The sequence below is a fragment of the Thalia democratica genome, chromosome 5 (genome assembly GCF_965202585.1).
Source record: "Thalia democratica chromosome 5, ktThaDemo2.hap1.1, whole genome shotgun sequence".
In the NCBI taxonomy this organism is placed as follows: domain Eukaryota; kingdom Metazoa; phylum Chordata; class Thaliacea; order Salpida; family Salpidae; genus Thalia; species Thalia democratica.
Genome location: NC_139169.1, coordinates 37829413 through 37901501, shown reverse-complemented (window position 1 = coordinate 37901501; position 72089 = coordinate 37829413). Strand labels below are relative to the sequence as shown.

At 26.6% G+C, this 72089-nt stretch overlaps 2 protein-coding genes and 1 pseudogene across 2 annotated transcripts; 2 read left to right on the top strand and 1 right to left on the bottom strand.

The window, feature by feature from the left end:
• Positions 1-33780: 33780 nt before the first annotated feature.
• Positions 33781-33974, bottom strand: LOC145835942 (ubiquitin-like protein 5 pseudogene; annotated as a pseudogene).
• Positions 33975-46117: 12143 nt separating this feature from the next.
• Positions 46118-47234, top strand: LOC145836032 (ubiquitin-like protein ATG12). Its single transcript, XM_082943821.1, has 2 exons — positions 46118-46194; positions 46623-47234. The coding sequence occupies exon 2, from the start codon at positions 46641-46643 to the stop codon at positions 46929-46931; it is 291 nt and encodes a 96-aa protein (XP_082799947.1). The 5' UTR covers positions 46118-46194; positions 46623-46640; the 3' UTR covers positions 46932-47234.
• Positions 47235-47991: 757 nt separating this feature from the next.
• LOC145835829 (mannose-P-dolichol utilization defect 1 protein homolog) lies at positions 47992-61973 on the top strand. The gene is made up of 7 exons (XM_082943558.1): positions 47992-48102; positions 50119-50184; positions 55805-55937; positions 57334-57394; positions 60679-60822; positions 61099-61281; positions 61519-61973. The coding sequence occupies exons 1-7, from the start codon at positions 48018-48020 to the stop codon at positions 61564-61566; spliced, it is 720 nt and encodes a 239-aa protein (XP_082799684.1). The 5' UTR covers positions 47992-48017; the 3' UTR covers positions 61567-61973.
• The last annotated feature ends 10116 nt before the right edge of the window (positions 61974-72089 follow it).

The following is a 72089-nucleotide window of genomic DNA, read 5'->3' as shown; positions in this document are numbered from 1 at the left end:
CTTTTTATCTGGCAGATCAACCTTTTTTCGATCTCCATCTACCGTTTTCCATTCTTCGAACACGTACATGGCCGTGTTTGACCTGCAATTTAGTAAAAAACTAAATAAAAGAAACATTTTTTTATAAAGTCTTTAAATTAACTATACTTTGTTTTTTAACAGCTGACAAATCAGTTAGGTGTAATTGTTATTTTGCAAACATGCCCATAACTACTCCGTTTACAAAATAAGTAACCTATTAGTCTAGACTTCGAAGCTATACTTGAATATTTGATTGTTAAAAACGGGTGCACGATATTTCAAATTCCGACAATTCAAATTCTAATAAAAAAATTTAAAGGGCCACAACTTTCAAAGTATTATATATTTGAGAAAAATAAAAAATACATATGTTTGTCTTGTTAATATCTACAAGCATTTTTTTTTCTTTTTATAGAATATTAAATATTTTTTGATATGACTAAAATGTTTTTTTAAGTATAGTTATTTTTATTACTTTTTTAATATCTTTAGAAACATTTATTATTTTACAAAAATAAAAAAATAGCTTGTAGATACTAATAAGATCAACATACATATTTTTTATTTTTGTCACTTATATAATACTTTAAAAGTTGTGGCCCTTTAATTTTTTTTTAGAAATTTAATTGTCGGAATTTGAATTGTCATGTAACCGTTAAAAACATACCAGAAAAGTCGAAATACAATCCATTAACAACTTAAAACACTTTAATGACCTTGATGACCTTCTCTGCATTGACTTCGAAACAATTACTTATAACAAACATGTATATTCATGTACGAAGTATCAAGTAATCACCACCAAAAAACGAACAAAACTAACTGGCAGTAGTTAATCACTTCTTTGTCTAAGTCTTTGTCATGCGTCCACGGACACTGGAGTGTCCAGTCTTTCTCGCTTATGGGCCCTTTGACTTCTTTGCTGACCGGGTTGTACTTGATGTAGTCCACTTCCAAATGCGCCTCGTACGTTCTGAGCCACGCTCTGCAGTTCCCGATTGTCCACGCCCATTCGAGGACATCCTTGGCGGCGGAGCTATATTTGTCCCCGCAGTCAAAGCCCTTGCTATGGAAAACCTGGTCTTCTTCGTAGTCTTTTTTCGCCGCCCACTGGTTGTGGCCCACTGCAAATTAAAACGTAGGTTTGAATTGAAACAAACGGCTGCGAATTTTGATCGAAAAAAAAAATTGTTGAGTTTCGAAAGGCATTTAATTTTAGTGGAATAGTAAGGTGGGCAAAAACTTAATGCACATGCTCATGTGATATATTAACAATAAAAAAAGTTATTGAGTGGGCGATATTTCTTTAAAAGTGCATTTTTTAAATAAAATTTGCAGAACATGAGTTATGTTTGTGTTCCTATCGTTGTAGGTTTACATTTTGTTATAGTGTTTAAAACATTATTTTCTACAAATTCTCAATAATTGTTCGTTAGTAGATTAGTATAACTCAACTAGTCCGTAAAAGTCTTATGTTTTATCAAAAAAAAAACTCAATGATAAGACTGCAAGTAGTTTTGAACTTTACGATGTTATTTAGATAGATACTTATTTTTGTACATCGGGCCTAGTAATTTAGAAAGTGTAGTCAATAGCATGCAATTAAACAACTTTAACCTTAAATCAACTTTCAACATTGTGTTTTAAGAAAACAAATCTTAAGTAAACTATGATAATTTTGCACACCACCGTCAAATCTCCAAACTAAATAACTGAACAATTTGACAAAACAACATCTAAAACTTTAAGGTGCTTGAAAAAACTTATTTGAAAAAAAAAATTATTAAAAAATTACTTTCTTTCATTGCTCCGCCCATCTCGGGCGCATGCTTGTGTTCAATCATGTATCTGCACAAATCCTCATAGCTTCTTATACCAATTTCCCCCCACGCTTCGATCTTTTCAAAGAATGGATCATATTCCCATTTTTCCTTGTTCGAATTAGGGTCTTGTTCGTCCTCGTTTTTCAGTTTTTCATTAAGTTCTGTTCTGGCCGTAGGATTGCCCTGGATCTTGAAGTATGTGTCATCGAGCGTTTGAAAATATCTAATCTTGCTAATATCATCAGATTGCAGCGTCCAAAAAAAGTAAGTTTCGAAGTGGGTGTAGATCTTGATCTTGCACGACCAGGTCTTGTAGGTCTGGTGAACGCTCAGCGGCGCGTACAGCTGTTGAAATAGTTTAAAATTTTCGTAACCGACGGACAAAGCAGTTATTTTTGTTCTTAATGCTTAGCTGCTTTTGATATTTAGTAAAGTGTTTTTAAGCCTGGACGGTACAAATGATTTTGAATGCAAAAAAATTAAAGATGTACAAATTGTTCTGCTGTTTCGGCACGTCCTAAATGTCTTTAGCATGCTTTAAGGAATAAATTTATATTTTCCTATCATGTATATAGCTTTATATATAAATTTCACAATTTATCTTAAGTTTTTAAGTAAAGTTGTATTCAGATATTTAGTAAGTAAATTGCAACTAAAAATTAGTTTAGAGTCATAGCCTTTTTTCATTTTAGTTTTTTTACGGAGTTTTAAGCACTTTACCAGTTGCTTTTTTTTCGATTTAAAAGGTTTAAAGTCATTAATTCAAATCATTAAATTTTATTCGTTTGTTCTCTTAACAAATTTTCAGTCGATAGTACTGTTTAGAAATATAATTTCACCTCACAACTAATTTTTAAACTGTGATTCTTGTCTAAATTAAATATAATGCTACCATAAAATTACTGGGTTGGCAACAGAAATAACGTTGATTTTTTTTTTATTCATAATATTTTATGCAAACAAGACGAAGTTTAAATACAGCAGTAAATTTTTAATTTCAAACATCTGTTTCTAACATTTTGTAAAAACATAAACCTGAATTGTTATACTTTTAACCGTCCAAACGTAACAAATAAAACACTAAAATAACATGTAAAATATGTTTAAAATTCCAGATTGTCAAATTCCAGGATTCAAGATTGGCAACCCTCTTAAGTGTAACAACATTAAAAAGATACTGTAAAATAATCTTAAATAAATAAAATATTTTTTCATATAAAAATGTTTCAAAGATATTAAAATTTTTTAACCTATATGGTAGATTTTTCTTATAAAATTAAAATTTTACTACTAAACATGTAAAAATTGTTTGAAATTCTAGGTTTTTCCTAGTTTTTTAGTGATTTTTGTTTAAATTCCACGTTTTTTTTAAAGTTTTTCATTTTTTTCAGCCTTAATTGTAAAATACGGGATTTTTAAAGCTTCCAGAATTTTGGAAATCCTGTACTTGTTACTCTTTCTACATTCAATACTTATTCGTTTTAAAAACAGATTAAGTTTATTTAATTTTCACTTGATAAGTAATTAGGTTATCTTTTTATGTCCTTGGAACTTAAGATTACTTATAATATATTTTCAATGAAAAAAGCTTCATAAAACTTTATCAGATTTTCGAAGACGGTTACATGAAAATTCAATTTCAGACAGTTAAAATTACGAGAATTTGATTTCTTGTAAATTTGTTAAAAGCGCCACAACTCAAAAAGTAATATATGTATATTTTAGAAATAGGTATGTAAAACTCATACCTAATATTAATAAAAATATATATTAGGTATAACTAAAACCTACAAACACTTCTTGGGATTAATAAAAAAACTATTGATTTTTTTTTAGTTTATTAAAATTAATATAATATAAAACTTACCTAGCCATATCTCTTAAAATATATAAAAACCTAATAGAAAAAAAAAGTGTTTGTAGTTATAAATGTAACCTACATACGCATTTTTTACAGGGTAACCGAAATGTTTTTCGGAAAATTTTCTCCAGGTTTTAAAAACTTGTTCGAGGTTTTTAAAATTACACGTTTTAGGGTTTATTTTTAAACTTAAATTAAGTTGAAGGTAAAATCTATGCTTAATAGTATAAGAACATTAAAATATACCTTAATGCTCCTTTAAATGTGTTTTAATTTTAAAATTTGATGATGACAAAAATTTTTATTAATACAATTAATTTTTTAAGCAAATTAAAATTTTACTACTTAACATGTAAACGTTGTTTTAACTTTCAGGCCTTTTAGTGAAACTGTTCAAAGTTACAGTTTTTTTTCTCTTTCTCAAATTTCAGGTTTCTTTTAGCCTAATTAGTAAAATTTCAGGTTTTTCTAGGCTTTTTGGCAACCTTATTTTTATTTATCAAATACATATTACTTTTTGAGTTGTGGTATTTAAAAAAAATATAAAAATATAAATTATCGAAATTTAAATAGTAGTGCACCCGTTGAAAATGAAAGATTTTTAACAGGTATACACACTGCTTAAAACAAATTTTGTCATTTAATAAAGCAAAATTATTTTATTCAATTACAGTTCCACTGTGCATGATCAAAATATAAAAACAAACAAGCTTGCAAAAACACTAATTTTGCCAAATACATTTACTAGCCCACGGTGCAAAACTCACGTCCGCTTTGAAGGTCTTGGGATCGTTGGCGTGCAACAACGCCCGACACGTGTCTTTACTCGGAACGTTGAGGATCAGGTCTTCCTTGATTTGGTTGGTGGGACAATACTGCATGTCTCGCAACTCCATGACATCATTCTGTCCCTTGGGCACGAAAGAGGCGGAAACCGACCCGCCGTAAAGCAGCAACAGCAGTAAAATGGAATATCTGGTGCTCATAGTATGTTTAAAGCTTCTGCTTGATGTTGATAAAAGCAATTACTTTTTGGTTACTTTTTTTTAATTTAAAATTGCATTTAAACTAAACACTTACCGTTTTGGTTATATTTAAATGTAAGCATGGTAGACATGCTTTAAAATCAATTTTCAAAAGTTATAACTAATCAAGTCAATCGATAGTACAATCTTAGCTGTAGTGCTAGGAAAAAGGTTTAATCTCATTTGAGCCACAACCACTTTGGACTATTTTAATGAACATATATTGAGGCAAAATATAATTCTTAGAGGCAAAATTTCAGCTTGAGTTTATGAAAAAATTATAATAACTATTTAATATCACCCATATAGTAAACAAAATAACTGTTTATGGTAATGTAAATAATAAATAAATAGAAAAACCATGTGATAAAAATTGTTTATTAAAACTTTTATACAATTACTAAGTTTCTTTACGAATGGATTTCAAAATTTGATTATGCAATATAAAATTCACACGACAAAACATGCAAAAAATGTACTTAAATTTATAATACTACTGTAACTGTCTGCATTTTCAGTTAATACTTTTAAAATACATTGAGCTTCTACCTCACTTGATTTTTTTTTGTATAACCAGTTTCAACCACTTATTTGAATAAAAGCACCTAAAAATACGTAGATGGTAAACAAAAAAAAAACTGGTAGGACAAAAAAGTGTTAAAGTAAAAATAACTACCCTGAGATTTAGAAAAAAAATGTTAATACTATGAGTTTTCGAAAGCTTTAAACTAATCTGAGATGTTATCCTAAGTAGACTTGTTTGACCAACATTGAATTAGATATTTTTAAGTCTTGTTTTAAAAAAACATCCTTAGTTTTACCTTTTTCTTTACTTAATACTTTATTCTCTTTTGTACTTTAATTATTGTACAACTTAAAAAAAGCAATATTGTATTTAACTTTTTTTGTCTGAGTTTTATTTACTTTATTTTTTTTATTAACTTGTATTTTAATTATTTTTGTTTATATCCCAATTTTTTTATTCGAAAATATCAAACTTCAGGTAAAATGGTTACTACACTATTTAATCCTCTTCTAATAAAAAATGTTGAGTTTATAGTCACTAAATTTTTTTTAAGTATGCTAATAAGTACTTATATATGGTTAGTTGACCAAAATCAAATATTGTTTGTTTAGCTGATCATTTTTAATTAGCTTTACATAATTTGTTCATTTTTTCAACATTTTAATGGATTATAAGTACTTTTAGTAACAGACTATAACTAATTTAACATAAGCCTTTATCAAAATATTTGACTGCTATTAACTTAGTCAAAAATGTTGTATTTAATACTATCTTGAAGTTAATTTAAATGATATATAAATGAAGTAATAAAGCTAATATCACCGCAACACCATTTAAAAATAAAACAGAATGCTTATCTTATTTTTTAAGCAGCTTCCAGTTTATAACAGTACACAATGTATATAAAAGGAAGAAAAAATATATACTTTTTCAGAACTAATAAATTAAATACATAAAGTAATATAATATGAACATATATATAGGATCTGACAAAACTTTTTACCTATATCAAAAAATGTTTTGTTTTAAAAGTGCAATATTGATTCAAAAGATAACATACTTAAAAAATTAAACTAGTCTGAATTAGTCTAACTATTTACAAAAAAATGTTTATCTACATGATAGAATTTTTGTATCAAATTGGATGGATGTATCAAATTGAAATTTTACTACTTAACATGTTAACATTTTTAAAATTTCCAGGCTTTTTTAATGATTTTTATTTAAAATTCCAGTTTTTTCTTTTTTTTTCAAAGTTATTCAAATTCTAGGTTTTTTAGTCTAAATTGTCAAATTTTTAGCAACCCTGAAAAAAAAACAGCTTGATTTTGCAAGTTAATCACGTTAATTCAAACTAGCAAGAGTTAACATTTGGAAACGTTTCGAAACTATATAATTCTCTAAAATAAAATAAAAATAGGTTTTTCAAAATTTTTAAACATCTGACACAATTAGTTAATTAAACTTCTTAATTTTTTTTTCAGATTTTACAAAGATGATCACTTAGTTTATCCAAATAATATACATATATATAAAGATCTTTTATACATTTGATAAATTGAATATAATTGAGTTATTTTTATGTTTTTGTTATTTCTTCCCTACTTAAAAGAACTTTTAATAAAAAAACATACTTAATACAAGTATTTTGTCTTCTGCTACTAATTATTTTAAAACCCTTGCTTGTGTTCATAACTTCCTATAACCTTGTGTCTGCAAAAACCTATTAATAGCTTTCATCTTAGAAAAGAATTTGTTAGTTTTAAAACAGTTTAATTGTTGCAAAATGCAAGGTTAAATTAATAAGCTTTCAACTCAATAAGCTATAAATGCTTAGTAATTAGAGCTTACTACTTGGCTCTGAATGAATATAACTAACTTGCACTATATAATAAGAAGGTTACTTTAAGCTTTTGAATAATTTGGTTTAATTATGTATTATGTTATATTTGTTAAACGGTATGCAATCACAAACAAAAAAAATAGTGCATACAGTTTTCGAAATGTTTATTATTTTGTATCATTATTCAAAATAAAAAGAGTACATAAAAATACTTATACTCTAGTAATATTTAAGCAAACCAATTTAGATTTAATTTTTCTATGCAATATAATTGCTTTAAAAACACTATGTAAACTCAAATGTCAAAATTTTATTGACTAAAACCTTACTATAGTGACGTTTCAGTTATTAAGTGAAACGTAAAGTTAAAACCAAACAAAATGTCTATTATTTTATAAGCTGTTTAAATTTTATTAATAACTTCTTAAAAAACATTTTTATCAAATTAACCTAATTCATTTTAATTTCCACAGGAAATTTTTGAGGACAATACATTTCTCATTTTTAAGCGAAGCTAACCCCAAGGAACATAATTTTACTTAATAAACGAATACGGGATCAATACGGGAAAGTAAAATAACTAAATTAGCTCAGCATGAATTAACTATAAGTATCAGAGTTTTATAAAGTAAATCAACTAAGTTTCAATAAAATAAAGTTGCATAAATTAATACAAACACCCTTTAAACTGTCCTGAGTTTGTCAGAAAATCTTGAAAAATACAAGCAGTTTGATTTGGTGATATATTAAAGTTATTTCAAATTAGCTAGAGTTACTCTATTTAGGCTGAGTGTGTGGAATCATATGATGTTAATGCAAAATGAAAACTGAACATTTTTAAAATTTTGTTTTTAAAGATCTTTTACTTTTAGAATATATACTTCGAAGTAGTTTTACATCTTTTGTAGAGTGATTACTATCTCTAAACACACTATACATATATATGTAAAGATCTTGAAGTATATATTCTCTGATATAAATTGACAATTTTTATTTGTCTAAATGTACTAACTCAAAAAACATTTGTTAAAAAAACATATTTTATACAATAATTTAACGTTTCACTACAAAATATTTTGAAACTTTTGTACATAACTACACATAACCTTGTGTCTGCAAAAACTTATTGAAATGCTTAAACCTTTATAAAGAAATTAATACTGTTAGAATAACTCAAGCTGATGAAACTTTAAGTAAATTGAATACATAAGCTTTTGGCTAATAAGCGCTTAGTTGATAACATTTCTTAATTGGTTTTAAACAAATCTAATTAGCTCAAAAATTTTAACCAAGTTGGTTTTATATAAAATATGTTATATTTCTTATACAATACAATAAGTAATTTAAAATATAAAAAAATTACATACAGTTTGGCTACAACAGTGTTATATCATCTAACAAAATAAATGTTTAAAAAAAAACTAACACACTAATTACACAAAGCAGATTCCCAAAAGTTGTTCATTTAAATATGTCTATTTAGGTTTAGAACTTGTTTTTTACTTCAAGTAAAAACCTAAAAGCAGGTGATGTTAATTTAAATGTCAACACACAAATACAAATTTAAATTTGCAGTTTAAACCAAAGGTAATTTTTTTATTTTTTATAACAGGGTTGTTTTTTCCAAAAATTTTTCCAGGGTTTTCAAAATTCCTTCAGGTTTTTAAAAGTAGACATTTTTGGGTTTATTTTTAGTTTAAAGTTAAGTTGAAGGTAAAAAACTCTGTTAAATAGTATAAAAACATTGAAAAGATACTGTTAAGTAACTTTAAATGTGTTTTTTAATAAAAATATTTTGATATTGACAAAATTATTTTTCTTGTAATTGTTTTTTTCTGACAATCAAAATTTCACTACTTGAGATTATAAATTGTTAAAAATTCCAGGTTTTTTAGTGACTTTTGTTCAAAATTCCAGGTTTTTTTTTAATTTCTCAAGCTCCAGATTTTTAAAGTTTTTTAGGTAAAGTGGCAATCCTGTTATAAGCTGTTTGACTATGACCAAAAAAAGTATTTCAAATTGAAAATATTTTGCAAATAGAAAAATAAAATTATCACTACAGTTTTGTCTTGGTAGCATACAAAATTAGTTGAAACCCTATTTTTATTTCCTATACATAATAACAAACCCACTAAAAAATGAAGCAGAAAAATGTTGTATAAATCTGCTTTAAAATAAGATACTTAAATAAATGCTCGGAAATATAACTTGCAAGGTTGCCAAATATATATATATATAGCAAATTTTCTTTGGGTTTTTAAAATTTCCTCCAGATTTTTGAGATTACACATTTTTGGGTCTATTTTTAGTATTAAGTTAAGTTTAAGGTAAAAACTGTGTTAAATAGTAAAAAAAACTTTGAAAAGATACTGTTAAGCTACTTCTTCATGTGTTTATTAATAAAAAAATTTAAGATGACAAAAAAATATATCTATATTGTAGATTTATTGTGTCAAATCAAACTTTCTACTTAACATGTAAAAATTGTATAAAATTCAAGGTTTTTCCAGTTTTTTAGCCTAAATTCTCAAATTCCATTTTTTTCCAGGTTTGGCAACCCTGTAAATTGTTTTTTTAGATCAGGAGTTTCATTCAAAACTATTATTAAGTAACTTTTATAATGCACACTTGCAAATTAATAAGATGAAGGTTTTCATTAAAAAAGTTGTACAAAACACAAGTTGCATACCAAAATTATAAAATCCTTGCATTAAAAAAAGTTATAAACAGATTAAATTAATTATTAGAAAGAGTTACAACCATTTTAGATCAGTGATTTTCCTCATTTACAAAAGCTGTGCACAGTTAATTACTGGAAAAAAAATTCAGTGCACTCTAAGCTACTAAACTCCTAAATTTCTACAACAAATATTATTTTTTTATGATTAAGATGTCTTAATATACAAACAACTTTTGGAAAACCATTAACTTATGTTATAATGTACTTTTTCTGGTTAATAAAACTAAGTAAAAACAACTAAACTAATATTTTTCACTGTACTAAACTTTTTGTCCACAATGAAACAATTTTAAGAACATTACTGCACTTGCACACGGTAAAAGCCATTTTGTCACACGGACTTATAAATTAAGAATTAACATTGAGATCATTAGTTTTTATAGGTAAAAACAAGGATAAAGTAGTAGAATTAACATGTTGACCGTAGTTTTAGCGTTGATAACAAAATTTCAACTTTAAAAACGAAAATAAACAGGAAATGAGTTTAAGAAATTAAACTTAAGATATAAAAAAATATATTTTAATAAGTAGTGTATATAATTTTGAGAAACAGATTAACAAAAAAAAAAAGTTAAATGAATAGTAATAAAAAATTGTTTAACAACTTTTAGACATAAACCAGTAACATATTTTTAAAACTGAACCGAGTACTTTTACTATTTAATTAATATTGCAAATTTAAAACTTTTTAGTGGCTTGTTTTAATTTTGAAGTCTGCTGAGCTGACCATATTTGCGATTTTAATAAAAAAAAACTCAAGCATATATAATGTTTCAGTATAATACAAACACTCGTTTTATAAGTATTCAGATCTCTGTATTTTTGGCAACTCTACTTAATAAAAACCTTTTTTTAAGTTCATTCTGGTATTTTCTCCTAACTATTTTTCAAAGCAGATTCATTATAAATAAATTTTTGTTGAGTTTAATTGTTTTTTAAATTATATTTTCTGAAGTCAAGACTGGACGCTTGGCATTTTAAGCTAAAAACCTTTATCATTTATAACTTTTCTGTTAAAAGAAACTCCAAATTGAGTAGTAAACTTAAAGTCAGTTTGATTAGCATATTTTTTGAGTCAGCAATAAAAATATTTTATTCATGATTTTTTTTCAATTGTAATTATTAAAAAAAATTTTTTTTGGTTAATGTTGTTTATGTATGGTTAGGGTGGGCTAGGGATAAGGGTATAAATAAAAATAATCAAAATGCTTATAAAAAAATCTTAGTTTGCAGTAATGCAAATCAGACTGATTTTTAAGTATACTTTCCAGACTAAACCGATTTCATTGTAAATAAATCATTAATGTAAGATCCATTCTCCTGGAAGAGCCTTATAAAGAATCTTCTTAAAGTGAATTTCTAAGATTTCATAAAGAAAATGTTAGTATACAACTTTATTTAATTTCATTAAATCTTCTAGTTTAAGCTTTGTGCTACAATACAAATTACTAAGTATTGTTATGATGAAATATATAATGTAGTGATCGGTAATTATTTTTTACATTAACACATAATATTTTTTTTCATAATTAATGTGAATATTATTTTGACATAATAGTAATTGTTTTATTAAAATAAATTCATACAGTTATACTTTTGACAACTTTAAAACTAAGAAGTTAATAATATTACCAGAGTTTTCTAATACATTGAGTCAGGATACTCAGTATATTCTTTAATTTCTTCACACACCTTCAGATAACCAGGGTTGCCAAAAGATCTGAAGTCCTGAAAAAATATGGAATTTGACTATTTAGGCTAAAATACATGAAAAATCCATGAATTTAAGAAATTTTGAGGAAACCTTGAACTTAAAACAATGAACAGTATAAAACCTGGAACATCATAGAAACTAAACAAAACTTTAAAATTTTAGTAATAAAAATTCAATTTGACACAAAAATCTAACATGGAAAAGTTTATTTTAGACATCACAAAAAATTGTTATATAAAAAAAAATTAAGTAGCTTTACAGTATCTTTTTAATGTTTTTATACAATTTAAAACATTTTTTTCTAAACTTACATTTAAATTATAAATAGAGTCAATAACTTGTACTTTTACAAAAGCGAAATTAGTTTAGAAAACCTGAAAATATCCTCAAAAACATTTGGAACCCTAGGTAATTTAATATATTAAGAATAACTCAAATTTTAAGTTTTAAAAGTATCAGTATACCTAGGTCAAAATGATTTAATTAAAACTCAGGGTAAATTTACTTCAACTCATTTAAATCTTAAAGATTTAGCTTTTCAAGTTTCAATACTTAAATACTGTATATCCAAAAAAGTTCTGAAAAATTTTAATTTGTTTGTAAATTTGTTTAGTATTTTCTAAAGTTCTTTTAAATTTCTGATACAGGACTGTTCTTTTAGGATAGTTTTTAAAACCCCAAAAAGTGGCAATCATTTTTTTTTCAAAATCTTAGGTTAACTAAAATTAAGGGTTACCTCTCATTCAGGATACTCCGGGTATTTAGATAATTTGTAAAAAATAAGGATGGATTACTATAACTCTCGAATTTTGATTATGTTTTTTTTATTCAGGATCGTTTTGTTTTTTTTTTAATTTAGGACTGCTTTAAGGTTTTCTAAAGTCTTAGGCTTATTTTTTTAGGTTTTGATAAAGATTTAATTTTAATATTTTCATATTTTATAAAAAAGTTTTTGAATAACTTGATTTTCATTAGTTTTAAAAAGCTTTTAATTTTTTATTCAAATTCGAAAAAAATATCACAATGTCAGGACAGCTTAAGGTCACTCAGAATATTTTCTTTAAAGTTAGGTTTATCAAACACATTTTTTTTAATCTTTGGCTTTTTTTTTTTAAATTTCCATTCTAATTCTGTTTTTATAAAGTCAAACAAACATTTTACAGAGTTCATTGTTTGCACTTGATGACCCACCATGGTCAATACTTTCACTTGTACTCTAAAAACTCTACCAGAGATCAGAACGCCTGGCAACTCAGTAGGATAAGAGGTAAATCTGCTGAGAACTTTCCTTCTGTGATCCATAAAGCAGTATCTGATACAGGTCACTTTTACAAAAATATGGTAAACTTTCTTTTAAAAAATAAAAAAGTTGTCAGTACTTGAAGATAAGATATATATATTTTTTCACAACATTTTTACCACCTCTACCTTCTTATGTTACTATGGAACTTTATATTGAATTTTTCGTGGTTGTTCTTTTAAAAAGACTAGAAAAATGTGAACGTAAACGATCGTAAAAATTAAAATCAAAGGGAGGAGACAGTGTGGTGCCCATGGTAGACTATGGTTTCAATAGTCAATATTAACAGAAATGGGTATAAAAAAGATTGCACATCAATTTTTTCTTTTTAAAAATGATATTGTTTTTAGTTAATTTAAGTAATAAAACTTTAAAAAGAAAAAAAAGAAAACTGTTAATAAATAACAATACTGATTTTTTATTGTTTTAATTGAAACTGCTCAAAAAATGTTATAAAATATTGGTGTGAAGCTTGATGACCAAAAGGTCTTTCTCCACTCCAATCCATTGACCATAAATGTGACCGTTCACATTTTTCTTTCGTTCTGTTATTGTAGAACTTTCAGTTTTGTAATTAAAGTATTGTTTGTTATAAAACGTACTTAAAATTTACATAAATTAAGGTCTTTCAAACTAAAAAAGATTAAAATATATTTTACAAAAGTTCAGATTGACTCAGACTAGTTATTTTTTTGTGAAAATAATTTTTTTAAATCTCTGGCTTTACTTTTTAAATTTTTTTATTTGATATGTTTTTATTTAGCCATTATAATAGTATGATACATTTTAGGTAACATTTTTGCTATTTAGCAAGTATTAACTGTATTTCAGTTTTTTGATAAACTACAAGTTATTTCAAGGCTGCCTTGATTAACTCATTACAGTCTGTAGTCATCCAGGCTATCTTAGTTTTTTTCAATGAGTGGCAACCCCTGTAGTTTTAACTAATTTAAATTACAAATTCTATTAACAATTTCCTGATTCAACAATAAAATAGCCTTTTGTAAGTAAAAGAAATAAACACACTACGCACACTACAATCTAAATAAACATTTATTTTTAACATGAGATTTAAAAAATGTTTTTAGTAACGCACTTTAGTAATAACTATTCTTAAGCATACATATATATTTACAGGTAAAATTAAGTATTTGTTTTTAATTGTAAAATTTATACTAAACCAATTTTTTCAAATCTTTTCTGTAATGTAGTACATTATTTAACAAAAATAAATCTAAATTTTATTTATTCAGTCAATATTTGGCTTATTTTTTTTCTAAAAGGATAACAGTTTTATAAAAAATACTTTTTTTTTGATATTTATTTCGATTTCGGTTTAGAATTTCCTTTACATGAAAAGTTAAGAAAAAATTAAGCTTATATGATTAATACAGTGTTGCCACACTTAAGAAAGATTTAAAATACTCAGATTGATTCAAGCTTGTTTGAGATTATATTGAAAAATATGTCAGGCTAGTTTTTTTGACTTACATTTTTGTTTTAAAAAGATATTTCAAGTCAATGTTTAGTAATTTGGTGTTTATAATAATGTTTTTATTTTTAGGTAACTTGTTTAACCTAAACTTTTCAGCTGTTTAGTTTTCGATCTAAAAATAATAACTTAAGTTTGAGTTAGACCTTTATTGAGTCTCTGAGTGTTTTTTTTTGTTTTACAATGTGTTAAGTCTTAATTTTTTTTAACTTTTATAACTTCTTACAATTACATACATGTGAAAAATTTGTATATTCCATTAGATTTATGTATTAATTAGATACATTTCATTAATTAAAAGATAAAAAAATGTCACTTAAATTAGTTTACTTTTAAAAATGTACTTAAAAGTTGCATACTATACTTGAATTTAGAGACTTTTTGATTGTTACTACTTTGTTTTGAGGCGTAATCTGTTTTTTTATTGAATAGTTTTAAAATAGTTAAAATTTTATAATCTTTCAAATTAGTTGAAGGTCTAAAGCAGGTAGAGACAATCAGTTTATTACCAAACAGACTTGCCACACACTCAATATAACTAAGACGAGTTTAAAAAATTAGTAAATCATAGACTTGTTTAAATTTTTTTTTTTAAACACAGGATAGTTTTGATAGTTATCCTAAATATCCTATAGAGTATTTTATTGACAATTTTTTGACTTTTATGTACTAAGTCATATTATATTGTATCAAAAAGCAATGCACCAGAAAACTAGTATATTAGCTATTCATTGAAGTACCTTAAAAAAGTAAGTAAACTTTTTTAAACTCATTGATTTTAGAATTAACTTTTTCCTTACAAGTACTGAAGTTGTAAAAATAGTTTTGTCTTTAAATTTTAACAGTAATTAGTTTTAAACTGAGTCTAAACATCTAACATTTAAGAAACGGAATGACAAGTATCGTATCAGTGCAGCATAAGATTGACAGACCAGGACAGCGGGTACATAAGTCAAGTGAAAAGATTACCAGAAAATACGGCTTTTAATGGACTCAAGTTTTTTAACTGCGTTTTTTTTTTTTTGCTTATTTGTTTATATAAAATAAAAATCAACAAAAATAAGAAATTTAATTCGCAGTAGTTAGTTAATTCTGTGTACTAAGATGACCAGATATCAGTTGAATTGTTTAAATGTTTTTGCTAAACTAATATTTAAGTTAATGGTGTGCAGCGTTTTTATTCAGCGGACCAGCTGTAAAAAATATTTATTGGCTGTCAAAAACATTTACGTTTTATGTTATACACGAAAATAGTTTAATTATTTTTGCCAAAATTCTAATTCTATATGACTTTATTTATTATGAAGTTTTTTATTTCCCGTAAGTTATACTTATAATTTTTTCGTATACATTTTAATTCCTAGAATATCTAATGTAAGTTTTACCTTTTGCGGGCCGGATTCCACTTAAATTCTGTAAGTATTTTCAGGATGGTAATTTTCTCTGTGATTTCAAAAGTAAGAGTTGAGCGATGCAAATAATAATGTTGTTGTGAAAATAAGATAGTAAAACAACTTTTGTTGAAAACATAAAGAAATGAATAATTTTGTGGGAGTTTTCCATGAAGATATAATCTAGGTTCCAACAAAGCGCAGAAACTGCTGCAGTATCCTTATGATAAAAATTAAAGATATTCACTTGTTCCTACCACTAGCGGCGTAAATTAGGTGTACACAGAAACTATTTTTCGCAGTTTAGTGGGCACAGAATTTTATGAGTTCGACGGCCGCTGGTAAAGGCCATTTTTAAATTTGAGATTTAGTAAGAGTTTTAACCCTAAAAAGTTTATAAATCATAACAAAATAATAGGTTTTTTTTAAAGGAAAACGAAATTTTGAATGGTAAATTAAAACTTTCTCGAAAAAATACAATACAATGCATATCGCGTTTTTTAGAGTAAAAAGAAGTAAAGTTATTTTTGTAACCCTTTTGTTTTCGCTGTATAGAAATTTGAAAACGACTTTTGCTTTAGGTTTAAAAAGAAAACTCTGAAAATTGGTACAACCGCGCTAGTAATGTAGTAGTAGTCAAACTAAATCAATAGTAGCAGCTCTTTTTTATTGCAATAAAGTTATTCTAAATACATTTTTTTTCTATCAGATTACAAGATTATTTTTTTAACAACAAAGTGCTTTAAGAATTAAAATAATCTTGTTTTTTAATTCTTTAACACTTTTACACAGCACCCCACTTAAAATGTTAACAGTTGTAAACATTTATAATTAATTCTAAAGTGAAATACTTGTAAATTTTAAAAGTGTATGGTGGTCAATTTGGAACAGCTTAAATCAGTTACTTACTAATTAAAGGAGCTTAAAATTAATCTGGGATTAGCATAAATCTTTCAGTTGTTTAAATTAGTTAGTTTTTGATACAAATATCATCAAGTAAAAACTTTCTTGCTAGGAGACCTCAGGTACCAACTAAGTTACTAGTTTTGATATTTGTTGATTGGAAAATTTTTCTTTAGTATTTTATTTCATATGTATCATTTTAAACTTTCCTATGCCTTAAAGTTGTGCTTAGAATATTTTTTTTTTACACAATTTAACTATTTTTTGATTTGACATACTCTTTTCACTTTTATTTTTTGAATTTGTTTTCCATTATTACTAACTGGTTCGTATTTTTAATTTAATGGTATGTTGCTCGAGTGGTTCTTTTTATGAGTTTCTTAATCAAAATAAAGCTAGCATCTAAATTTAATTTAAGCAAAACATAAATTGTAAAAGTTTTTAAGTTTTAAAAGTTTATAATTTTTTTAAGTTTTTTTTCCTGTCGATTTTCGTTTAAAGCTTAATGATAAAAGTCAGAAAAAGACATGTTGAAAAAACACCATTGCAAACAAAAGCGTTAAAATTGTACTTTATACAACATGTTTTTTATAACAAAACTATTATTATATAAAGTATAAACTTTTTAGTACAACAAACATTAACCTGCCACACAGTTATTCACACAAAAATTCAACTTTGAACAAACAAACGTTTACTCGGTGTTCAGAATCATTTTAAAGATTTGAATTCTGACAACTATGTTTTATTGGATAGCAATTTTTTTATACAATTTAATTTTTTGAAAATACCTTTATCTAGTTTAAAATGTATCAAATGCCATGAGAATAAGTCGTTTGTGTTCAGTTATTAGAAAGCTGGTGTTATGTCAAAGTTGTACAATCAAAACTCGCCAGTCAGCAAAAATGTCTTATGACACTTAGAATAACACGTCAAACAAAAACCAAAATTGTACCGTGTTCGATATAGGACACCCTTTAAAAAATCGACATAAGCAGAATAAATACAAAAAATTTTACATGTGTATAAATTTCGCTGGAGTAGATTTAGATTTTATACCTAGCTTCAATTATGATACTTTTACAACAGTTAAGTTTATACTTTATTAAATATTTACTTTGAGTGTGAATATTTTTAGGTGATTACATTTAAAACGAACAAAATAAATTTAATTTTCAAAAACTTCCTCTAAAAATCTTTAACAGACTTAAAACTAAAAACCACAAAATAAACTTATTTAACTGTACAATCAGTTTTTGAATAATTCTTTAAAATTTAATAATCAAAAAAAAAATCAAATAATTGCAGTAAGTTATTCTTATCTTCTTTTAGCTGATATTCCTTGTTATCAACAAAATGTTTGTAGTATGACAAAAGTAAAATTATTCTTACAATATGTAGACTTTTTCCGATAAAATTTTTCTTTACGTATAAAAACATAAAAAATTTAAAGCAGGGTTTCCGAAACTTTTTTTCAAAAGGCCCAATTTAAAGAAATTAAAAAGCTACGGCCCCTTTAACAAGAATTCTCAATAAACTACCATTAAAACGGTTGATACTTTTTTTTTGCTCTTCATCAATAACTCCAGAATATACAGTTAAAGTTTAAAATTATGACTTCATGTCCCCACTGTGGCCCTCTACTGCTCATAGCCCCCTTGAATTTCTGTAATGGCTCCAAAGGGGGCCACTTGACCATTTTGGGAAACCCTGACCTAGAGAATTTTTAAAAACTACTGTTTTTAACCACAAAAAATAAAACTTCAAAGAAAAATCTTTCAAATATTGGCTTTTAGTGCAATAAAATTTCTCCACAAATATAGTTAAATATAGTATTTATAATGTAACTATATTGACATCTTTGTGGAAATCTGTATGTTAGAGTTGTTTAAAAAAGCTACCATTTCTAGTAATTAAAAAAACGTGTGTTTTCTTATTATATATTTTCTTTTGCATAAAGTTACATTATTTTCGTCATTTAATTACATTGTTACTTTTCAATATATATGAATATTTTACTAACATTATGAAAATATATACTAACAAAAAAAGCTTTTACATATAAAGTTTTTTTTAAGCTTGCATAAAGTTTTAACTATTTTAGATTTACAAACTTACAACGGCTTTAACAACAAACTAAATGTTTCGTTGTTTTTTCAAGAAGAAAGAAGTGAACGAATGCAGAAGTTGGCGCTGCAAGCCGAATTGCGACGGTTGCAAACTTGAAAAAGTTCCTACAAGCTCCAACTGCAGGTTGGACCTCACTTTAAACCTGTAAACTTACAAGTGAAAAACTAAAATATCCTTATCAAAAAGTACTACTCCGCTATCACGTTACGACCTATAAGTTTTTGGTAACACCTTGAAAAAAAACACAGGTACAAGCTGGAAAGAATGCAGAAGAAGAGCAGGGACTACGAGACGATCGTCCGCGCTTTCCGGTCCACCGGCTACCCCTACAGCAGCAGGTGGGAGCCCGACGTCCTCGGCGTGTACGGGGTAATCCCCAACGACGAGTACCGGTCCCGCTCCGTGCTTCCTGACGAAGTTTACTCGCAGTCCAACGCCAGCGACCACCCGAACCCGGCCCTCCTGTACCACGGCATGCAGCTGCACTCGGTCGAGCGCTTCCTGAGGGAGGGCTTCAGCGAGGGAAGGTCGAAGGTGCGCCGCGGAAAGGTGTACTTGCAGAACACCAGCTTCGGCGCCTGCAACTACCACTGCGCTGAATCGCCTCCGTTCACGTGCAAGTGCGTCACGTGGCGGAATGACGTCATTTACGTCCTCGTGTGCCAGGTTCCCGCCATCGAAGACTGCCTCGCGTACCAGTACGGCAGGAAGCCTCTGTCGATGGGCTTGCACGAGTTCGAAAAGTACATGGGCAAGTTTTCGCTGCACGACAACTGCCACTTCAGAGACAGTCAGGGTCGGGGCCTGAGCAGAGGGGTTTTCCCCCGCAAGCTGAAGGGGCCGATCAAAGCGTTGGACGTCTGGGACAACTTTCTGGTGGACGCGAGGCTCGTGAAGCCGGTGTATTTGGTGGCTGCGAGGTTTCGCTTTGAAAGATGAGGATTTGTTCGTGTTTGGTTTTTCGTCAGATAATTCTATGTACAGTGTGTGACTTGTTGTGGCATAAAACTTAGGTGTGAAAAGTAAAATATTTTGAGTATTTGTGTACTTTAAACGTCAAATTTGACTTCACTTTACAAAAAAATATTTCTTAAACTATTTTATCTAATTTGAGTCGTTGAACATGATTACAGTTGCTTTTAATTAAGTTGTTTATTATAGAAAAATGATTCAAATGTTCAAATGCATTAAGAGTTTCAATTTTTAATTTTTTGGTTCTTTTATGAAACCAAAGTCTTTTGGAAACTTCACAATACCTTTTTTCTCTTCATAGGGTCTCAACATTTCTTCGTTTTTTATGGAACACCTATTAAGCAAATACCAACCTCCATGTCATAGCTCTGAAAGCTTTTACGAAAAAAACCAATGCTAAAGCTTTAATGTATAAAGTTTACAGTTTTTGGAATTTTAATAATTTATAAGTTCCAAACATGTTTTCGTTTAAAGCTATAATAGTAATCTATTTTTGTAATGTTATTCTGACGATTTTACTATTCTCACTAAATATGTACAAAATGGTCAGTTTTTAAATAGAGATAGTTAAAATTTTATTCTGCAGTTTAGTAATAAGATGATAAGAAGCTTATGAAAAAAAAGCTTTATTAAATTATTTTCATGTTTTTTAATAGATCTGTTTCATAGTTAATAAATAAAGCTTTTAAAACTAAATCCAAACTTTATATGTTTGTTTACGATCATATATTACATTTTTGATAACGAATCATATTTTATTTCTTAGCGTCATGATGACAACTGATATAAAAATTTTAATTATAAATTAAGGATCTATAAATATGATTTTGTTCCGAATAAAAAGTTGGAGTAATTGTAAAAAATAGGTTCCTTTAAACGAAGATTGTTGTGTTAGAATCTCTGGCTTAAGCTAGGGTTGTAACCACTTATTTCAAATATAATTAGTCTTAATTAAATTAGTTATTTTTTAAATAAAGTTATAAAACTTATAAAGTTTTAAAGGTAAGTTGTTTTACAACAACTCTGAACTAAATGATTATATCGAAAGTGTATATAATGTAACGTTAGGCATAAAAGTGGTCACAAATAAAGCACCCACGGCTGATATAAATTTATACTTATGAAAACTATGTTTAGGCGAAAGCTTAAATTGTAACAATTAATAGTAGCCTTAAATGCTGTTAGAGTTTTGTTAGTGCGCAATAAAGCTAAACCTGTTAACTTATTTTTAAGTAATTATTAGAAGTTTAAGAAAAAAATTATGCAAAAAAAAAGTTATTGTAAGGTTCTTTTTTTAAACCACCAGTCTGGTAAGACTAAAATTCTGGTTATCCGTGTTTTATTGGTGGATGTAATTGTTAAAATCAATCAACTAGTTACTTCTTTATTTTTAAATATTAAGACAAACTAAATAAAAATTAATTGATCATGTCTTAAAACCTTTGCATTTACATTTTGCTATAGTTATATTTGGTTTTATATCTATTGCGTACTTGTTAATGAAAAACAATTTTGTAACACAACTTTTTTAAGTGAAACAGTAGCAATAGCAATATTAATTTTTTTTTTAATGTTTTTTAAGTTCCATACGTAAATTTCATGTACTTTATGGCAATGCGTAATAGTTAGTTAATAGAAAATGACTAAAACTACACTTTGAAGGTTATTGACAAAATTAAAGCTTTTACCATGACAAATTATTTACATTTATAAAGCTTTCATTTATAATTTTTAATGTTTGGTGTTTTGTTAGTTTTCTTTTTGTTTTTTTTATTTTAAGTAGTATTAAAAAATAGAATATAAACAAAGTACTTGATTAGGTAAAGTCATATTTATAAGTTTTGTAGCATTTTTGATACTTTTTTACAAAAAAAAAAGGGAATACAGAAGAGATATAACTTACTTAAATTGAAAAGCATTGGTTATGAAAATGAAACAAAATAAAAATAAACAGTTTTTGTGAAAAGTAAGAACAAAAGGAAAGTATAACACTTTAATTGTGCTTGAGGCGAGCAACGTGTGTAGCCTTATCTAACCCACAAACAGAAGTCTCTGGCTAGAAATTTTTATCTTCAAAACTAAAAAATAAGTTATCAAGTACAGTAGTGCTTATTAGGAGACTATTTTTTCGATTTTTTTTTTTCTAAAGTTTTTATAAAATATTTTTTTTTTAAATACAGGTTCTGCTATCATTTTTTTAAGCCCGAACAGCGAAAGAGCTTTTCTGGCTAATCCGGTTCGTCGAGTAGAAAAAATATCTTACTTTTATTTCAGCAGTGTTCAAATTTAAGTAAACCACAAGCTATCATATTTTAGTTGCTTCATTTCATAAACATAACATAAAACTTTTACTAAAGTTGAAAAATGTGTTTAAGCCATAAAAGATTCAATTGTGAAACATATGATAGAGCTTATTTGATAAAAATATTTGTTTCATTATTAATTAAAGATAAAACTTATTTTGCCAAGCTGCTAAGTTTTTAAAATAAAAAAGTGTTTGTTGCATTTTAGTCATTGAAATAAGTCTATAAAGCTTGAATAATAGAGCTTTATATTTACCTTAAACTAATGTTTTTCAGTAGTTATTAGTTTTAAATCAATAATATAACTTGTATTTTATTTACAAAATTGCTTCATTTCCAATATGTTTTATGAATTATGTTGTTGAATTATGAATTCTTTTACTCGTAGTGAAAAAAATATTCCTAAAGTATATGTTTAGAAGTTTATATTTTATTTTTAACATTGTTTGATCTAACTTGAACGAGCAAATGTCTATTACAACGCGAAAGCGGAAATGACATTTCAAAAGTTAGTTAACTATAAAATAGTTCAATCAGCTCAAAAATGTTTTAAGTAATTTTAAATTATGTCAATACTATTTTCTAAAAAACATTTAGTACTACTGGACTTGTAATATTTTTTTTAACTTTTATGACTTAGTTTTATATAAGCTACCTTCACAGAGCTATACTTTAAATAAACCGTTGCTTTAAAAATGGGAATGCTTTTTACTGTGGTAGTTTACAGAGTTTTGCAGAGCTTTGCTGCATTCATTCGAAACAGCTTGCGTTTCAGCAACCAATCGAAAAGCATTTCCAATGAGCCGAGCAAAAAAGAAGATTCACAACTAAATAAAGATAAAAATGGCAACTCAACAGGTTTCTTAATTTTATTTCGTTTACTTTATATTTATACTCAGCTGTAAACAGTCACGCACCATAAAAAAATCATTTAAAACCTTTACAAAAACTACAAGCTAAACATTGCTTTAAAACAGCAGCTATTTTATTTAAAAAAATTGCTCGCGGGCTGCAATATTTAGAAAAAAGTTGTTTAGGGCCACAGTTATTTAAAAATAGTTATAGTAACTACTAGAAAAATAATATTTTAAACCAAATTATAACAAAATAAGCAGTAAAATAGCACCTTTAAAGAGTATTTTTTAAACTAAAAGCCTAGTTGTAAGTTTGTGTGGCAAAACCTGTTGTCTTTAAGTTTTTTAAAAAGTATGCTTTTAGCTTAAAAGTACCTCGCAGATCGCAGATTTTGGCTTTGAGGGCTGCATTTGGCCCGCGGGCCGCAATTTGCCGACCACTGCTTTAAAACATCAAATTTAAAAAGTTTTACTAAAATTTGGATTGAATATTATAATATTTAATAAAATAGTTTTCAAATGTTAAATATTTTTTCTTGCTATTAAGTCAAATAATAATTTTGTTGATTGTTTTTTGTAATGGATTAAAACGTGAGCTCTAATGAAACTAAAATAGTTTAATTTTTTATAGTTTTTAATTTTTTTTTTAATTTCAATATACTTAAGGTCGCTTTTTTTATTTACAATCAGAGGATACAAAGCGTACAGTGGCTTTTTTCAAAGCGTGCTTTGATTTGAAAACATATTTTAATGTTTTTCAACAAATATTAATATATACTAATTAACCAAAAGAGTTAAACAATAATAGTCTCATTATTAACTGTAAATATTTTTTTTTTTATAAGTAAAATGTTTTAAGTAATTTACCGTGCTCAGCTTTTGAAAACTGTGAGAACGACAGTTAAAGAGTTTTTTTTTTACATATATCTTTAAAAATTTTCAGATTCATCTGTTGATGCGAACTCAAGCTCTCGAATAAGTCTGCTTCCAAACGTACACAAGGAAAACGTGAACGCTTCATCCGGGCAAGGTACATTTGACGCTACAATTTTCAACAAAAATGCTGACGACGACAGTATTGAGACGTTAGATGACGTCAATTCTATTGAAACGCCTGAAAACGACGTTGTAGCTGATTCTAAAGCATCTGAAATTGTTTTAAAAGGTGATGAACATTCTATAGAAACACCTAAAAACAACATTTTTGATGGTTCTAAAAAATCTGAAGAAGTTTTAAAAGATAACGTCAATTCTGTTGAAACACCAAAAAATGACAATTTTGGTGGTTCTAAAAAATCTAAAGAAGTTTTAAAAGATGATGAACATTCTATAGAAACACCTAAAAACGACATTTTTGATGGTTCTAAAAAATCTGAAGAAGTTTTAAAAGATAACGTCAATTCTGTTGAAACACCAAAAAATGACGATTTTGGTGGTTCTAAAAAATCTAAAGAAGTTTTAAAAGATGATGAAAATTCTATAGAAACACCTAAAAACGACATTTTTGATGGTTCTAAAAAATCTGAAGAAGTTTTAAAAGATAACGTCAATTCTGTTGAAACACCAAAAAATGACGATTTTGGTGGTTCTAAAAAATCTAAAGAAGTTTTAAAAGATGATGAACATTCTATAGAAACACCTAAAAAGGACGTTTTTGGTGATTCTGAAAAATCTGAAGAAATTTTGAAAGTTTATAAAACGTCTGGTGAAAAACATGAAAGTAGTTTACCTGGGACAGTTGATGAAAACTTATCTGAAAACTCCGAGTCAATTTCTGATGGTAATTAAATACAAAGTTTACAAATTTTGTATTGTTTCAAGATAATATTTATTCAAATACAGGTATTTAAATTTAGGAAGAAATAAATTCTATGAAAAGTTTAACTCTATATCTTCTTAAAAGCGTAACTTTGAAATAACTATTTTAGTCAAAGTAGTTTGTCAACAAATCTCTTTATAGTTTTATCTAACAAAAATTATTTAATCATTATATACTTTTAGTAGTTATTAGTCAATTCTTATTTACTGCTCAGATTCTTCTGACAACATTGCAAAACTATTCGGTACAAGCCCTTCAATAACACTAGAAAGCAGTGAAGAAAGTGAAATGAGTACTTCCGAAGAAAACAAAAGCTCAGGTCTATACACGTGAACAAAAAACTTTTTTAAGTTAAACATTTATCTAATTTTATAAACCAAAGGAAGTTTTTTAGCAGTAACTCTTAAACGTGACTTTGTTATTTTGTAGTTTAAGACCAATTAAATAATTTATAAACAATTGAAAAAGCTACTTAATTCTAACTTAACCGTATGAACAAAATCATATATTAATAACGTAGTTTGAAATAAAGCATTTTTTTTACCTTAAGTTCATAAACTAGCGTTAGAACTTTTGAGAAAAAACAACAAATAAAAATATGGTAATGCAGATATTCTTAAGTTTTATACATATTTCGGTTTTTTTATCTTTTTTGTTGATAAATTTTTTTTGGCATTTCATGTTTTTAGATTCTTCATACACACTAACGCCAGAACTGGAATCAGATACTGAACAAGAACTTGAAGATACAAATGAACACTTGTTTATCTATCCAAAATTTTACATTGACGAAATATACAAAAAACGAGACAAAAATGAGTTTGAAGAGCGTTTAAATTGCAAAGATGAACCCAAAAAAGAAGTTTCATTTACAGATATCAGAAAGTATGTTTAATTATAAACCCCAAAAATTTAGGAAATTTTAATTTTTTTAAAAGTAAATAGATTAACTTACTATATAAGAATGAAATAAGTGTGTTTTAGAAACATTGACTTAAATTTACAGCTACGGAGCTATCTTTTATAACAAGTATAAATGTTTAATCAAATTTTAAACTTATATATCTTCGTTTAAAGCAAGATATTAAGTTTTTAAATGTTTCTATTTTCTTTTTAAGATTTGATAAAGTAGTTGAAAAAATACGGTTTCAATGGACTGCTTTTATTTAGATGCTGAACCACAGTATGAATAATAATGTATCTGTTGAGAACGTACATTGCTTTAACTACTACTTGGTAGTAAATTCTGTTTTATAAGTACTTGCTGAAATATAAAAATAAAACTAATTATTCTTGTTGCTATTAACTGCCTCTGAAGCTTAAAATTGTAACGACACATAAAGTATTTTATGATCATTTATAATGAGGAAAATAAAGATTTCCGTTTTTTCTATTTGTCGTTTAAAACAAACTCAACAAGCAGTTGATTTCAGGTTCAAATTACCGGCTAACGATGCCAACTACTGCAAATACGTGGCGTTAACCGGACTGGCGGGTTCGGGTAAAACTAAAACTTGCGAGAGAGTCGTTCTCTCGAACGAAAAAGGCAAAATACGAACTGTGTTCATCCAGCTGGCGTTTTTGGATGAGAAAACGAGCTTAAACGAGTTGTTGACAAGGTTTAAACTGTTTGATGAGCAGACTATGGAAGAAGACACAGACTGGATTGAAATCAAAGGTAATACACAACGATTTTTCTTTGAAAAAATAATAAAAAGCACACCTATTTTAAAATAAAACTTATTTAATTCAGAAAGCTGTGTATAAAAAGTTTAAAGTATAAAATGTAGCAAGCCGACCACTAAACTTTAAAAGATCGGTATTATATCTTACTTATCGTTCGATAAAAAGTATATGTATATTTTAAAAAATTAGAAAGTTTGAAATTTTAAAATTAAAAATTAAAATTAATTACGACTATTAACAGGTAAAAACATGACAATAGTACTGGATGGTCTCGATCAAGCAACGTTTAAGATTTCAGACAAAAGAATGCTGAAAAATTTCGACGCGAACAAAAAGTACGATCCTGCAACTTTGATATCCTTAATTCTAAACAGGAAACTGCTGAGGAAGGCCAACTTGCTTCTGGGCTGCACACCCGCAGCGCTCGCGGAGCTGCCGATGAGTTCCTATCCCGAAGTCGTCGTTTCTGTAAGCGGCTTTAATAAAGTTGATGCTTTAAATATTATAAAAAGCTCTGCTGGTGGGTTGACTGAAAATGAAGAAACGAGAATAGGAAGTTTAATTGACAACGACCGTGTAGCTTCGAAGCTGCTGAGCAACGCGCTCTGTCTGAACATGTTTAACTCAATTTTGAACAAACACAAACTAGACGTCGCCTTGAAGTGCCTCAGCTCAAAAGCCAGCTTGTTTGCGGAATTAGTCAAAGTTTCAATCGGTGTTGACGGTGGTATTTTTGATGACGAGGTAGTTTTTGTCAGGATGTTTAAAGTAATACTTATCTTTAAACTCAATGTATTTCAAATAAAGGTATTAAGTAATGAATATTAAAATTTGAAAGTATGAAAATATGAAAAGTTTTATATTTAAATGTTTTTGTATAGTTTAATGAAACTAAAGTTTATTAGCACATTTGTTGAGATCCTTTTTATATCTGATAGCAACATTCTGAAAACAAATTTTACGAGTTCAATGTGTTTAAAAACAGAATTTTGAAAATCTAGCATCTCTGGCTTTTGATAAAACAATTGATGGGACATTAGTTATTGAAGAAAAAGACATGGACCGTTTTAACATAAGTATACCGGAAGTTGGTAGTTTAATTGTTGAAAATTGTTGCGACAAATTGAAAGAACAAAACCAATACAAATTTGCAAGCAAAAGCCTGCAGGTTAGTAAACTTTATTGTATATTTTTAAAAATGTGTTTTGCATTTTGTAAGGGTCTAAACATTAATTAATTTCAGTTATTAATAGTTTGTACAACTCATTGTCAAAATTTACTTTATAATACAAATCGCTTTTGATGATAGTTTAAACTTAGAAATCTTAATTTAAATGGCTCTTTGCTTTAAAAATTTACACGATCAAAAATTAAAACTAGTTTAAACCCCTTTTGTTTAACTTATATGAAGGTTTAGAGCACTGTAAAACACTACTAAATTGACGACATAATTTTTATGCCGGTTTTATGAAATAAAATCTGTACTATCACTTAAACTTATAAAGTTTAAAGAAACTTACAGCTCTTGTAATTGAAAACAGAGTCAACACAATAAACTTACATTTGCAGTACTTCCTGGCATCCATGAACGCCTGGAGGTCGACCGGCTTCAAGTTCGAAAGTTTTGTGGACCTGCTGCTGCCGAAGATCCGCCTCAAAGTTGACGGGAGCTTTTTCGAAAGTGACCCGGATGAAATGGGCGGGGTGCGAGCGTTCGCCATATCTTGCTTGAACTTGCTAGACACAAGTTGGTGGTTATTTCAAACACATCTAGCATTAAAGTTTGAAATGTCAAAAAACATAAATATTTTATAAAATATATGCGGAATGTAGTTTTTCCCGTATTTGTACATGGATAAGCTTTTTGTGTGAATGCATCTGAGCTCGTATTTATTGAACTAACCAAGGTATAAAATAAAAGTAAAGGCCAGCATTTCGGTTTATAAAACTAAAAGAATTGAAAACCAAGCTCAATATACAAAAAAATATGGTTCCAGATATTTTGTTTAAATTTTGTGAACTTTTTACTTTTACTTTGAATACTTTGTTTTATTTGAGTATGAGAACATGTTTACTTTACTGTAAATTAGTAGTTCAACATCAAGCGTTTAGTAGTTAATACCGGAACAACAAATATTTTTGCAACAGGTGAGGAAAACACAAAGAAAAACACTGACTTCTTTCTTCAAAAACTAACTGAACACGTTATCAATTTTCACAGAGACAACCTTGCACTTGGTTTGTCAGTTAACTACATTATAATTTAAAGTGTAGGATATTTCCAGTATATGCGACTATTTTTGTTAAAATAACAAACTTTTGTTAGCTTATTGAGTGTTTCACATAAAACTAAGCAATTTTCTGTTAGATATGATTGTTATTTTTATTGTTGTTGAAACTGTACCACTAAAATAGTTGAACCATTTTACATAGAAAATAAAATTTAGCTTTGCCACACACTGTACAGCTGAGAAAAGACATGAATGAAATAACAAAAGAAGATGTTATAGAAAAAATAAAACAGATATTTCAAAGTCATCTTTTTACGATGTACATTGATAACAGCAGCACGTTGAATGAAGACAAGATTTTTATTGAAAATTATGTGACTCGAATCAACTGTTTGAAAGTTAGAACAAGCTACTTCAGTGAACAAGACTGGACTGAACTGCTGCACACTATTAGTAGTAATGTGAAAATGGTAGTATTAAATAAAATAAAACGAATTTTTTTTTATCGATTTTATATAAATTTGTCGAAATAAATAAGATAACCATAAAATATTTCATTTATTACAAATTGATTTATGAAACAAATACTTAAAAAAAATTAATGAAAAACTAAGAATTAAGCTTACTAATTTTTAATGTTAAAACTTGTAATACTTTTGTTATGTTTATTATTTCTAACTAATGTGAAAAAATGTGTTTAAAAAGTCTGTCAGTAAGTTTTTAATAAAGATAATTATTTCAACAACAAATTAAGTGTTTATTAGCTTACAAATAGCAAACAAAAGCTTGTTTTGAGTCAAAAAAATACCTTTCCAACTAATAGAAAATAATATAAACTGTTTTCGCGTAACCAATTATGTAGAGTAGATTCTACTAACTAATATAGATACTAGTAAACCTAATATACTTAATGTTTTTAAGAACTTTTCTTCTATTCTTTTTATTTTGCTTATTAAATTAATCCACTTATCTAATACAAGACTTTAGAACCCATTAAAGTTGTATTAAATTCTGCAACAATTTATTAAAATTAAACAACTCAAATACTAGAGATCAACAAAAAAAAAACATATTTCAAACTAACTAAGTCCTTAAAAATAAGTTTTTACATACAAAAGATAATCTAAATAAACTTTTGTTTAAGATTGAAGAAGTTAACATTCACGGAGTGACACTTTTGAACGAGAAATTAATCGAATCTCTTCTAAACTGTTGTGTATTAAAAGTAAAAGTTAGTGTTTACATGTGTTTCAGTAGAGAAGTTAGCGATGTTGATGTCAGAAAGTGGACCCTAAGCGTACAAGAAAAAATAACTCAACTTGACACAACAAACCTAAAAGTGAGATTGCTACTAACTTTTAAACAAATTATGATGTAATAATTTAATAACTTCATTACATGACAAGAATGAATTGAGCTAAAAAAGATTTATAAACTAGTTGAAATGTTTCTATATAATTTTTTTTTTTTTTTTTTGTAAAATGTTTTAGGTAAAGCATTAATTTTTTTATAGAAAATTTATTTAAAACTTTAAAAGAACAATATTAAGACTACTCACTTAATAAAAAAATAATGTTATAGTTAAGCTTGAGTTTAACTATGATTTTCAATTTAAAAATGTTCCTTAAACCGTCTAAAGTTTAAAAACTAAGCGAATACAGTAATACGTGTCTGAAAGTAAGCACATAAAAAATTAAAATGCCACTATGTTTTGCGTGTTAAAAACTGGTAAAAAAATATTCGTTATTAAAGCTTTAACAACGTGGAAATATGTTTCTTAAAATAAGCTACATAACAGTTTTGTATTATTCATAATAATTTGTATTCATAACAACAAACGTTAAGTGTTTTTTTTGTGTATCACTTTAATTCTTTAAGAAAAATTACAAACTAAAAACAAATTTATAGTAATTAAATACAATTTACGTTTTTTGAAATTGATTTTTAAATCAGCACCATAAGTTGTTGTTATGTTTTAAAACTCGACAAAATACCATTAAAATTGCTAATTGTATAATAGTCAATGCAGGAGATAGACTATATATATAAATTTTATTGGTATAAGCTACAGCAAAAAGGCAAGGTAAATAAAGATATTAGTGTAAACCAAGTATGTCTAAGATCTTTAGGAAAGTTATCTAGATATATGATTCTGAAATAAAAGTATTATAACTTTATTTAAAATTATAAGTAAAGTTAAAAATATTTTATTCTGAACTAAACTGTTAAGTAGGCTGTATTCAAAATTCGACGACTTATATGTTTGGTTTTTATATCTGTATAAGGTTTTTGAGAGTCTTAAAACAAAAAAAAATAATGTAAAATAAACTGATTAACATCACATAAACGCAAAACATTGAAGAACGAATACAATACCAAAACTAGTATGTATAGCTTTAACTTTATTAAAACATTTACACTTCAAATAACGAGCAAAAAATACTGTTTTTAAAAAAAAAACACTACTCAAAAATAATGTTTTTATAGAATGATGAAGTCTCAGTTACATTAGAGCAACTAGAGTATAAAGGAAACTACAAAATACTATTTAAGACACAACTAAGAAAAAACAATGTTTCGTTGATTAATTACAGGTTATAACTCTTATTTGTTGTTGTTTCCAACTCTCTAAAGGAAATAAAAAAAATTGTGTAAGTTTAAAATTTTTATGTCTAATTTCATTAACTAGAAAGTTTGTTGCAATCGCTAGATAATAAAAACTTGTCATGTTATAAAAATCTTGTTTATTATTTTTAAATTTTAAGTTAGTTTATAAAGTTTAGTACTACCTTTTTTTATGAAGCCTTTAATCACTAAGTTTTTCAAGTGTAATAAATGTTTCTATGTCTATATCTTTGTTACTTTCCTGGCCAACACATTAAACTGTAATCGTGGTGTATGACTCGATAACTGTAAGGTATTTCATACTCCAGGTTTTTATACCGAAAATCTTTAAGCGCTTTTTTCCGTTTAATAAACAATAATATTATGCTTTCAAACATATTGTTATATTAGAAGTAAATGTTTAGCAATGTGCTACTCTAGTTAGAATTTTAGTTTAAAATCGAATTTATAATAAAATAACTATACAAATTTGTTAATATAAAGTGTAATACCTAAAAGATATTTTTACAGTAACAAAATTCTACTATCACCAAGAAAAAGAGCACACACACAATTAGTTGATTTACCTTTTTGGAATAATTAATAAATGCAGCATTTTTAAAAATTTCAACTTCAACTTTTAAAGTATATTTTCAAACATTTGCTCACACATTTTAGCTCAATTAAACAAAAATTTCTTTTTTTTTTAGATACATTTATTTCTTTGTTTAATTACTAAATAATTAAACTTAGCAGTTAAAATACAAAAATATATTTCACAATTTGGTATCTAACTTGAAATTTAGTTACAACAAGGTAATAAAGCTATTTAAACTTTCAGTTAGAAAAACTAAGACTAAAAGATCTTATCATATTTGTTAATTAATATATGTATTATTGTTATTGAAAAACAAACATTTGTTACATACTAGTGTTACGCTTTGTAAAAAAAGTACTTTAAAAATTAGTATGTAGTTTTAAACAAAGTTACCTAGTATTAACGACCGATAGATCTTTTGTCAACATCGATTATGAAAATTCTAACAATATGTGGATAAATTACGTTTTTATTAAAAAAATTAAAAAAAAAAAAATTTTATCGATTTGTTGCATTTTATAAAACTAATGTTACAAAAAACAAGTACCATATATATTACACAATACATAAATACCTTGTTTAAATTTCTTTAACTTTACATAAAGGTAGGTACGTAGTAAAATACTAATGTATAACTTTTAGTAAGTGTCTATTAGTTGTCGAAGTAGAAATCTCGTAAAGAAGCATCTGAGTCATATTGTAAGATTCAGATAAAAAGACTATTCTTCTTTCACCCTAGCTTTTTGCTTAGTTGAGCAGTTATAATAAATACTAAATTTTAAATGTTGGTATTAAGTTAGTTGAACAGCAGACTAGATGCCTACCTTAATCCAAAAGTTATTGCATCAGCCCTACACAAAAGTATAAAAACAACGCACGGTTTACTTAGTACAATGTAAATATTTTTATAAAATTAATTGGTAAAGTATGGTTGTTGCATTTGTAACAATAAAAGAATTGTTTCCGATTCAGTTAAACTATAGATTTAACAAACATACAAATTTTAAGCTTTTTACAAAATTTTAAAAATAATTGAAAAAATTATTTTATTAAGTTTAGATAATTTGTGTACTGTAATACGTATACTGTAACTATGGAAATTTACTTTATCAAAAAATCTTTCCATAAGATAAAGTGGTCCTTCAAAATTCAGAAACACGAAGATATAAATATTTTTCAAAATTTTTAATTCAAAACGAAATTGTAATTAGTTTGAAAAGAGTTTTTGAAAAAATTAAGATGCAATAAAAAAAAACTAGTGTTCTTGATAATTGTAGTTAGATATTTCAATTGGAATTCTCCAAAAAACTAAATATAAAGTTAAAAACAGTTTTGCATACTTAAACTTTAAAAGTTAATGCTTTTTATCACCTTTAAACCGGTTTTGTATAAGTGGTGATATTTCTTACTGATCGAATTGTTTTTTAAACGTTGTATTAAAACTTGTTAACTTGCTTTTATCGTTTTCAGCACTTAAGTTTCAGCACCCCTTATTTTTTATCAAAGCTTAAACCTGGTAAAAAGTTTTTATGGTCATTTGAATGCTTAACTACAGTAGAAATAAAATGTAGCAGTAGAAATGAAATACTCAATTTAAAAAAATTTTATACAAACTTTTTAACAATGAAAAATAATCTAACAACAATTTTGCTAGTTTGAATATTAAATATTTTAATATTTGTTCCATGTTTTTTATAACTGTTAAAACTAAGAACTTAAGAAAACAAGATCAATTTGAAAATATTTATTTATCGTTCATACTACAACTGTCATACAAAATTCGTTCATTGTTTCTGGTATCACAAAAAAAAAAACTAATAATTAAATTATCAGAGAAAATCCTTAAACCGACCTTATTAGCCAGTTTTAAAACATATACAAAAAGAGAGCAGAAATTTGCACGAAAACTTTCATGGTTCCAACAACAGCTGTCCGAGTCAACTTCTACTGGTAGTACAGTTCGAGGCTAACGCCGTCGCTGACCGAGTAGTCCTTGAACACGGCGTGCCCCTTCTTTAGCACGATCTTGTGCCGGTATGCGCTGCCACCAGCTTCTCTAGGTCGCCCAAGGTGTCACCGGCGTTGCATTTGACTCGGACCTTCTTGCCGAGGCGGACGTTACAAGTTACGTCAATCATGTTTGTTAGCGAGTTGCTGTGGAAGTAAAAGATAATGTTTGTTACATGGGTGCTTATAAAAAGAACTAAATGTTTTTGTAATTTAATGTATAGAACACTAGTTTACAATTTTTTTTAATATTCTACATTACATCGACTAAATCTCATTTACTATCTTAGAAATGACAAAGTTTTTCTTGAATAATTATACTTAAATTAGTCTAAGTTGTACATAAAAGCAATTTGTTATGTAGAGTCGGCCTGATTTCATACAAAGCAGTTTTCAGAAAAAAGCTTAAAAAGAATTAATTCAATCTTGGTTAGGATCAAGTTTGTTGAAATGTAATTAAAATAACTAAATGAGCCTAAATGGATGCTTTACGTATGTGGTACCCCTGTTTTTTGCCGGTTTTGACAATCAATCTGTACTAATGATTATAATTGTATTAAGAATTTAATTAAATAAATTGCTCAAACTAATATATATACACAAAATTTTAAGAATAAGTGGTCAAACTAGGGCAATCTCTAGTTTTTTTAAGTGAGGCGGTTAATATATATTTCATTTGTTTAAAAATTTAAAACAAAATAGTTTTCAATTGCTAATTGTTGAACTTTATAAATAAACTATGAGTTTAATTTTTTTAAACATTATTTTGAAGTAGTATAACAGTGTTTTAGTATAGAAAAAGCTAATGCTAAAATATTTTTTTGCATAAAGCAAAAAATGTTTACAAAGTCAATCTAACTTACAAATAAAAATAGTTAGTCTGAGTTACATTAAACCAGCCATAGTCACTCTAAGTTTATTATAAAGTTGGAAATTGTAATCGCAAAAGCTAAAAATATGTTAAAACATTTAACCTTCAATACTTAATAAAAGTCTAACTCTGTCAATAGGAATTAGTCTCTAAAAAAACTAACATAAGTTTTAAGTAATAAATGTAATTAAACAATTTTAAATCACTGAAACTAGGCTACATTAAAAAATAAATGAAAAAAACAAGAAGAGTTTTGAAAAAGCTGCAAACAACAATGTCAGCATGAATTTTAATTAAAAATTTTACTTAGTACTTAAATTCAGTTTATATGCAACACACAAATTGCAAAAGATCTTTGTTGTTGCGAATTTTTAAAGCTGTTCAAGAGAAGCATTTTCAAACGGTTAAAATAGAAAAATAAGACTACTGTTTTAAATTAGTTTTCTTACTATTATATATAACTCTAACTATTTTATATTGAAAGTGTGAGTGCTGAATTTGAAAATATTTTTGATAGCGCTCGGATATATACAATTGAATATACTAAGTAAAATTGTATCGAAAACTAACATTTTTGGTAGCTAAACGCATTTTTAAGTATTTACAGATTCATAGTTGAATGCTTAAACCATTAGAACAACTTATTTAAAACTTCAATTTTCCTAGAAATATTTTTTTTTTATATAGTTTTACACCATAAGCTAATACTCTTAGCTTTTTTAGTTACAACTGATTAAATACAAATAGTTTTGCGTCAATACTGTTTGTTTTCTAGAATGTTCTTGATTAAAGTTTTTAATTAGTTTAAAATAACGAACACATTTAATAACTTAATAGTATAAAGTACAGAGTTGCCTATACTTGGGGTAAAAAAACCTTGAATAATCAAAAAAAGTCTACAACCTAGTCTGTGTGTAACATAGCATCTTAAAAATAGTTAATGCTATTACAAAATTACATCGTTTTCATTAGTTTACTAACAGATTACTTTAGTATACAGAGTAAATTTCTAAATTAAAACAGATTTATAAATAATTCGCAAATCGGTCCAGGACACAAGTCAATTGTTTTTATTGGTGATTTTTTTCCCCTGCATCAGTAAATACAAAAAATAAATTAACAATGGTTTAAAAATCTACCAGTTTATTGCACGTTTTCTTCAAATTAATTTCGGACAACCGTCCTTCATCAGTGAAAATTTAAAACTAGTAGAACTAAACACATTCATGCAACAAAAAAATATATAAAAGTTAAAATATATATTATGACGTAGTAGTTCAAAACTGTGTATAAAACTAAAATTTTAAAAGCTAGGCGATTTTTACATTGTAATAGTATTTTTGTAAGTAAAAGTAAATCCAAATGAAATGAATATAAAAACAAACACTTTACCAATATAAACTTTAAACTAAATTAAAACTATCTTAGTAAGGAACTGTTTGATGTTAGTTATTGTTAATAAATAGTTACTGCTATCGGCGAAATACAAATAAGAATAAAAACTTTTCCCAAACAATACTTAAAGTAATTATAAAAACTTTTATTAATAACAAGCTGTATCTTACAAACTTTTTATCTTAAAAGAGATAGTTTAATCCCTGAATAAAAATAACTATTTTGAAACGAAACTTAAATCTAAATAAGATAATAATACAAAAATTATATAAAGAATTAAATTAACTTGTTTCAGCAGCAAATTATTTTTTCTAATATATTGTTTTTTAAGGTAAACATTTTATCAAGTAAACAAACGGTTAAAAACTATTGTGAAACAAAAAAATATTCTTTGTGAAACTATCTTATTAAAAACCGATTACTGTAAAATTATTGATTTTATAAGTTTTCTATTATCTATAAAAAGGCAGTATTGTTTTGTTTATGTTTATACTTGCTTGTAATAAATTAACCCATTTACTCTCTAAATAATCTAAGTTCGTATGGTTGCTTGTTGAGTCTGTAAAAGTGATTGAATATGCTTCTTCAAAGGTTTTGTTCGATGTTGGATGCTTGTTGGCGTAGTGAAGTTTGAGTGCAGCTCGATCATTTGTCTCGCTGGTGGTCATGTTCTTCCAGTTATGTCTGTGAGAGCACCATCTTTGGGAAAAAGACGTAATTGTCTGTCCCACATAGTGCTCACCACAGATATTGCACTTTGCCGCATAAATCCCAAAATTTTTGCAATTCAAATTCTTTTTTAATTCAATTGTTTTACCACTTTTTGATTTTATTAAGTTAGTTTTTTTCACCATTCCGCCTACTCCCCCTCGGTTGCACAATAAGCATTTTCCACAAGGGTGAGATCCACCAATTGCTACACTATTTTCATAGGCTTGGATCTTATAGTTTGTTAATAGTGCCGCAATTGTTTGTGGACGTTTATATGCCACTAAAACATTCGGGTTTAGTTCTCTTTCTTTCTCAGTGAGTTTTAATAGTTTTGGAAAGTTTGTCGTCCAAACACTTATATTATCGTTAATTTCTCTTGCCTTCTTCATTGGAGGTCCAAACCGATCTTTCCATTCTACTGTGATATTAATCATATCCTCAACTAAAGCCTTACAGAAGCAAGATTTTAAACATTTATCTTTTAAAGACTTTATTGCTTCTAAGTAATCATTGTCACGTTCGCACAATCTTCTTAGTCTTATTGACTCACCGAATATAATTGATTTGTAAATGGAGCGTGGATGGTGTGATTTTCCATTTACAAATACACGATTTTTTGCTGTTGGTTTTATGTAGTTTTTTACATAAAACCCGCTTATTTCTGTCTTGTCAATGACATGATTAATATCCAAAAACTCAAGTTCGTCACCATCATTTTTTGTAGATATTTGTCTGAAAACTAGCTTAAGATTGTGTTCTTCAAACGCACATTTCAATTGTCTTTTAACATTATCTGTAACATCTAATGTCTCAGACAAAAAGACAATATCATCAATGTAGCGTTTGAAGAGTTTTGTAGTTTTAATTGTAGTTGCAATAGGCATTATAACGTGGTGCAGTGCAATATTTGCAATTGACACTGAGTTGTTGTCACCAGTTATAATTCCTTTGGATTGTTTGTAGAAGGAATTGCCGTTTTTTACTACAATATTTTCAAGACAGAAAATTGTGAGGTCGATCAGGATTTTTCTGATTTCTTTGGTGTAATTTGTGCACTTTTGGAGAGCATTTGAAATACTTGCTTTAATTAGTTCTCGACACAAGTTAGGGTACAAACCTTGCACGTCTGCAGCTACTAAGTAAAGAGTTTTATCTTTATTTTTTTTGTTGCTTAAATTATTTTTCCAGTTAGCTAATTCTTCTAAATATGTTTTACTATCCTTGCAATATTCATTAACATTATATTGACAAAATTTTTTTGAAATCGGTTTAAAAATTAATTCTAAAAAGGTGGTTACTTTTGTAGTGGTTATTTTACCTGCAGACTGTACTAGGCGTACGGGTATGTCAAGAACTCTTGTTTTGCTTATTTTAGAACTTTCAAGTTTATGAGTTTTAAATAATGGGTAGGCGTAGGCTGGGTCATTACATTGAAAATTTTTTGCTAGTGTACCTTTGATTTTAGTGTAGATTCCGTTCTTAAATGTTACTCCGACTGTGTGTTTTAGGATATTTTCATCTATGCAATTGAGTTTGTGTAAATTAATCATAAAATCTTTAACTTTATTACGTATATTTTCAAAATGTTTTTCAATGTTATTTGAGTTTAATGTGTCGATCTTTTCAAACGTTTTAAGTTCGCGATTCATTATAAGTTTGTAATCATCATGGTTTAAAACAATTAACTTTCCGTCTTTGTCTGATTTACAAATCACTATTTCTTTATTTTTAACTTTTGTATTTAAATCATACAAAAAAAGTTATGCAAGATATAAATACCGTAAAAGAATGAAGAAATTAACTTTAGATAAATGCATTTTAGAACAAGCAAACTCAACAGTTGTTAACAAATCGAACATTGTTTTAAACAATGATCATAAAGTTTTACTATCACATGGTTTAAATTTTGTACCTACCCCTAAGTGGAATAACAATCTGAAAGATAATGAATGGTTAAGACTTATGAAACATATTAGAACGGTTGAGTGGCAAAATGTCTTCAACAATAATGATAACGAAACAACCTTAAAACATCAAATTAATTTACCAACTAAATTAAAAATACAAAAGTACAATCGACCTTTGAATGTACAACTTGACGACAAAATTAAAACTTATTGTAATATGGCTAAAAGTAAACTAATAAATTTAGAAGAACAAGTAAACAAACAATATTTCAAACGAAATAATTTGAATCCAAAACTTAGAACTGCTTTATATGATTTAAATACAAAAGTTAAAAATAAAGAAATAGTGATTTGTAAATCAGACAAAGACGGAAAGTTAATTGTTTTAAACCATGATGATTACAAACTTATAATGAATCGCGAACTTAAAACGTTTGAAAAGATCGACACATTAAACTCAAATAACATTGAAAAACATTTTGAAAATATACGTAATAAAGTTAAAGATTTTATGATTAATTTACACAAACTCAATTGCATAGATGAAAATATCCTAAAACACACAGTCGGAGTAACATTTAAGAACGGAATCTACACTAAAATCAAAGGTACACTAGCAAAAAATTTTCAATGTAATGACCCAGCCTACGCCTACCCATTATTTAAAACTCATAAACTTGAAAGTTCTAAAATAAGCAAAACAAGAGTTCTTGACATACCCGTACGCCTAGTACAGTCTGCAGGTAAAATAACCACTACAAAAGTAACCACCTTTTTAGAATTAATTTTTAAACCGATTTCAAAAAAATTTTGTCAATATAATGTTAATGAATATTGCAAGGATAGTAAAACATATTTAGAAGAATTAGCTAACTGGAAAAATAATTTAAGCAACAAAAAAAATAAAGATAAAACTCTTTACTTAGTAGCTGCAGACGTGCAAGGTTTGTACCCTAACTTGTGTCGAGAACTAATTAAAGCAAGTATTTCAAATGCTCTCCAAAAGTGCACAAATTACACCAAAGAAATCAGAAAAATCCTGATCGACCTCACAATTTTCTGTCTTGAAAATATTGTAGTAAAAAACGGCAATTCCTTCTACAAACAATCCAAAGGAATTATAACTGGTGACAACAACTCAGTGTCAATTGCAAATATTGCACTGCACCACGTTATAATGCCTATTGCAACTACAATTAAAACTACAAAACTCTTCAAACGCTACATTGATGATATTGTCTTTTTGTCTGAGACATTAGATGTTACAGATAATGTTAAAAGACAATTGAAATGTGCGTTTGAAGAACACAATCTTAAGCTAGTTTTCAGACAAATATCTACAAAAAATGATGGTGACGAACTTGAGTTTTTGGATATTAATCATGTCATTGACAAGACAGAAATAAGCGGGTTTTATGTAAAAAACTACATAAAACCAACAGCAAAAAATCGTGTATTTGTAAATGGAAAATCACACCATCCACGCTCCATTTACAAATCAATTATATTCGGTGAGTCAATAAGACTAAGAAGATTGTGCGAACGTGACAATGATTACTTAGAAGCAATAAAGTCTTTAAAAGATAAATGTTTAAAATCTTGCTTCTGTAAGGCTTTAGTTGAGGATATGATTAATATCACAGTAGAATGGAAAGATCGGTTTGGACCTCCAATGAAGAAGGCAAGAGAAATTAACGATAATATAAGTGTTTGGACGACAAACTTTCCAAAACTATTAAAACTCACTGAGAAAGAAAGAGAACTAAACCCGAATGTTTTAGTGGCATATAAACGTCCACAAACAATTGCGGCACTATTAACAAACTATAAGATCCAAGCCTATGAAAATAGTGTAGCAATTGGTGGATCTCACCCTTGTGGAAAATGCTTATTGTGCAACCGAGGGGGAGTAGGCGGAATGGTGAAAAAAACTAACTTAATAAAATCAAAAAGTGGTAAAACAATTGAATTAAAAAAGAATTTGAATTGCAAAAATTTTGGGATTTATGCGGCAAAGTGCAATATCTGTGGTGAGCACTATGTGGGACAGACAATTACGTCTTTTTCCCAAAGATGGTGCTCTCACAGACATAACTGGAAGAACATGACCACCAGCGAGACAAATGATCGAGCTGCACTCAAACTTCACTACGCCAACAAGCATCCAACATCGAACAAAACCTTTGAAGAAGCATATTCAATCACTTTTACAGACTCAACAAGCAACCATACGAACTTAGATTATTTAGAGAGTAAATGGGTTAATTTATTACAAGCAAGTATAAACATAAACAAAACAATACTGCCTTTTTATAGATAATAGAAAACTTATAAAATCAATAATTTTACAGTAATCGGTTTTTAATAAGATAGTTTCACAAAGAATATTTTTTTGTTTCACAATAGTTTTTAACCGTTTGTTTACTTGATAAAATGTTTACCTTAAAAAACAATATATTAGAAAAAATAATTTGCTGCTGAAACAAGTTAATTTAATTCTTTATATAATTTTTGTATTATTATCTTATTTAGATTTAAGTTTCGTTTCAAAATAGTTATTTTTATTCAGGGATTAAACTATCTCTTTTAAGATAAAAAGTTTGTAAGATACAGCTTGTTATTAATAAAAGTTTTTATAATTACTTTAAGTATTGTTTGGGAAAAGTTTTTATTCTTATTTGTATTTCGCCGATAGCAGTAACTATTTATTAACAATAACTAACATCAAACAGTTCCTTACTAAGATAGTTTTAATTTAGTTTAAAGTTTATATTGGTAAAGTGTTTGTTTTTATATTCATTTCATTTGGATTTACTTTTACTTACAAAAATACTATTACAATGTAAAAATCGCCTAGCTTTTAAAATTTTAGTTTTATACACAGTTTTGAACTACTACGTCATAATATATATTTTAACTTTTATATATTTTTTTGTTGCATGAATGTGTTTAGTTCTACTAGTTTTAAATTTTCACTGATGAAGGACGGTTGTCCGAAATTAATTTGAAGAAAACGTGCAATAAACTGGTAGATTTTTAAACCATCGTTAATTTATTTTTTGTAAATTAAAACAGGAATAATTAGTCATATACATAATCAGTCATGGTCTATTTATACACCAAGACTTCTTAGTTATTAATATAATTTTTTATGTAATGTAACTATAAAGACAACTAAACTAAAAAACAGCTTTTAATTAACTCTAATAAGTTAACTAAACTAATACTTGTGCTTTTTTAAGTTTTTTTCAAACAACTTAAGAAATAAAAATTTTTTGAAATATGCGGGAAAAATTCAATTTATGTTGAATTTTTTCTAAACCTTGTATTAGTTTAATAAAATTTCCTAAAATTATTGATTTTGCTAGATATATCACCCTTTTTTGTTTGTTTTTACGACTTTTGTCACATACTATAGCTATGGCACATAGCCTATGGGTATGGCTGACTTTTTTACTTTAAAGAATGGACACTTAGATGAAACAAAATAAAAACGATTATGAAACTTTTAAATTTATTAAAAAATTTAAAATGCTTTTAATAAGAAAACTAATTGGGAACTTTAATCATACTTTTTGAAATTAAATTAAATTTTAGCATAAGCCGTTAATAAAAGCTAGTAGGTAAGGTACTACACTTAACTTAAATTTAATGTAGGTTTCAGTAAACTTTAAATTTTCTAGAAAGTGTTTCCCGATTGACAAAAAAAAACTATACCCAATTCATCATCTTTAAATTATATACTTTTAAATAAAAACAAATTATACAGTAATATCCTTTTTTTTACCAACATATGTTTCTGTGTGTTAACGAATCAACACACTTCAACTGGGTTTTTAATGGAAAGAATAACTTATTCTTTTGCTTAAAATCAGTTCTTTTTTAATTTGATGGTACAATAAAGGAAGATTACTATATAATTTGTTTTTATTTATATTCCAGTGAACTTGTTTCACTAGGATTTTTTGTTAGCAAACGATTAATTCTATATTTTGAACAGCTATACTTTTATACACCTTTTAGTTAAATGGCATTGAATTTCGAAGATATGTTTTTGATAAATTAGTTTTCTGAAACTGATTTTATACTTAGTGAAACAGAAAAGAGAAGTGCCTATTTGGCAAGTATTTACATAAAAACTAGATGACCTAAAGTTAGATAACAAATCTAATAACTAGTTTAATTTTGAGGGTTCACTAACTACATAGTTGTATTGCATTATACAATGCATTTTAGAATTATTCTTGTTTTTTTAAAGTAATGAAAAATTTACTATAATTTACTATTATAAGTTATTATATAAGTTAAAAAAAAGTACTTATTTACAAATTTAAAAACTTTGTATTAATTGATCAATAAAAAAAATATGCTAGAGTGAGCATTTAGTTTTTTTCCTCCTGAAAATAAGATTTTATTTTATTTTGATGAAATGTGTTTATAAGAAATAAAACAATCAAGATTCACTAGTTTTCAAAATATTCAGAAAATATTATGTGCTAATACATAAAGATATAAAGATTTAAATTTATGTGGAAACGTCTGAGTAGTTAAAAGTTGATATAACACAATCAGTGTACTAGGCTAAATAGTTTGATATTAAGATTTGTCCTCAGTATAGGCTTGCCTTAAAAACCTGACATCTTTGAAAAACCTGGAACTTGACAGTTTAGACCAAAATAATCTGGATAAGCATGGAATTTCAGAAATTGAGAAAAACCTAAAATTTAAAACAAAAATCATTAAAAAATCATGCTTTTTAAATAACTTTTAAATGTCAAGCAATAAAACTTTAATTATAAATGAAAAATATATCAAAGTATTTATTTTAGTACAATTTAACATAAATCATTAAAACATTACTCAAGTTAGACAAACATTTGAATACAAGTTCTATATTTGACTTGCCCCTCTATTACTCACTTTACTCTTTGAATATCCTTTTAATATTTCGTACATACAGGTTAGAACATCTCCTCTTGGCTTCAGTATAATATCAAGAAAAAATGACAATTAATGACGTGCTTTTTAAATTATCTGTATAAACAAAATAATCGTATAAACACTAATTTGTTGTATTTACCCCCACTTTAACTTATTGCAGGGTTTCCAAATGGTTTTGGCATACTTTCTACAGTTTTTTACAACTTCTTCCAGGTTTTTCTCAATTTACATACTTTAGGGTCTAATTTTGTTTTAAAACAAAGTTTAAGGTAAAAAACTGAAAAACATTTAACAAAATTAAATATTATACTTAATTATTTTAATCTTAAAATTAGTATTTTAACAGCAATGGTAGTATTTGTTTTAATAGATTAACAGTAGACTATGATGTCAATAATTGTCATTTTTTCTCGATATTATACTGACGCCAAGAGGAGATGTTCTAAATTGTATGTACAAAGTATTAAAAGGATATTGAAAGAGTAAAGTGAGTAATGGAGAGGCAAGTCAAATATAGTACTTGTCTGAATGTGTGTCTAACCTGAGTAACGTATCATTAAATGTTCTTTATTATAAAACACTCAAAGCAGCACAAGAAATTTTTCAATCATTTTATACTCTTTCAGACAGTTTTTATCTTTAATTTAGTTATATACTAAAAATGGACAAAAACTTGTAATTCCAAAAACTTGAAAGAAGTTCAGAAAACCTGGAAAATTATTCAAAAAACCCTGCTAGTAGGGTTATAAGTATTTTTGAATAACAATAAGGACGATACCTGTTGTACTTGGGATGCTGTTGTTGTTGGTTCTGTGAAGTACATTATTTGTTGTTGATGGGGTGAACATCTTAAGTTTGTTGATGATGGCCAAAATATATATTAGTTTTATAATTAAACAAAAGTAAATTTTAATTAAAATAGAATGATTGAAATTACACAATTGTAAAATTAAAAAAAAAAAGATCTTGTTCTAAATGGATTCAGATGTCTTGTATACTGAAACATTGTCAGTCTTTAAATTAGAACACTTTAAAAATCCACCCGCGATCAAAATCCACCTGATCAAAATCAACTCAGTCAAACTTGAGAAGCGCTTACCAATCAAGGCTAAGGATTAGGGGTAACAGTGATAGTGAAAAATAAATATAAAATAAATTTAAAAAATGCAAAACATATATAAAATAAACTAATAAAGAAAAAAAGTTGAGTGGATTTTGATTGTATACCCTTTAAATTAGAGTAGAAGTTGAATATAAAAGTTTAGACAGGCTTTTGTTTTGGTTGTAAACATACTTTAGCATTTACAACTCTACCCTTTGGAAAGTTTCCACACACTCAGGATAGTTTAAAAAAATGAAATAACTCAGTATGACTTAGACCCGTCAATTTAAAAAAATACTCATACTTAAAGATTTCTGAAATTCTCAGGCCATTTTTTTTTAAGATTTTGAAGGATAGTTAAATTAATATGTTTTTATTTTGTTAAATAACTTGATATTTAATTTTAAAAAGTTTCTATTGTTTAAAGGAATATAAAAAAATCATAAATTAGGACAGAATAAGGTCACCAAGGACAATTTTTTTAGAATAATGATTGGCAACCCTGCTTTTGCAACAGTAAAGTTTTCTAGGCGAATGCAAGTGTGTTATAACATGTGTAACTTTACCTGCCCTATTAATATTTAACTTTTAATTGGCCAAAATAAAAACAAAAATTGTCTTAAAACCAATAAGAAATACTTTGGTGGCATGTCATTTGGAAAACACTTGCAAGTATGAAATCTCAACAACAAAGACCACAAAGTGTGAGAAAATAATAAAGCTCAAATTTCCAAGCAAGTTTTCACATGCTACAACAATTTGTCACAACAACAATCCTGCCACCTAAGTGAAACAATTAGTTGTTATGCAACAAACCAAGCGAATTAAACTAGTAATTTAATAAATACATTAAACATTAAGACTATGTTAACATAGATTGTTACCGGACTGTTTTATTGTAATAAAACTAATAAAAATTACAATTGTTTAACAAAATTAAAGCTTCTGAATCTTATATAGTTTAAGTATATTTTTAAACAAGTGAAAAAAAAAATTATGCAAAAATATTATAAGTAAAAATAAAACAAAAATTATAAAACATTAAAAAATCACTACACATATCCCTACAAGTTATATTTTTTATCAACAAACAAAAAAAAGCTAAACATATAGTATTAGAAATATTCACAAAACTAGGTTATGTGTACTAAAATAAACAAATAACAACTAAACATATTTGAGCAACATCTGCATGCAACACAGATATATAGTATTCTAAATTAACTCAGTATACTTACTCCAAAATGTAGAAATAATCTTGATGCGCATGATAATTATTTTAACTGTCACTTAAACTATTACTTGTGATGATTCAATTTACCATCTCTCAGTGAATGAATATAAGCTTTTATAATAATCTTAACATATTTTTACTAATGATTTCTTTTTTGAAATGAAGTTATTGAACAACAGAAAACTGAAGAGTAAGTAACCATTATAAAAAATATCTTCTTTATATGTAGATTTAGTTATATCAAATTTTTTTTACACTTATAAATAAATTCTATTTGAATAAGATTTGTTTACAACAACTGAGAATCTCTTATATGCAAGTATAGGAGTGAAACATTGTTTTGTTAGTAATAAACTGTTAAAAAAATATTGGATAAAATCTCCCTAAAGACATTTAAGTTGAGAACTTAAAATTGTTTTATTTAAAACAAGTTACAATATTACACTTATTCTACTATAAAAATAAAATATGATTAATTAATAACTATCTCTTTTAGTTATTTAAGTTGGTTTGCGTATGAAAACATGTTTAGATACTGAGATTACTAAATCAAAAAACTTAATAAAAAAATATTACAATTAAAAAGTATAAAACTAATTATTATCTGTTATTTTTCAGATACACATACAAAATAAAATGACTGAACCTCAAAAAGCCGAGGAGAAAGTGACAATAATGCTGCAGGCCACGGGCAACGCACCAATACTGAAAAAGAAAAAGTGTGCAGTCCAGTCAACAAAAACAGTAGCGTGGGTTATTCAGATGCTGAGGAAGATGATCAAGATGCAGGATGACGAGTCGCTGTTTGTGTACATCAACCAGTCCTTCAGCCCAAATTTAAACAGGCAAATTGGCAACTTGTATGAGAACTTTGAGACAAATGGCAAGCTGATTCTGTATTATGCCAAGACCCCTGCCTGGGGTTGAGAAAAGTTAACACTTTGTGATCTAACTCTTATACTAATAGCTATATTTTTTTATAATACTTATAATTCTTGTTTAATAAACAGTTACAGTTTTTCAACATGTAAAATAAATAGTTTTTATTTTTTAATTAAATAAATATTTTTAAAACTCATACAAATTAGACATTGTTTAAAGCTAAGACTCCTGCATATGAATATATGAAGAAAGTTATACTCAAACTGATTTTTAAGTTGCAGTTTTAATTAGTTTTTAAAAGCAGTTCCTAAATTTTAGAGTTATGTAGTTAATGAAATAAATAACTCTTAGTTCATTTTTTTACGTTGGTACCTTTTTCTATTATAAGCTTTTCATCAACAAATTTGATTAAAAAATTATTAAATAATTTAATGTACATAAGTAAAATTAAGTTGATTTTGTATTATTCAGAGATTAGGATGATTTTTACTTTTGTGAAATTTTTTTTTTCAATTTTACAATGTTATGTTTATACTTAAAGAAGTACTTTGTTATGACTTTTATGATAGTTAAATTATGTTAAAAAACTTATCTTCTTTTCCAAAATATGTTCCATAAGTTTATAAGTTAAGCAACTCTAAATCAAAAACTCATGGCACTGGTTTTATACTTGCAGTATACAGTTTAATTTTTAAATGATAAAACTTGTTAAACTTTTTTTTGTTGTTCTGTTGTTTTTCTTACTTTTTAATTTGTTCATAAAAAATTTAAGTTTGAACTTAATTAATACAGGCAAATTTAATGTTTGTTTATAGTATATTTCCAAAGTTAATTTTTAAAACTTTAAAATATTTAAAGATCAGTTGTTTTTAACCAAGTTTTTATTATGTAACATTTAGTTATCATTTGAAAGTAACTGATATTGATTTTTTTCTTTAACTGTGCAATGTTGTGACAATGTTTTAATTTGTTAGCTTTTTACAATTAATATTTGTGAATATTAATGTATTTATAAAAAAACTGGATTAATTACTATTGTTTAAATTTAAATAGTTTTACAATAGTCTGTTAGTTCATATTTATTTTAAAATTTTATCTTAGTTAGATTTTCATTTAAAACAAACTTTAACAATGGAAATTCTAAGACCGGTAGTTTCTGCTGTTATCACTGAGAAATGTTTTGATAATTATTTGGTGGATTTCAACTTTTTTGATGGTGAGTTTTTCTGTAAATAATAAAAAAAGTTTAAAGTCAGTCATAAAAATTTTTTTTGATATTTATAAAAGTTCATTATTTTTATACCTATTAAACACAGATGTAATGTTGTTGTAGATTTTTTGAGATTGCCAAAAAAGCTGGAATTTAGGCATGTTGAAAAAAAATTGAAAAAAACCTGGAACTTAAGTCAAAAATCACTAAATAACCTGGAAAATTCTTGAATTTTAAACAATTTTTACTCATAAACTAATGATATTTCAATAATATACAAAACATCTATCAAGTATAGATTTTTTTTGTATCATTTAAAATATTATTTATTAAAAAAAATTGAAGTAGCTTTTCAGTGTCTTTTCAATATTGTTATACTATTTAATGAAATAGGTTTAAAAAACCATAGAAAAAAACTGTCTTAGTTCTTTTGAAAAATAAATAACAACAGATTTAGAGATCTTCTTAAACAAAAAATTGAAAATGTTTTATATTAAGGCCATAGGGAGGGGGGGAGGGGTAAACCATGTTTTTTACAAGTTGATCTTATTTTATAGAGTTTTTTCTAAGCTTTATGATGCTTTTTATCGTTTTAAAAAATTCGAATTATTTTTTGAGATATGACTAGTCAAATTCGGGCCGCATAAAAGGTCCCCTATGGGAAGGGAAAACTAAAACAGCGAAAAAAGACTATTTCGTTTAAAATCTATCTCCCCCTATATTTTTCAAGCAATTTTACTTCAAACTTTCACAGTCTTATCTTTATACAATAACAAAAAAACGTTACTTTGGAATAAGAAAAAAATGTAAAAATATTTTTTTTTAATTTTTGTTATAAAATTTTTTCTTATTAAAATTCCAAATTAACGTTTTTTTTCTTTTATTATAAGGAACATTTCCTGAAAATTTGAAGAAGATTGCTTGAAAAATGAAGAAGAAGATAGATTTTTAGTGAATTTTTATTTTTCCAAGAAAATTGACTCCAAAAAATTTGCGGTCCATACGTTTATATTGGAAAATTTTTACAAAAAATCAAATATCTCAAAAGTTAAATGATATTTTTAATTCTATAAAAACAGACTTGTAGTTTGTACTTGAAGCTGTCATATAAGTGCCAAAGTTAACTTTTGTAAAAAAAAATGTTGGACCCCCCTCCTATGGCCTTAAGCTAATAATCTCTAAATCTGTTGTTTTTTGTTTTTCAAAAGTGTTAAGACAGCTTTTTTCTATGGTTTTTAAAAATCAAATTTATTTCATGTAAGTCATATTGTTCAAAGCTGTCCAATTCCTGATATAAAAAAGGCAGACTACCTTTAAACCATCATTCTAAGTAATACTATTTAAGAAAGTTTTTTACCTTCAATTTAATTTTTTACTAAAATGGATAACAAAATTGTACTTTAAAAAACCTGGAAGAAATTCAGAAAACCTAGATATTTTTTAAAAATAATATAAATTGTTACTGTTTCTACAATGATCGATTATTGCTATTTCTACTTAATTTAATATAAAACTTTTCTATTTTATACTATAAAGTTTTTTGGCAACTGCTGGGTTGCAAAAAAAATGGGAATTTGACAATTTAAGCAAAATAACTTGAATTTGAGAAACGTTGGAAAAACCTAAAACTTTGAACGGAAATCACTAAAACACTTAGAATTTTATACAATTATTACATGTAAATTAAAGAAATTTTGATGAGATTCAAAAATTCTATGAAATGATAGATTTTTTTGTAGATTTTAAAGTTTATTTATTAAAAAGTTGCTTTAGTATCTTGAAGTATTTTTTAAATTTTTTATTCTATTTAAGACAGTTTTTACTTTTTATAAATTTAATTTTATACAATCAAAATACCAAAAAAAATTTTTTAACCTAAAAGAAATTCAGAAAACCATGAAAAATTAAAAAAATAATTCTTTGACAACCCTGTTGAAACTTTTTAAATGAAAAAAAAGTAGTACTGTTGATTCTTGCAGTTAGTATATATGTTAAAAACTTTTGACAACATTGTTATTTCAGCTGCATGTTTCAAAACTGTTTTAAGCAAAGGACTCGGGTATGGAATTGTTGCCGGATCTTTAATGGGTTTGTTTTTAACATTATTTTTTAAATATATAAACTGAAAAAATGAAATCAATTATAGTTTTTAATTTTCAAAGGCTTCTTAATTTTCATCATTGAAATTTATTTAGTTTTGTTTGTATATCTACTTTTAACTACTAATTTTTCTATTACTTTAAATTTTCTAATAGTTGTAAAACTTCTAACTAATCAATTATAAATTTATCTTTTGTATTCATTTATTTGTTTACTTATTTGAAATGGTGTGTTTAGAAAACTTTATTTTTTACTTTTTTATGTACAAATTTGTGCAACATTTCCATAATACTTGTATCATAATTTTCTGTCCACATTTTAAACCTTATGGTATTGTATTAATCTGTTACTTGCAAATTGGTACAAACTAGGGGCGTAGCGTGTGGTTGAGATTGGAGCAGTGCCCCAACTAAAAAAATTAATAATAATAAAAATAATATTAAATTTTGAGCAAACATTTGTTTACAAACAGTTTGTGGTAATAATAGGTATTTATACTTACTAAATTTGTTCTAAAAAGTATCAAACTATAGGGTTTTTTAACTACTTGTAAATTTTCCACACCTTTAACAAAAATACCACTCGTCACCTTTGGTACAAACCATATAAATTAAATTAATGTATACTCTTTATTTTAATTAAAAGTATCTCACTGTTTTTCAAAATTTGACTCTTAACTACTTTTATCAATACGTTAGAATATGTACGTAATATATATTACACAAAATATCTATTGTTTAATTTTTATTATAAAGTAACTTTTATTTTACAAAGTATAACATTCTAATATGCTTTAATCACAGTTATTAAAAAATAAGTTTAAATCTTAGATAGTCCATATAAATGTCTGTTCTTAAACTCTCATAGGAAAATTTAGTAAACATTGGTATAGAGTAAAACAAAAACCACCATTTAGAAATTAAATTTTAATAAAAACTATTCAAAAATATAAATTTAAGCGTTTGTTAACAAGAGATGCTAGCAAAACAAGTTCATTGGAATATATAATGTTAACAAATTATACAGTATCCTTTCTTTATTATTATTCTCCCACATGTTTCTGTGTGTTAACAGATCAACACACTTCAACAGAGCTATGAACAGGGTTGCCACTCGGTCAGGAAAAGTCAGGAAATCAGGAAAGTCAGGAAAAATTTTTTAAAATGACAAATGTCAGGAAAAGTCAGGAAAAAACGGGGGGTTTTGAAAAAAAGTCAGGAAAAGTCAGAAAATTTGATAAAATAAAAAAAAAGTCAGATTTTGTCAGTTTAAATTTACAAAACTCTTTGTTTTCCAAAGCCTTCAAATGGTAAAAATTAATTAAAAGTCCTTTTAAGTCTGAAAAAAATTCCAAAATTTTCCTAGAAATTTACAAATATATTTAATTTTATTTCCAATGCCTTCATCTGGTATAAATTAGTAAAATATGCTTTACAAAACTGCAAAAAAATTCTATTAACATTTGAACAAGTACCCTACTTGAACAAGCAGATTTTGTAAGCTTTTTAGTATTAATGATCTGTAGCAAGAACACTTCCATAGTGAAACTGTGATATATACATAAAAGTTTATCTAGCATTATTTTAGAATCAAAGTGTTTTTTGTTTAAGTAAATAATTGAGTTTTTATAACTAAGTTGTTAGTTTAGTATTTTATGTAACAAGTTAATGTGGATACTTTACTTCTTTATAATTTTTCAAAGTTGTTTAAATTTATAGAATAAGTTATAAGAGAGGTATATGCCATGATTAAGTTTATTTGTATTTTTTGTAGAGTAACTTATGTTTTTAAAGTAAATAAGAGTATATTTATTTGTTACAAATTTTATACTAAATGTTAAGAGAAAATATTTTATAAATGAAAGTAAAAGTTGAGTGCCAAAAGAAAAGAAATGAAGCCCACAAGTTGTGGCTTGATTTAGAGAAAAGGTTCTCTTCAACGAGTGCAGGGGCAGCAGATGAGAGCGATTTAAATAAATTGAGGCAAATGATTATAACTGCCAAGAAAATGAAGCGGAATGCAGTTCAGATGAAGGAAACCATATCTTCATTAGATGAAGAGGTTGAAGAGTTAATAAACAAACAGAGAAAATAAATTTTAGTACATACATTTAAAAAAACAGTATTTGATTAAATTCTTTATTATTTTAATGTTTTAACTGTAAAAGTTCGTTATTGTTTTAAGGTTTGAGTTGTGAAAGTTCCTTATTGATTTAAGGTTTTAGTTGTATAAGTTCCTTATATGTCGTTTCGTTTATTTAGATACATTTATGCTAGGAAATTCTAAAAAATTGTCTTCTTTATTGTTTTAAGGTTTCAACTGAAAAAGTTTGTTCTTGTTTTTGTAGAAGTATTTACCTAGTTTTAGTTATGTTTTGTGTTACAGACTTTATCATTTTTGTAATTAGTTTGTGAATAAACTCAACCAAGAAAGATATATCTATTTATGATAAAGTTTTATTCAATATATTTGAATATCTTGGATGAGGACGCAGAGATTGACTTTCAAAAATTCGAACTGTTTGGTATCGAGTATTTGGAAAATAAGTGTAGCAGTATTTCGTCAGTGTTCAATGCTATCAGTAATGCACCTTCTACTTTGTTTAAAGTCGACAATATGATAAAGATGTTTATCAGCAAATGAAGTGAAGTTTCAAGATGATTAGATGAATGACGTGTGGTTTCGTTCTTCAAAACTGAAAAGTTCGAATCGGTGAAGCAATTAAGTTTTTAAATGCTTGTATTCAGCAACTGTGTGAAGAAAAGTAAAGATTAAGTCTCAATTTTTCTTTGTTACAGTTTGTTTGTTTAAGTTGTAGTTTGTTTTAACAAATCATTTATTAGTGAACTAAGTTAATAGTAATTTTTGAAATGTTTTTGTCTTTTTGAGTTTAATTTCGTTGAATTTTAGACCTGAAAAATGCGTTTAAGTTGTAACAAAGTGTTTAAAAAAAAATTTTGTTTTGCTAGGTAAATTTGCCGTTTTATCTCCTTAGTAGATAAAATCTGGGGGGAGATGTAGAAGTGTTTACCTAATTTTAGTTATGTTTTGTGTTACAGACTTTATCATTCTTGTAATTAGTTTGTGAATAAACTCAACCAAGAAAAATATATTTATTTAGTTTTAAGATTTTAGTTGTGAAAGTTCGTTATTAATTCTAGGTTTTGATTGTAAAAGTTCCTTATATGTCGTTTGTTTATCTAGATACATTTATGCTAGGAAATGCTAAAAAATTGTGTCTTTTTTCAGACAAGCTGTGTTTATAAGGTAAGAATACAATTATTTTGCTTATAGAGCTGTTTATTACAAACATCAATCATACATAGATGGTATAAGTGATGTACTGGAAGTTTGATGATACAATTCAGCAAAAAACTGTTGTTTTAAACCTGTATTAAAATTAGATTGAAAGCTTTGTATAGTTTTAAGTGTTAGATTATGTATTTTAGAATAAGTTTAATTTAAGAGTTTGATTTATAAAAGTCAGGAAAATTTTGGTAAAAAGTCAGAAAAAGTCAGGAAATTTTTCTCAGCTTGATCAGTGGCAACCATGTATGAATTTCCTTGATTTCATGTCTTCGTTGAAGTGTGTTAATCCTTTTACACACAGAAACATGTGTTAGTGTAATAAAGAAAGGATACTCTTTAATTTGATATTAATAAATATAAAATTTAAAATTTACAAGTATTTCTATTATATTATTTTGTTCAACAACTATTTTATTTTTGAATAAAGATTAAATCAATATTTGCAAGTTTATAATACGAATAGTTCTTTAAGTTTTTTTAACAGTTTTATTATAAAAGTTCTATTGAAAAATAGTTTACTGTAATAAACTGGTAGCAGTACTTTTTAAAGTTTATAAACTGTTAAATACTTACAAATTCAGATCAAATTATTAAAATGTTTTAAAAATCTAAGTACTTTCACAGTTTAGCTTCTTTAAAAAGAGTGATTAAAAAACATTTACATTTTACAAGCAAAGCTGTTTTCACAGAGTTTCAGAAATATATGTAAACTTTTAGCATTTTAACTAAAAAAATTAAATATAAGTTACTCATTTAAAAAAGGTTTATTAATTAATTTCGTTTAGCTCTTCTTCAGAATAAACTTGATTGAAACTGATACTAATGTAGTATAATTTTAGTTATAAAGAGTATTTTTGAAGTACCTAGATAAAAATCGTTACGTCATAAAGCATGAAAGTCTGTTTAAAATGTTTAAATAGAGTTGAATTATACTTAGCTGACTCGAAGTTGTTTGTAAAACAAAACTGTTGAAACAAAAACATTTAATGTACTAAAAATTTTACCTGAAACAAAATTGAAAAAAAAAGTACTTTACAAAAATACGACAATAAACGACAACAATAATACAAAAACACGCTATTTATAAAGTTTTTAATTGTAAAAATATATTTGTTTGCAAATTTTCGGCTCACGAGTTCTAAAAAACAAAGATTCTAGAACTAAGAGATTGTAAGTATTTCTTGCTCTAGATAGAATTTTGAACCTACTATCCAGGTAGTTCTCAGCACAAACAGGGTTGTTGAGGAGGTGCTCTTGGATAGATGACTATTTACATTTCGGCATAATGTCGTCATTAAAAATAAACCTTTTTAGCTTTTTCGTGACATGCTGCTCTCGCCTGACGTGGAAACGTTGAGATGTTCTACCTACGTAGTTATTTTCGCAATGACATTTTAGTATGTATACTACATTACTTAAATCATGGATAGGTGTGGCATCTTTCACAATTCCGTTAAGCGGGCGGTTGGTGTTGTACACAACAAGTAGCGAAACGCTATTAAAGGTGGATTTTCAGCTGATGAAACTTGCTTAGCCAGTCTTATTGAGTTTTCACCTACATAAAGCATTTTGTTTTTTTAGACAAAATAATTCAAAAAATTTGCATTCTAGTTTAAATATCGTACTTTTTTACGCTAAAGTTTTATTTTATACTTATATTTTTTTTTACAAAACTTTTACATAAAATCTATCGTATTTACTATTAATGGAAACATTGTTAGTATTCATTTTTAAAGGCCTATTTTTGTTGCCTATATAATTTTTTTTTTCTTCATAACAATAAAACTGACATTACCTTACATAATAAAAAATAAATTTGTTGTTTTTACTATCTTATAAACATAAGACATTAAGAAAATTTGTCAATAGTAGTTTTCTTTAATTCCAAAGAAGCTAAGCGAAAGCCAACAGTTAGTATTAATAGTCAAACTAATTTAAATTCTCTTTGTAAAATTACTTACTACAATAACTGGATTACTATTAAAAACTCTTGTCCTTAATTAATTTGTAGCAAATGTTTTGTATAATGTACTTAAATCAAACTTTATCAATGTATAAACTTTTACTCTAAAGGGTTAGTCTTAACACAGTCACCATCTTTGTCAAGTAAAAATAGAATTCAAACTTTATTTTTTGTTCTCTTTATATAAATCTATATTACTATCCAATCACAAATTTATGCCAATTGTGATTTTTTTGACTTCAAATGATCAATGTGGGAGGTAATTTTAATACTGTGTATAGTGTAGAAAAACGAATGCGTATAGATTATAAAAAACATGCACTTGTTATTTCACAGTGAAACTGCCGCAAATACAGAAGATAGTGAGCGCGAAGAGCGGACAGGGCCTCAGCTTTCTGTCAACTCTCATGGAGCTCGTTGTTTACACCGCCACCTTCGCCTATTGTTATGCTAAAGAATTCCCGTTCAGGTAAGGGTATTAATAAAAAAATAACTAAGATTGCAATTTCAATTATTCAACTGAAACGTTTGCATACTGTTATTTTTAACAAATGTTATCAGGTTGATTTATGTAATTCAGCACGCAATCGAATAGCTTTAAAATATTAGCAAATTAAGTATTATCGTACTGTTACAATATACAATTCCTAACATGGTTAAAAATCACAAATAAAGTCTAAATAATTTTATGTATTTAAAGTTTTTTTAAATTTGAAAGTCGCATACCAGCTACATCAGTTAAAGTTTTTACATTAATTTTCATTAAATAATTTTTATATTACATACCAAATTTTATTTAAAGTTTAAAAAATTAGAAAAATAAGTTTTTTATATTAAGCAGTTTTGATTCAGTATTCTCATACTACTTTTGTTCATATGCCTGAACAAACCATTTTGAAATGAATTTTTTTTCTCGTTTACATAGCTGTAAAATAGTTTATTAAACTTACATCAAGACATTTAAAAGTTTTACACATAAAGAAATTTAATTTAGAAACCCTTATTATGTAAATAAAAAGTTTAATTAAAATAAACAGTTTCAGAATTCCATTATAAATATATTTTAGTCAATCAAAAATTAAGCAACTTATTTTTAAAGTTTATGTATATTTATCATCAAATATTTGTTAACCATCAAACGTTTAGAATTGTGCGTGTTTTTTAAACTTTTTTTTTTGTCAAACACCTTTGGGATGGCAGTACAACTTTATTAAAATCAAGGAATTTTAAAACTGTTAAGTTATCTTTTAATCGTGGAGAATAAAGTTCAATATAAATAATACATGATATTAACTTCAATTTTTTTAATACAACAAACTCTTTAAATCTTATAAATTATAAACTAATACTTAATTTGCGCTATCGAATGAATTATCTAAAATATTATTTTTAATCAAAATTTTAAGTGTTCTAGATTACTGTTGTAAAAAACTAGTAAAATATTTTTGTGTATAAGTAAAATATTTGTATTTTAGTATCACAAACTTAGTTTTAAACATTCTATGTAAACTAGAATTTAATTGTAATTGAAGATCTTATTGAATAGCTGAGTAAGATATAGTTTTATAAAAAAATCGTGAACTAATAAATATTAATTAATACAAAGTATTAAGTTTTCTAAAGCTTTTAAAAGTATCTGTTAACTTAAGTAAAAATCAAGGTGAACGCACTCTATTAAATTAATTTTTTTCAAACATAAGGAATATGTAAAAATGTGTTCATAAGCTATTTAAAAAATTGTATTTAAAAATGTTTGATTGTTATTAACTAATTGATAACTTCAGTTTTTGTTTAAAACATCTTGAAACAAAATTGTCGTAAAATATTATGATTGTGACAGTGTGATTAATATTTAATTTTTTTAGTTCATACGGCGACTCACTTTTTGTCATGTTTCAGACTCTCGCCATTGGATTTCTCTATTTGGTTAGTTTCATACTTTTAATCATATTTTATCAAATTTAATCACTATACATTTTTAAAATTTTTTTCTACACGTTACGAATACAATCCTGTTTTTCTGTGTTTTTAAACGTATACTAAGCTAAATTATTTTGCTAGTTATAAATAGGTAATAGTTTAATCTTTTTTAGATTGTAAAATTTTAAGTGTTGTAGTTTAGTTTTTTATAATAATTTTTTTATAAAATATTACTCACACCAGTTGTTTGTTTAAATTTTTGATAATAAATTTCACTAAAGATTAATGATTATATAGGTGTTCAGTTTTCTTTAATTACATTATTGTATAGCAACAAGGATATCAAAGCATATAACATATTACAATACACCAATATTAAGATAAATATGATACCTATGTTACTATACACAATTTTACGTAGTTTTTATTTAAAGTCATATTTTTCATAAAGTTGAAATTACGCATAATATTTTATGCGATTGTAGTTTAGTTCTATTTAATAGTTTCACTTAATTAAGTATTTTAGCAGCTGAACTTTTCAACAAAATTAATATAAAGCTTTTTTTTTTAATTTTTTGTTTTAAAATGGGAATTTAGTTGTGAAAACACTGAATTAAAAATTTTAATCTACAGTAAAAGTAAAAAAAAAGTTTCGACATAATAAATTTTATTTATCTTAAACATAGTTAGTATATTTTGTTTACCTAAAAAAATCATTTCATAAATTTATGCTAACTTCATTTAGTGTGCTAACTTTAGTTGCTTTAGCTTATTTAAAGCATGAATCACTTATTATTGTTCAAATGATTATAAGGCAAAAGGAGATAGGTTGATAAATAAGGTTCTTTTTTTTTACAGTTTTAAAAACTTTAATATATATTTTACGAAAATGTAAAAGTGAACAATAACTATTATTTATTTTTTATATTTTTAAAAACCCTTAATATATATTATACGAAAATGTAAAAGTGAACAATAACTAATATTTATTTTTAATATTTTAAAAAATCTGTATTTTAAAAGTCATGTCAATGCACTTTTTAAGCCGAAGTTTAACTTAAAGGTTTTTTATCTTAAACAAAAAAAAGAAAACAATTTTAATTAGCTTAGCTTCAAAAATGTTCAAAAATATTTACTTAGACATTAAATGAAAACTTTGTGTTAATTATATACTTCTATTGTTAGGTAGCAATTTTTACTTGATAATTCTCTGTACATATAACTAAAATGTCTAAATTTTTAAGTGAACATTTGAAATTAAAAAATAAATAAAAAACTTTAAGTTATATTTTTAGTTTTATTCTACTGGTTTTTTGCTTTAAATTTATTACATTAATTTATTTTAGTTCTTATAAAATTACTTACGTTTCATACAAATTTAAAGCTTAAAGCAAAAAACAGTTTGGTTTTCATGTGTTTTTAGTTTAATAGAATTTTACTCATGAACTCTTAATGTACAGTGATAAGTAATTAAGTATTTTAATTAAACTCTTGTAAATGTTAAACAAGATATTGACGTGACCATGTCTTGTAAAAGCCACTGAATTAATCTTATTGTTTTGTTCTTTTATAAACAATTGATAAAAATGTAAACAAAGCTGGAATTAACCAAGAAATACTTTTTGTTAAAAACATGTTTATGTACTTATGTATGTAATGCTATCTTATAGTTTTTAATGTATCCGGATTTTTATTATTTTTATAGTGAAATAGTTCTTGTTTTTCAAGTCCAAAGCTTTTGTTTAAATAAAAAAAAAAGTTATAACATCACTATATTTTTTAATTTAAATGTATATTTAATAAAAAAAAATCTAATTGTTTTTTCGATGGTAAAAACTTTTATTCAGTCAAATTGAAAATTTAAACCTTCTAAAAAATTTGAAATGATCAAATAACAGCCGTCTAAGCATACAAAAGTTTTATTTTCGTACAAATTTAAATGTTTTTATTTTTGTAAAAATTTCCGTGCTCTTGAAAAAAAAGTGTGTTTTATAGCATTGGTAGTTTTTAAGTGAAACTAATATGTAACTTATGTATATTCAAGTTAACTTTGATTAATTTTTTAACTAATTAAGATCTGAGTAATTTTACATTATTTTAAATCGATTTAACGATACCTATTTTGTTATTTTAATTCTATACTTTTTTTTCTTAATTTTGTTTTATCAAGTTTACTAATTGCAGTTGACAAATGCATAATAAATTTTATATAAATATTTTTTCTAGATAGATTCGTAAAACTTCAAACTAAGCTCACTAATATTTAATGAAGGTTAACCTTTTTTGATGAAAAATGGTATAGTTCCGTTATTACTAATCATTTGAAAAATAAGTATATCTATATATTTTATGTGTTATAATTGAAAATAAGAAAAAACTTTATATAATCTTTCCTTATCAGATAATAAACTTGACCTTAAATCATATACTGTTATTAGACTCATTCAAAATTTTTTTGGCATATACTCACTAACAACTTTTCATTTCAAACAGACATACTCTAACAACTATTTATTTTAAACAGATATACTCACTAACAATTATTTATTTCAAACAGACATACTCACTAACAATTTTTTTTTTCAAACAGACATACTCACTAGTAATTATTAATTTCAAACAGATATACTCACTAACAACTTTTCATTTCAAGCAGACATACTCACTAACAATTATTTATTTCAAACAGACATACTCACTAACAATTATTTATTTCAAACAGACATACTCACTAACAATTATTTATTTCAAACAGACATACTCACTAACAACTTTTCATTTCAAACAGACATACTCTAACAACTTTTCATTTCAAGCAGACATACTCACTAACAATTATTTATTTCAAACAGACATACTCACTAGTAATTATTAATTTCAAACAGATATACTCACTAACAACTTTTCATTTCAAGCAGACATACTCACTAACAATTATTTATTTCAAACAGACATACTCACTAACAATTATTTATTTCATATAGACATACTCACTAACAATTATTTATTTCAAACAGACATACTCACTAACAATTATTTATTTCATATAGACATACTCACTAACAATTATTTATTTCAAACAGACATACTCACTAACAATTATTTATTTCAAACAGACATACTCACTAACAATTATTTCAAACAGACATACTCATTAACAACTATTTCAAACAGACATACTCACTAACAACTATTTCAAACAGACATACTCACTAACAATTATTTCAAACAGACATACTTACTAACAACTATTTCAAACAGACATACTCACTAACAATTATTTCAAACAGATATACGAAGGCAAGCTGACGAACGCGTACACGTTCCTCATAACGTTCATCGCAGTTTTGTACGCGCTCGTGTCGGGCCTCACCCCCATCAGCTTGCTCGCCACCATGCAAATGTTCAACATTCCCATCACTGTCACTGCCAAGGTAATATTTTTGTGTTATATGTAATTTATTATTTTGATGTTTTGTACACTAAGAAAAAATAATAACAGTTTAAGCTAAATATAGTTCGCTTAAAAGATGGTTGTAACATTAACTTACAATTTTTGTTTAAACTAGGTGTTTTTAAAAGTGTACTCCTTTGGTAAAAGCATGGTAAGATTAATACACCAATACTTGTATATACATTAGTGTTATTTATTTTGACTCTTTTTGTTTACCAAACAACAATTCTTATTCGACTGACCAACTTGTGAACAGTCCATTCAAATATGGTCGAACTACAGCGCGCAGTCGACCGGCCAGCTGTCGCTGATCACCACCCTGCTCCTCTTCCTCGGCTCCACCGCCAGGATTTTCACGTCGGTGCAGGAGACCGGTGACGTCATAATAGTGGTTTCGTACGTCGTCGGCTGCCTCATGAACGCCGCCGTACTCGCTCAGGTTTCATTTTCAGTTTATTTCGATTATTTGTTTTGTTTTTAAATAAATTTTTATATTTATATAAATAATTATAAATAATAAATAATTAATTCATGATTTTTTGTTTTAAGAATTATAGTTTTGTTTTAATTTTTAATAAAATTATGTTGGTGAAAGATGAAAAACTTTTGAAGATAGTTTTGTTTATAGGTATAACTTGTTTGTACAAAGTTAATTAATAATAAATCTAATTTACAGATATTTTACTACTGGGATAGCTCCAAAGACAAGCAGAAAACTCAATGAGATGTTTTAAATCCCACATTATTATTTATTTATTTTTTTTTATAGTAGTACACTGCTGCAATAAGTTATTTAAGTATTTTATATACCAAATTTTTACTGAAAATTTAATATTTTGAAGCAATTAGATTGAATTATTTTAATATTTTAGTTTTGATTGCTTTTGTTTACTTATTTTTGCCTTATTCAGTTGCTTTATGTATTTTTAACAAACTTGACAATTCTATAAAAGCATTTAAATGTGAGTTTTACTTCTACCGTTTAAATTTTTTGATACTAATCCTACCTAGTTATTCTTATTTGTTTAAAATGACTAGTCTTCATATAGTGTTTTTATATTTAAAAAACGTTGTAATATAGCAAATATGAGACTAGTTGTTAATGTTTGTTCTAATCCTAATTAAATTTTAATGTTTTATTACTAGAATCAACGGTTATAAACAAGTAATGTTGTCTTTGTTAAGTGATTGATAAAAGGGTTGATCATAACTATTCGATCATCAGACCACAAGCCTTCAGTAGACTGAGACTGGTTTTGTCCTTATTAGGACTCATCAGTCAACCGAAGCCTTGTGGTATGATGATCAAATTGGTATGATCAACCCTTTTTTAAACTTAAGCTTGTCTCACGGCATACAAAAGTCTAGGCCTCTGCACTGCAAACTTTCACCGAAATTTTTGTTAAAAATGTAATTGATGATATGAATAATTACATATTAACTTTTTATTTATTTTAATTACTAAATTTACAAAAATGTTGTTGTTCAGGGATAAAAAAAATAACTATTTAGCTCAGTCCAATTTTGTTAAATGTGTTTCGATTTTTTAGATTTGATGTCTCTTTTTTTTCATCTCCCTTCAATTATACCTGATTCTTTTTTTTTTTTTTAAGATCCCAGGATATATAATTACTGTGCTTGTTGGCCGCATTTAAATACTTTCCGGCCGCAGTTATATCCTTCACGGGCCGCAATTTTCCGATCCCTGGTATAATAGGTTGAATGGTTATTCAAATTATGACAGTTTTAATTGAAATAAAAAAATTTAAGGGGCACTATCTCAAAAATAAGCTGAAGTTGATAATACTCAAGTTTTACCAAAACGTTTAAAAATAAGGTTTTTTTTGCATCACTTGTAATCTATATCTGGTGCTGCTCAAAGTCACTGCTTTAATTAAAAGTTTCTGAAAAATGTATTTAAAAGTCATGGGAAGTTAAGTGTTAATTTTAAAAAAAGTTAAAATGTGGACCGAAAACTAAACTAGGCAACAAATATCAAAACAATTTATTATCATAAATAAAAAGCTAAGTAGGTTTTTAAGAAAATCATATTTCAAAAGTAACTTTAAATAAAAAATTTAAAGGCTATAAAATTAGTTAACCTTTTTTGAGCATGCATACTTACGGTTCAAAAAATTCAATACAATTAGTAAAAGTATAAAATATGTAACTGAAGATCTAAAAACTCTTAATATCTTTGTTTTGCTTTTTCTACTGAATTTTAAGTTGTAAAACGCTAAAAATTGTAATTAAAACCAAGTTTTTTTTTCTAACTTTAAATTGTGGTAAGCATTTAAAATAAACACCAATGCATTCATGCTCTATGTTAAACTTATACAATCTTAGAAATAATTATAGTTCGGTACTTTTGTATCATGACGCACATTTTGAATTAAAGTTAACATTTTGAAATTTTAAGCTATGTCCAGTAGTAAAGAAATTATTCAATTTTGTTTAAACTAGTGATGTACCGGACTCACTATCCGGGTCCGGCCGGATATTGCCATTTTTGTCTGATATCCGGATCCGGCCGGATTCTGATTTGAAAAAAAAGTCCGGTTCCGGCCGGATCCTAATTTGAAAAAAAAGTCCGGGTCCGGCCGGATCCTAATTTGAAAAAAAAGTCCGGGTCCGGCCGGATCCTAACAGAGATCCGGCCGGACCCGGATCTAGTTAGCAAAATAGAGCATACTGAAAAGTATTTTTACAAAAACAAACCCTGTGAAAATTATTAAGAGTCATTTTCGTCAGTTAAAATTAAACACCTACCGTGATTGGATAATTTTGTACACGTGACTAATTTACATTTGTTTACATTTAAACTATAAATAAACATTTCACGAAATGCAACTCTTTACATATGTTGTAAAATTGAAAACTTTGGAGTGAATACTTGCATTATTTATTGTTTAAAGTTGAGCTCAGAGAATATTTAGAGTTAATACGGTTGAATGTACGAGCCAATGAAAATCATATGACGAAATGTTTCAAACTAAATACTGATGCAAAAAAACATCAGAACATGACAGGCAGTTTATATGTAAGCAGTTAGTTAGTTTGGTGTGTAGCTTGAAGCAACAAAATATCTTGAACGTTTTTGTGAATGCTTATTGTAAGTAGTGTTTTGTCTTAAAAGTGAATATTTTAACAGGTGTTTAATTGTTTAAATATTTAAGCCAGTTTTATAGTTTAATAGTTTATTAAAAATTTTACAGTTTCTTGTTTACTTAGAGTTTTATTTAATTTTTAGTTTTTTGTTTTAAGTCTTTCGATATAGATTTAAATAGCTTTCAGATTTTAAAGTGTTACCAAAGTAATTAATAATTTTGTATATGCTAGTATTTCTTGTTGTGTTTTATATAAAAGATTCATCACTCAAAACTGTCGTGTCTGATTATAGAAAGTAGTCTCAGTTAGAATTTTGTATTTGTTAGATATTAATTAAATATGGTAGGATTTAATTATGATGGGTAGTACTAATAGGTTAAGTGTACCACAATCAGTCCACAACTTTATTACCAAATTGTCAACCTTTGCTAGCTGTTCTACTGATTATTAGATTGAAATATTTTTTCAGTTTTTAAAAACCTCATTCTAACTCACGCTTGTTTATACTCACTCTAGCTAGTTTTATTGACTTAAACAGTGGCAACCCTACTAGTTTGAAAATTTTTGGGAATTTTAGAAAATCTTGGACTGCTTCAGGCTAGTTTAGTTTTATATAAAAACTCAGGCTAGTTTTCTTTTAGATTTTGAATGAGTTTGAGCTGATCCAGTTTTCAATATTTTGTAATTTTCTAGTTGATTTTGTTCAAGAACTTGATTTCAGATTTTTAATTGTAAATAACACCTAAATTTGTAAACGTTGTGGCTAGCTGTTCTACTTATTATTAGATTAAAGTTCTTTTTTTTCAGTTTTTAAAAACCTCATTCTGACTCAGGCTAGTTTATTCTAGTGATGTACCGGACTCACTATCCGGGTCCGGCCGGATATTGCCATTTTTGTTTGATATTCGGATCCGGCCGGACTCTAATTTGAAAAAAAAAGTCCGGGTCCGGTTCCGGCCGGATTCTAGTTTGAAAAAAAAGTCCGGATCCGGGTCCGGCCAGACCCGAAATTGTGGGTCCGGTACATCACTAGTTTAAACACATTTTTTAATTCAGGTCTACTTTAAAACAGAGGCTACATTTTTTTAGTGTAATGTACAGGTGTAACAAACTCTCCAGTTTCCATTATAATAATCTCTTCTACTAGCCTTTGCGTTTGCAATTTTTTAAGTATGCAGGTGCTTCAAATGCTGCGAGGGTTAAAGGTTTTCCAAAAAAAAAAAACAACTTTTCAGTTTAACTTAAAGTTAACATTTTTATTTTGTAAGTGTCAGTATGTATTTTGAAGTTCTGTTTAATTTCATTAAAGATTTTGAAATCACTGCTAAAGTTACAGTCATTATTATGGGCCACCTGTTGATCCTAAGTATTATTTTGCTTGGCTAATTGTTGCTTAATATATTATAGATTCTACTAAAACTTTGTTATTGAGGTGGCTGTTATTCAACAATTACAAAAGTAAATTGATTCTAAGAAAAAAAAAAAAAGTTCGCATCAATTTATTATCTTTAAAGTTATTCTTTGAGTTATGTTTAAAATTATACAGCTGTTTTTTTTTAACATTATGCATATCAAAGGTTTAACTATAGAAAATTTCTTTAGTATGGACTGGACATACGTTATACATAGCTTAGAGTTTAGTACTTATTATATTGAAAAATAGAATTTTTTAGAAACAGAAGTTCTTATCTTGATAAAAATTTATTTAGTGTTAGCATCAAAAGGAACAAAGTGTTAGCATATTTACAAGTTAACCTCTTAGTATTTAAAAATTTTATACCAGGATAGCTTTACATTTAGGCTAGTTTAAAGTTTTTGAAAAACCCTGGCTAGTTTTGTTTGTTCAGGTTGTTTGAAAAACTCTAGCCTTCTTTACATTTTTTTCAAAACTCCGGCTTGTTTTTTTTTCTATGTCTTGGCTTTTTTTTTTTGAAACTGTAATTTTAATTCTATATTAAGTCCTTTTGTTTTTTATCTGGTGAGTTTTTTATATTAAGTATTCTATCTTGATTAAGAGTATTTTTAAAGTTATTTACTGTTACTGCTTTATTTTCAAACTACATTATAAACTCAGGATAGTTTGTGATATTTCAGAGTGGCTTTCTGTTCTCAAAAAGAGTTTAAAACGTATTAAAAATAAACTATAACTATAAACTTGGATAACATTAAAACATTTTCCAGGACAACTTATTTTAAACTTAATACTTACCTGCCAGCGTAGTTTCCATATAGTTGTAGCTCTACAGCTAAATATGATTTTTTAAGTATAAAAACCTTATAAATTACGTTTGTCAAAGACGATAGTTGCTAAAACTTGTGGTTTACTATTCAATATAACACAGATTAATAAAAACTTTTTTTTAATTTGAGAACGATTATTCACAAAGTATCGAAAAGTCTTTGGTTTTTCATCCGTTCGGTAACAATAAGCATGAAGGTACTGTCATTAAATCTGAAATATAAAAGCTAAAATTTTATTTTCTTCTTATATGTTATTTATATATAGGCTACGACGTCTTTAAAAAAACTTTGCTTTAGGTTTTTATAAAAAAATTGCTCAATAGTAAAAACTTAGTCATCAAATTAATTTCAAACTGGTTAGCGGATATTATATACTAATAGCATTTTATTAATCGAATTATGCTTAAGAACACTTATTGGCTAATTTAATTAAGCAAAACGATAAAATTGTGAATTCAGGAGGCTTAAATTTGCAGTTAAGCTAAGAAGTATCATATGCAATAAAGCAACTTTTAATAACATAATAAATATTTGAAGTTTATTAACCGTATAAAATAAACCTTTAACATAACTTTTTTTGCTAAAGTAGCTTATATTTATTGGAGTTTTTAATTAATTTATTAAAATATAAACATTCTAAAACTTCGTGGGTGTGAATAATTTTAAAATCAATGTAAAAGTTAGCATTTTTTATAAATCTTCTAAATGTTCTAAAACAAACTTACATTATTCAAACAGTTTAACTTAATATTATAATTGGTGTTTATATAACTTTTTAAATAACATGTAAACATTAGTTTCATATGTTTGCTTGTAATTATATTGGTTACAGTGTAACTAAAACTTAACAAAAACCAAGTTGAGCTGTTTACGATCCAGCATATTGTATTATAAAAAAAACGGTTTTAATTGTAGTAAATAAAACTAAAAAAATAATGTATTCCTATATGCTTTGATTATGAAGTATTTTACTTATAAATCAATCATTAAAAATTTAGGCTATAATAGACTTGTTCAGCTACTATTTAAATTATACTTTAAAAACTTAACATTCTTAAACTTTTTCACCAATTTCGTGCTTCCACCTTCCAATTTAAAATCTTAAAAACACGCTTATTTATAAAAATCGAGAATAATTATTAATAATATTAGGGAATTTATATAACCATATAAAGTAAACTAAAAGTTAAAATTTTTTAATTATAAATAAATAAAAATAAAATCAGGTGGTTATTAAAACTTATTATTTCACAAGTAACAACTGTGAGTAGCTATTTGAGGTGCTTTTCTTTTATTGTAGAGGCCTACCATACCTGGTAGAAACCTAACTATTTTATAGTTAATTTTTAAATTACTAGTTTTTTGAAAACTAAACAAAAACAATACTCTCGTCTTTTTTTTGCATCACTTACATAAAAATAAAAGATTTACATAATAATGAAAATTCACAGTACACGTAAAAAGAAAACATCAAACTAAGATTATTTTGACTTATTATTGCAATTTTAAGCAACAATAAAATGAAAGTTTTTAGATCAAAATAGCAAAAAAAGTTAGTTGCGCGGTTAGAAGCAGCTCTGTTCAAATTTATTTAAAAAATTCTTATTTTACGGGCTGCAAGGAACCACTGGTTTGATTGTTGGTTTACAATACAACTTGATGTTTAGCGGATTTGGGAATTACCCGGCAATAAGAAATGAAGGAGCAACTATGACCTGATTTTAAATGAGGTGAAACAAGTCAGGCCAAAGTAGAAGTTAAAAAATTGGCAAAATTTCGGACGTATTACATACTTATGTTGGACCTTATACTACCAGAAAAGAGTGAAAACACTTTAGTTATAAGAGAAGCTGCCTCCGTTTTCAATTTTTATATGAATTTTATAATAAATATTTGTAGCTTATCGATATAGTAAGACTTCTACGATAACCATAGCTAGTTTTAAGTCAAGTGTACAATAAATTGACAAAGCTAGTTGTTATTATTTTAAATTACAGAGTGTTTGATTACAAATAACTTTTATTAAATAGCTGTTAACCTTAGAAATATAAGTCATACCTACAAGAACATTTTATAATTAATCCATAAAAAGGTTAGGTAAAAGAAAAAAAAAACAAACTAAATAAAGTCCTTTTTTGTCATTGCTTTAAAACATGAAAATTCTTAGAAAACTTTTAAAGATTACAATCTTTTTTATACATAGAATTTTACGGTAGCAATAAAAAGATAAGAACAACTCAAACGACAGCAAATTTGTAAGCTCCCGGTTGAAATTTTAAGGTGTTTTGCCTAATATTTGCTGAGTTAGAAAAAAAAAGGCTTTTTTATGATTTTTGATTTTTAATTATTAAAACATTTTTTTATTAACATATGTTTGGGTAAGGTGGATTAGAAATATGGGTATAAATAAAAAAAAAATCCGAAGAAACTTTAAAAAAATGCTGACTCAGCAAATATAAGTGGAAATACCTCAACGATTCAATCGCACCCCTAAAAATGACCGATTTTGTCACGTTTTCTGTTCAAACTTTGAGAGGCAATAGTTTTTATAATTTCTACGAAGATGAAAACAATTGTAAAAATGTTTATAAAACTCTCAGCTTTTAGTAATTACCCTCTAAAAGGCTAAAATCGACCAAAATTCAAAAATGTATGCAATGGCATGAACGTAACACTAGAAAGGCTGCACATTTAGGATACTTAAGTAATCAATGGATGCTGTAAGTTTATGACACTTAATGAGTGAAGGAATGTTGCACTTTAAAGCTACTTAAGGAATCAAGAGCCGCTGCATCATAAAGTTTTCTAAGGACTTTGTAAATGCTACGCATTTTCTTGTGTTGCCTTCATAGTATAGTGTAATTTATTAAACGAACACTAAACAAGACAAAAATATGCAGGCAAACGAGTTGAACTTTTTTATGCACGGATAAATGGGACCAGTAGTCGAATTGTTACTATTTTACTGTTATATATACTTTTAAGTTCATTTTGATTATAATCCGAAGGTCTGAAGAACCTACCCAGTGCACTGATTTTCTGACAACTTTATTGTTTCTTCTAATATGTAGCTTGAATTGTAACTACTTATTTTATTGACCGTGTCTTGAAAAAATGTATTAAAAGAAACCTTAACATTTCAAATTGAAGGTTCGGAAATTTTCTAAATAATGATAGTAGAAAATTTTTGGTTGTTTAAACTTTACTTTGATATAGTTTTTTCTTTTAACGTATATATATATTTTTTAAACTGTAGTTTGCAAATGACTATGTCTTTGAAGCTTTTTGTTAAACATTAAGATATTATAATTTTTTTTGTATTAAGTTGTACGAAAATAAAAGGCACTTTATAATTTTTTTAAAAGTCTCAGTTTTCAGCCAGAATCCTTAAAAGCGCCGATATCGACCAAATCTCTTATATAAATGCAGTAACTTAAAGGAAACTCAAGATATAGTGCATATTAAAGTTATTTAAAGTCTCAAGAAACGCTGCACATTAAAGTTACTTAATGAATCAAAAAAGCTGCACATTTTTTGAGTTGCTTATCTTATAAAACGAAACCTTAGCTAGACTAGTATGCAGGTAAACCAGTCGAGTAATGTATTTTTTTTTTTATAAAAAAATACTTTTTGAGATATAGTCGTTTAAATGTATTTTTAAGAATTTAAGTTGTAATGTAAGCACTTAAAACTTAGCTTTTCTTGTCAAATAATGCTTTGTAAGCTAACTACATTCTATTTAAACTAACTAAACTAACTACTTGTTTTTAGTGACATAATAATTTAGCCGCCACTAGTGGGCCTCGTAGCATTTCAAGTAGTAGGCCGAGTAGTATCCCAAATAGTTGGTTGAGAAGTTGGCCGAGTAGCTGGGTAAGTAGTGGACCAACTATTAGATTTAATAGTATGCTTCAGGCACGTGGCTTGGTACGTTTCTGTAAATATACAGAAACGTATACTTATATGCGAAAAAACTTGCTTTTATTTCAGCTTAAAAAGACTCTGATTTCTTAGTTTTAAGTATTAATTTAAACTTAGTTATGCACTCCTGAGAGATAATTTCGACATGTATGTATTCTCTAGCGTTTTTAGTGTCGTAAAGATTAAACGAATTAAATACATCAAAATTGTAACATTTAACGCGTTAAAGCTTTTAATTTGACAAAAAGCTGCATGCAAAATTGATCCTAATGGAAGCTGTAGCTTCAAAAACCAAAATCATACAATTTTATATTACAAAAATTTGCATAACTTGGTGTTACTATTGACCACGTTAAATGTTTGATTTAATGAATATAAATGTTTTCGAGTTAAATTGTGAATTTTTTATACTTATTTTTAATGAATGTTTTCTGGGTTTACACAAGTGACAACACATAAAGAGTCATAGGGGGTGTCGAGCAAAATAAATGCCTTGTATACACTTATCACTCGTACTTCAACATTCCATTTTTAATGTATTAACATAACTGAAGAGTTTCAGATAAATTCAATAACATTAGAGGTAGCTGTGTTCCCGCTAGGACGTTATCACGCGTCATTTCATATGTTTAAATTTTTGTAGATTCGTAACTTTTTTGAGCTAGCTACGTCCCTGGTATGCTTTTACATCATTTTGAAGATTTTAAAAGTTTTATGTTTTGATTATAAATTTTTGATAAATGTTATTTATGTTCAAGACTGATTGAAGATTTTTTTTTTGAATAAGTTTTGAAATCAAAATTAATAAAGTTTAGAGTTTTTATGATATATTAAAAAGTCATGATTTACCAAATACGAATAAAACTGTTAGAATTTTTGTTTGCACCATATTGTTTTTTTTTTTAATTTGTGATTGTCAGAAAATTTGTTATGTGGCATATCAAATTATTCTTAAAAAAGTACGAGAAAACAAAACTTTGTTATTTCTTGTCGCACGAGGATAAAAATTACTGGATAATGTTACTTGAGTCTTGGCTTTCGGACAAAACATTTAATTTGGCCGAGATCAACCGCATTCGGGAAATAAATATGCAAACGTAAGGCAGCTCAAGAAAGTTCTTAGTCTTTTATAGAGTTTCGTTAAAGAATAATTTCTTAAACTATAAAATTGTACAATTAAACATCTACAACTAATAGTTTTGTTTAAAGTTCCTACACTTCAAGTATTTTGATGTAATGTGACAGCTGTGATATTACAATTGTGATAGTTGTATATTTCATAATATTGCGGTCAACTGTGATGTGATAGCTGTAGTGTCCCTAATTTTACCGACAAACTGGGATGTGGTAGTTGTACACTCCATAGTGTTGCAAACGACTTGGATAAGTTGTAAGAAAACATAAAGATTGTTATTTCTCGTTGTATTTGTAAACAAAAAGTATATGCTGATTAAATTAATTTACTTTGTAATTAATTAAGTACAGAATAAATTTGAGCAGACTTAAAGCAAACATACATGTTTTTATTCACTTAAATAGTGAGTTTAATTGAAAGGTAAACCAGTTTAAAATAATCAGAAAAAAAAGATTTAAGTGATATATTCAAAGGTAAGGTTTTGAAAAATAAACAAATCAAGAGAGATTGATGTTTGTAAATGCGCTTACAACTCTGAGTTAAGATATTTTAACTTTAATTATATCTTTCTTAAATAAATATTAATATTAAGTTTTAACTCACAGCAACAAAGATTTTACAAGTCACTTAATTTAAAATTTGTATCAAGCTCTAGTCCAGAGTCAGAAGACTTTTTGAGTAAAATGCTAAATGTATTATTATTTTTTTTAAGTACTTATGTTTGAAAAGGGTCTTCTGCCACATAAAAAATACTTAAAATACTTTGAAAAAAACAAATTTCAGAATGAAAACTACAGTTTGAATACGTCTTACTGTTTAATAGAAATATAATCAAAAGCAGA

Coding starts and splice junctions, on each gene's coding strand:
- LOC145836032 (XM_082943821.1), top strand. CDS start 46,641: ATGACTGAACCTCAAAAAGCCGAGGAGAAAGTGACAATAATGCTGCAG.
- LOC145835829 (XM_082943558.1), top strand. CDS start 48,018: ATGGAAATTCTAAGACCGGTAGTTTCTGCTGTTATCACTGAGAAATGT. Junction 50,185..55,804: donor TGTTGCCGGATCTTTAATGG/GTTTGTTTTTAA, acceptor GTTATTTCACAG/TGAAACTGCCGCAAATACAG. Junction 55,938..57,333: donor GCTAAAGAATTCCCGTTCAG/GTAAGGGTATTA, acceptor TAATTTTTTTAG/TTCATACGGCGACTCACTTT.